Here is a 68,020-nt window from a genome sequence, read left to right as displayed (position 1 = left end):
GGGAAAGCAGTGGATGTATTGTATCTTGACTTTAGCAAAGCTTTTGACACGGTCTCCCACAGTATTCTTGTCAGCAAGTTAAAGAAGTACAGGCTGGATGAATGCACTATAAGGTGGGTAAAAAGTTGGCTAGATTGTCGGGCTCAACGGGTAGTGATCAATGGCTCCATGTCTATTTGGCAGCCGGTGTCAAGTGGAGTGCCCCTGGGGCCGGTTTTGTTCAATATCTTCATAAATGATCTGGAGGATGGTGTGGATTGCACCCTCAGCAAATTTGCGGATGATACTAAACTGGGAGGAGTGGTAGATATGCTGGAGGGCAGGGATAGGATACAGAGGGACCCGGACAAATTGGAGGATTGGGCCAAAAGAAATCTGATGCGGTTCAATAAGGATAAGTGCAGAGTCCTGCACTTAGGACGGAAGAACCCAATGCACAGCTACAGACTAGGGACCGAATGGCTAGGCAGCAGTTCTGCGGAAAAGGACCTAGGGGTGACAGTGGACGAGAAGCTGGATATGAGTCAGCAGTGTGCCCTTGTTGCCAAGAAGGCCAATGGCATTTTGGGATGTATAAGTAGGGGCATAGCGAGCAGATCGAGGGACGTGATCGTTCCCCTCTATTCAACATTGGTGAGGCCTCATCTGGAGTACTGTGTCCAGTTTTGGGCCCCACACTACAAGAAGGATGTGGATAAATTGGAGAGGGTCCAGCGAAGGGCAACAAAAATGATTAGGGGTCTAGAACACATGAGTTATGAGGAGAGGCTGAGGGAGCTGGGATTGTTTAGCCTGCAGAAGAGAAGAATGAGGGGGGATTTGATTGCAGCTTTCAACTACCTGAGAGGTAGTTCCAGAGAGGATGGTTCTAGACTATTCTCAGTGGTAGAAGAGGACAGGACAAGGAGTAATGGTCTCAAGTTGCAGTGGGGGAGGTTTAGGTTGGATATTAGGAAAAACTTTTTCACTAGGAGGGTGGTGAAACACTGGAATGCGTTACCTAGGGAGGTGGTGGAATCTCCTTCCTTAGAAGTTTTTAAGGTCAGGCTTGACAAAGCCCTGGCTGGGATGATTTAATTGGGGATGGGTCCTGCTTTTGAGCAGGGGGTTGGACTAGATGACCTCCTGAGGTCCCTTCCAACCCTGATATTCTATGATTCTATGATTTTTCCAGGGACTGAGGTGAGGCTGACTGGCCTGAAGTTCCCAGGATCCTTCCCTCCCCTCTTCACCTCTTTTCCAAACTAAAAATACCCCGTTCCTTCAGCCTTTGCGCGTATGGCTGGTGTTCCATCCCTCTGATCACCTTTGTCGTTCACCTCTGGGTCCTTTCCCGTTTCTCTACATCCTTTCTAGACACTGGTGACCAAAACTGGACACCGTCCCCCAGCTGAGGCCTCACCAGCGCCGAGCAGAACGGTACTATCGCCTCCCGTGACTTCCATGCTGTGCCTCGGTTAATGTAACCTGAAATTGCATCTGCTTTTTCGCCACAGCATCGCCCGACCCCCAGATCCTGCTCAGCCGTGCTGCTGCCAAGCCAGTTATCCCCCATTCTGTATCTGCGCATTTCCTTCCCTAAGGGTGGTATCTTACATTTGTCTTGGTTGAATTTCATTGTGTTGTCTCAAGCCCAGTTCTCCAGTTTATCAAGATCCCTCTGAATTTTAGCTCTACCCTCCAAAGTGTTTGCAACACCCCCAGCTTTGCCTCATCTGCAAATCTGATCGGTCTGCTCGCTAGTCCTACATCCAGGTAATTGATAAAGATGGTAACCAGCACCGGCCCCAGAACAGATCCCTGGGGAACCCCACCTGAGTCCTCCCTCCAATCCGTCATCAGTCCACTGATAGGTACTCTTTGTTTGCCGTTGTTTAACGGCACTTAATGTATCCACTTAACGGTAGTTCCGCCAAGCCCCCATTTCTCCAGCTTTCTTGCGAGAATGTCATTTTGTGGGAGCCCCTCCCCACCCCTTCCAACTGCAGTCCTCCCCCATGTGTCCCCCTGGCACTCCTGCCAGGCAGCAGGGTCAGAGGCTTACCCCCCACACCCTGACCCTGCTGCCTGGCAGGAGCACTGGGTGGGTGGAGCGGGTTGGGACATGGGGGGCCCATTTTTCTGGGCCCCCCAGGCACAGGCCCCATTGGCCCAAGGTCTAATCCACCACTGGTCATGCGGGACTGTGTCAAGAGCCTTGCTAAAGTCCAGGTATATCGTGTCTAATGCATTCCCCCATCCACCAAACCAGTTACCCTGTCAAAGAAGGAAATCAAGCTGGTTTGGGAGGGTTTGTTCTTGGTAAATCCATGCTGGCTGCTGGTGACCACTCCTTCATCCTCCAGATATTCGCAATGATTCACACTGTACACAGGTTCCCCTCCCCTTCCAGAATCGCCCCCCGACCTCTTTTAGGGCTGGCGGGCTCAGGTGTGCATGGGGAGGGTTGGGTCTGGGTACGTGCTGCGGCTTTGGTAGTTTCTGGGTTGTTCCTGAGCCTTAGCAAGGAACAACTCCAAACCCAACTACACTATCCCCTCTGCGCCAGGCCTGTGCCACGAGGGGCCTGCTCCGAAGCCCGCTGAAGTCAATACTCAGGAAAGCTCATGCTCAAATAAATTTGTTAGTCTCTAAGGTGCCACAAGGCCTCCTTTTCTTTTTTCAGTGGAGGTTGGCTCAGGTCTGAGACCTGAGCAGGGACTTGGGCAGTGACAAAGCAGCAGCAGGCGTGGGTTCAGATGCAGTTGCCGACATGGCCAGGGCCGTGCAGACAGCACTGTGTCCCGGCAGAGCGGTCCGGCCCAGCGCAGCGGGCACGGAGGCGGAAAGGACAGGGATGCTAGGGAGAGGTCGGGACTGCCGGGTGTGACGAAGCGGGACTATTCTTAATGTTTCCTCTGAATATTGTGGGGGTGCCTCAGTTTCCCCTCTGCAGTTCTTAAGTATCTAGGTGGTGGGGTAAGGGTGTATGATCATTGCAGAGCCCTAGAGAGCCGGTGTGTGCAGGGGTCTGGACACAAAGAATGGCCGACACCCTGTTTCCTGGCAACTGATGGCCTGGCCCTTCCCCCCTGCAAGGTGAGAGCTAAAGGGTTGGAGAACAAAGGAATCAGGTGACCTCCTGGCCTGGGACAGGGACAAAGCCCAGAGGAGGAGGGGCTGGAGGGAGTTTTCAGTTTGGGGCTGGCTGGGACATGGAGTGAAGTACAGACGTGGTTGTCTAGCTCACTGCCACCCCAAAATGGACCCAGCTGAGGGGTCCTGTTCTCTGCACTTACAAGCTCTGTGTTAGACCATGTTCCTCTCCTCTGATAAACCTCTGTTTTACTGGCTGGCTGAGAGTCCCATCTGACTGCAGAGTTGGGGGGCAGGACCCTCTGGCTTCCCCACTTGCTGGGGGAAGTACACAGAGGGGCAGAGGAGGCTGAATGCTCCGGGATCAGACCCAGGAAGGTGGAAGCCGGGTGAGCTGTGTGTCCTGCAGACAGGCTGCTCCCAGAAAGGAGACTTCCCCAGAGTCCTGCCTGGCTTCATAGGGCGCAGTTCCAGAGCATCGTCCAGGGACTCCGTGACAACTGGTGGCAGAGGTGGGATCTACTGAACCCCGTGGACGGCGCTTTCTGCAGTAAGTGACTGGGGAGCAGTAAAACGAAGGGGGATTGACAGGGACCGGGCGTGCTGAAGATTCAGAGAGAGACGGTTTCAGGGGGAGGTTAACCCCTGGGAGTGTGTGACCAGAGAGGACTTTTGCAGTAACAGGGTCCCCCGGGGGATTGCAGCGAGCGGTCCTGGGTTGGAGGAGTCTGCAGCTCGACCCTGGCAAAGAAGTGGTGACCTCGAGAAGGGCTGGCACACTAGGGGTTCTCCCTGGAAACCGTGGGGAGCTGAGAGCACACAGGCCTGTGAGTCCACAACAACTTGGGAAGAGCGGAGTGATGGCCTGTCACCGTCTCCTTAAGAAGGACATTGTAACCCTGTGCAGAAAGAGAGGGTTGAGCATTGGAAAGTTCACCAAAGCACAGTTCATCGTGCAGCTGGAGGAGGATGACCGCTCTAAGGAACAGATTCCTGACCCCAAATGGGGCTATAGCAGGATCTGGGAGCAGCTGGAGTGGGAGCCAGGCATCGCCAAGACTCCTGTCCCCGACCAGACAGGGGTCTTCACGATCGGGTTCCCCATCGGGGGATCGGAGATGGACGGGATTGGAGCTGAGTCCGAGGGAGCAAGAGGACTGTGAGAGACAGCGAGAGCCCGAGAAAGAGCTGCAGAAGCAGCAGAAGCATGAACTGGCGGTGGGGGAGCGGAGAGGCCTAGGGGACCTCCCCGGGGTGAGTGGGGATAGACCCCGTGGGGCCAGTTCCGCAGGGAACCTCGAGACTAAATTGCTGCCCCTGGTTAAGGAGGGGGGGGGATGTGGATGCCACCTCACTGCCTTTGAGCAGGCTGGCGATTTGAACCAGGGGGACCCTGCAGAAAAGCCCCGGTGTCTAGCTCCCTTGCTGGGTCCCAAGGACATAGACTCCGTCAGCCAGATGGGTGGGGAGGTGGACGGGCTCCCACTCCTGACCCCAACCTATATGTCTATGTGGAGTCTCCTGGGGTCGGGCCCCTCGGACCCCCAGTGGGAGCAGAAGGTGACGGTCAATGGGGAGACATTCCTGGGGTGGCGAGATTCTGGGACGGAAAGAACTGTTGTCAGGCCCTGCGTGGTGCAGCCTCAGATGCTGAGGGGCTGGGTGAGCTGGGTGAGGGTCCCAGGGACAAAGACCCTCGCCCTGCCTATGGCCCAGATCCCTGTGCAGACCCAGGAGGGGTGGGGCTGGCTGGTCGTTGGGGTTCTCCAGGACACCAGCTGCAAGACCCTGTTGTGGGGTGACTGTGTCTCTTTGGGACAGGATCCAGGCCCTGTTCCTGTAACTCCCAAGGGTTTGAATCTGAATCCAGGGAACCAATTGGTGGAGAGGGAAATGGTCAGCGAAAATGCAGATGACCTGGCTGGCAGCAGGGAGGAGCTGCGGGGCTCAGGCTACCTGCCTGCCTGTGACCAGACCCCTGGGGCTCCCCACCCCCATTGCCCACCGGAGAGGGGGCTCACGCTGTGTCTGATGCAGTGAGGAAAGCAGGGAGCTCGCTGCCTACCCCACTGGGACAGCAAGGGCAGTGCTGAGCACAGTGGGAGCTGAGACCCCAGCTGAGTGGGGGCAGACACAGGCAGGGCAGGGGATCTGTGGGGAGTGGCAAGGTGCTGGGTAAGGAAAGTCTGGATGAGCCTAGGCAGCCTTGTGAGCTGATGGCTGTGTCTAGTCAGCAGGGTGGGAAGGCCAGGAGAGTGGAAGATGAGAGTCCCTGGACCTTACCTGTTAGCTGGGTGGAGAATTGGGACAGGGAAGGAAACGTGACTGTGTCTGTCAGGGGTATTGACTTGCCTATGGAGGGAGCTACCCTGATCTCCAAGCAGTTGTCTGTGACCAGCCTTGTGTGCTGGGACAAGGGGAATGAGATCCCAAGCTGTGTGTCTGGGGAAGGAGAAAGTGTGTCCGGCTCTTCTTTGCCTGTGGAGCAGACAGAAGGGGCTTTTCAGCCTGTGACGGTTGAGGGTCGTGCAGTTGTCTCAGAGCTGGTTCTGGATCCAGCTAAAGCCCACGAAGGGAAGGGTCCTAAGTTTGTGTCTGCTCGGGAGAATGGCCCTGTAACTAGGTCGCATCCAGTTAGTGTCTATGTAAAATCCCAGAGATCAGACAATTCTGGTGCTTGTATTTTGCCTGTTGCTAGTGTGTGGCTGAGAAAGGGTGGAGGAACTCTGTCTAATCAGGGTGAGATCCTAGCCAGGGCACAAGGAGAGCATGAAGGTGATGTGATTGTGTTACCTACTGAGGGTGTGGAAACCTATAGCAAGAAGGAAAAAGTTCCTGAACTTGTGTGTGGCAAAGGAAAGGAGAATGCTTCTGACCTGTTATCTAGGAAGTCTATCAGTTTGCCTGAAAGGGGATTGTGTAGGAATCGGATGGACCAGAGGTAATTCTGGATGTAAGGGAGACCCAGAAAGAGTCTGTTGTTGCTCAGGAAAGTGTTCCTCTAGAGCAAGCCTTAGGTAAAGAGTAAGAGCAGAATTTCTGTGAGGGGTGAATTGTTGCATAGACAAGCCCTAGGGAAAGGAATCCTCATGGAGTCTTTTTAAGCAGTTTACTGCCACTGAAGGGTGTGAAAGTGATTTAATCAAGAAAGCTTCAGTTCCTAACAGCCAGAAATTTTCTGTTGTGAATGGATCCACTGACTGTCCTGTTGAAAGATCCAGTGTGGATAGCTTTGAGAAGGTGTCAGATGAAGTGAAAGCTGTTAAGAAAGTTAAACAGTCCTACAGGACAGGCCTAACAAAGAAAATAGGAGAACGCCACTAGCCGTCACCTTCAGCCCTCAACTAAAACCTCTCCAGCGCATTATCAAGGATCTACAACCTATCCTGAAGGACGACCCATCACTCTCACAGATCTTGGCAGACAGGCCAGTCCTTGCCTACAGACAGCCCCCCAACCTGAAGCGAATACTCACCAGCAACCACACACCACACAACAGAACCACTAACCCAGGAACCTATCCTTGCAACAAGCCCGTTGCCAACTGTGTCCACATATCTATTCAGGGGACACCATCATAGGGCCTAATAACATCAGCCACACTATCAGAGGCTCGTTCACCTGCACATCCACCAATGTGATCTATGCCATCATGTGCCAGCAATGCCCCTCTGCCATGTACATTGGTCAAACTGGACAGTCTCTACGTAAAAGAATAAATGGACACAAATCAGAGGTCAAGAATTATAACATTCATAAACCAGTCGGAGAACACTTCAATCTCTCTGGTCACGCGAATACAGACATGAAAGTTGCGATATTACAACAGAAAAACTTCAAAACCAGACTCCAGCGAGAGAATGCTGAATTGGAATTCATTTGCAAATTGGATACAATTAACTTAGGCTTGAATAGAGACTGGGAGTGGCTAAGTCATTATGCAAGGTAACCTATTTCCCCTTGTTTTTTCCTCCCCCCCCCCCCCCGGACATTCTTGTTAAACCCTGGATTTGTGCTGGAAATGGCCCACCTTGATTATCATACACATTGTAAGGAGAGTGATCACTTTAGATAAGCTATTACCAGCAGGAGAGTGGGGTGGGGGGAGAAAACCTTTTGAAGTGATAAACACCCATTTTTTCATGATCTGTGTGTATAAAAACATCCTCACTGCATTTTCCACTTTTATGCATCCGATGAAGTGAGCTGTAGCTCACGAAAGCTCATGCTCAAATAAATTGGTTAGTCTCTAAGGTGCCACAAGTACTCCTTTTCTTCCTATAACCAAGTGGCTGTGTTTGGCCAGCTTGTTGGGGAGAAGACCCAATCCCAGTTTGACCCCCTGGAGTTTTGGGGGTGGCCAAAGGGCACGGGCCGCATAAACCTTCCCACCTGCGGCCTGTGAGTGCTATCGACCACCCCTGACCTAAGGGAGGGTGTAAAACTGGAAGGGCCTGGTGTAACTCCTACCAAGGAATGGGAGAGATGCTGGGGCATCCATGGGAACGTTGGTGGCTTCGAACTTCCCCAGGTCACTGGCTAAAGTGAACCAGTTGTCATGGAGTCCCTGGGCGATGCTCTGGAACTGCGCCCTATGAAGCCAGTCAGGACTCTGGGGAAGTCTCCTTCCTGGGAGCACCCTGTCTGCAAGACACACAGCTCACACAGCTTCCACCTTCCTGGGTCTGACCTCGGAGCATTCAGCATCCTCTGCCCCTCCGTGCGCTTCCCACTGCGAGTCTGCTCAGGCGGGGCTCCTGGGGAAGCCAGATGGTCCTTCACCCCAACTCGGCAGTCAGACGGGACTCTCAGCCAGCCAGTAAAACAGAAGGTTTATTAGACAACAGGAACATGGTCTAACACAGAGCTTATAGGTGCAGAGAACAGGACCTCTCAGCTGGGTCCATTCTGGGGGGGCAGTGAGCCAGACAACCCCGTCTGCCCTTGATTCCATGTCCCAGCCAGCCCCAAACTGAAACTCCCTCCAGCCCCTCCTCCTCTGGGCTTTGTCCCTTTCCCTGGCCAGGAGGTCACTGGATTCCTTTGTTCTCCAACCCTTCAGGTCTCACCTTGCAGGGGGGAAAGGCCCAGGCCATCAGTGGCCAGGAAACACGGTGTTGGCCATTCTGTGTGTCCAGACCCCTGCAGATACCTACCCTCTAGGGCTCTGCAGTGATCATACACCCTTATCCCACCCCCAGATACTTAAGAACTGCCTAGGGGAAACTGAGGCACCCCCACGCTATTCAGAGGAAACATTAAGAACAGTCCCGCTTCGTCACACCGGGTAGGCGGCGGGCGCACTGCAGGACGTCCCAGCGCCTGGGCTTGTCGGCGCAGGTTAGGGAGGCGAGCCCAGGTGTGGCCCCTGCGCATTGCCCGGACGAGGCCTGGCCAAATGCAGCGTTTGGAGCCGCGGGGCCGCTCGGGGCTGGGTAAGGAGGGGGCTCGGGCCGGCTGCCGCTGGCCTCTCCATCCTGCGTGCCCACGGCGGCCTCAGCACACAGGGGCAGGCCTGGCTCCCCTCCTTGGCCGCCTGCCAGCGTGGGCCGGGCTGGTGCCTTCTCCCCCACCCCCGGCCCTGCCTCCAGCCGCGTCTCCCTCCCGGGCCAGCCGCGTGGAGGGCGCCCGAGCAGCCTGCAGGCAGCGGCGGCCGCGGAGGAGCCCCGGGCCGGGCCATGGGCGAGGGGGAGCCCGCGAGGTACCGGCTCGGGCGGCGCCAGGGAGCAGGACGGTCGGGGGGCGCTGGGCGGCGCGTCCGCAGCCCCCAGCACGCGGCCAAGCCCGGCCCGGCTCCCCGGGCGCTGCACGGGGCCGGGCCCCGCTGCCGGGTCTCTGCGGGCGCAGCGCGGGGCGCCGCGGGCCGGGCATGGTCCGGGATCCGGCAGCGCGGGCGGGGCGGGCTCCGTGCGCGGCGCCCTGCGCCTCCCCCACGGGGCGGGCCCGGCCCTGCGTGTGCGCCGGGAGCAGCCGCCGAGCCGCGGGCCCGCCCTGCGCTCCGGCCCGGCGGGTCCCGGGCCTGCCCGCTGCGGGCTCCGCGCTTCCCCGCCGCCAAGGTGCGCGGCGCCCCGGGCAGCAGCCCTGGCGCGGCGCGGGGCCGGGGCGGGGCGCTGGGGCGCGCGGGTCCCCCCCTTGGGGGTCGGGGCTGGGGCGCGCGCGGGTCCCCCCCTTGGGGGTCGGGGCTGGGGCGCGCGCGGGTCCCCCCCTTGGGGGTCGGGGCTGGGGCGCGCGCGGGTCCCCCCCTTGGGGGCTGGGGCGCAGGGTTCCCTGTAGGCCGCCTGGGGCTCCCTCCCTGCAGCCCGCCCGGCCGGGTGTGGCCCTACCCCCACCCCGGGGGCGCGGCTCCCCACCCTGGCAGTGCCCCCGGGCGGTACCCAGCCCATGCCCGTAGGAGCCAGCCTCCCTGGGCCCGGCCCCCTGCTCCCCCAGGCTTGTGGCACTTGTCCCCGGGGCTGCGGGCGGGTGCCGTGCCCATGCTAACGGTTCTGCCCCTCTCCCTGCAGCATGGCTGACTACCTGATCAGCGGGGGCACGGGCTACGTCCCTGAGGATGGCCTCACGGCCCAGCAGCTCTTTGCCATCGCCGACGGCCTCACCTACAAGTAAGTGGCTGCAGCCTCTCTTGGCGGGCGGGCGGGGGGCTGGGCACACGCTCCCCTGCGGGCAGGCCCTGGGCAGCTGGCGGCACTGGGGCTGCTGCTGTCCAGCTTGCTCCAGGGCAGCCAGGGTGGCTCGCACACGCGGTCAGCGTGTCGGACAGCTGCTGTGTGTCACAGCTGGGCGCCCGCTCCCCTGCTGAGCGTTGGCCCTGCTGCAGGCTGCTCCAGCCCCCTGGGAAGGGCTCCCTACGGCAGCGAAGGCCGGTATGTGCCTCTCCTTTCTCCCCGGCTGTCTGCCACCACCACCCCGCAGTGATTCCTAGGCTGGCTGCTGCCCTGCCAACAGGCCGGCTGCTCCAGCAGGCCCTTGGTCTCCGGGGTTCTGATCCCTTCTGACACGTTTCAGCACCAGACACAAGTGAATTTTTGTCACACCACAGTAGGAAAGACCTCTTGTGTACCGGAACATTTCTATGACTGTCGGATGTCATAACATCTTTGCTTTATTTGAAACATGCTGGGCCTGACCTGTCCCTGTGGGCTTGTATTCGTGATCTGAACAGTCAGATGCAGAGAGCGGTGCGTGCACCCTCTTTTGGGATGTATACATGTGCATACCCAGGCTCCAGATGTGTGTGTAAAAGCAAATATCAAATATATTGGTATAAATGATCTAATGGATACTTAGCATACAGTTGATGGTGCTCGGTCAATATTTATTTATGTATAAATATTTATACAAATCCTGATGTTCATAGAAATGTTTTTAAAATAAAAAAGGGTTTTGTCTAAAGCTTCCCCTGCAATATCTGCCTCTCCAACCTCATTAAGGCAACTGGAAAGTGAAACTGACTGTAAATAAACCTGAGACTGACCAGTCTAGTTCCTGTCATGGCAAAAAGGCCAGGTGGTGTTCACGGTGAAAATTCGATCGGGTCTTTAAAAAACATGCTGGAAACACCCCCAGAGGTGCTGGGAATTGAGCCTGCAACTACATGGTGGCTTTTAACCCAGGAGGTTCTGGAACCGGGACCCAGCTTCCGTAGAGCGGGGGGCGCGACTGCCGTTCTGCAGCACAAGGAGAGAGGGCCTCGGGCCGGGCTGGGCTGGATGATCAGACCGGTCCCTTCAGGCGTGAACGTCCATGAGCCCGCCCGTGGCCCTTCGCCAGGACGAGGTTCAGCCTATCGCTGGGTCCTAGCGGCTAGGTTAGAGCCGGCATGTGAGCGCTGATCCTGCGGGCGGGTCTGCGTGGAGGCGCTTGCAGGGCCACGCCCTCGGTGCCTTCCACCTTTGGCCAGGTGGGTCAGTGGCTTTGTCCTGTGGGGCGTGGGCCAGAACGACTGTGTCCCCGCCCCCCTTTGGGTGTGAGAGCTGCGGGGCAGGGGCTGTCTCCCAGCAGTGCCGCGCACAGCGTGGGGCGGATCTCGGGGCCTTGGCCTGAGGCAGGTCGCTGAGGCGCGACGGGGTTGCTGATTCTTCAAAGAAGCGAAGTGTTAACTTTAGAAACTGAGGGCGCTGTTGCCGTGGAAACTCCATAGCCCCAGCTAATCCAGTGGCAGGCGCTTGGTGGTGGGAAAGGGACGTCGGTCCCCGGCATTCCTCTACAGCCTGGCTGTCCCGGTGGGCCCCGATCCTGTAATGGGAGCCGTGGGAGCAGATCCATGGGCCAGTGTGGCTCCGATTGCAGGATCGGGCCTGGGGGGGTCGTTCAGGTTTTCAGCCCATGGATGGAGATGGTTTGGGGGTGTCGCTTTGGCTCCTTTCTGAGCAGGGGGCTCCTGGAGGGAAATGTTCCTTGGCAGGGCAGTGCCTGCCTGGAGGGACTTGGCCTTGGGGCAGGCATGTCCCCTTTCACTAGCACTAAGTCCCCCCCATCCCCCCCCAAGCAGAGTCTGTGCAGTGATGGGGGGGGCAGAATGGCACACAGGGCTCCCTGGGTGTGCCGCGAGGCCTGCCTCTCTCTGATCGATGGCGATTATTTTGCCAACTCATCCTTGTTGGCCAGGAGGCTCTGAACCCCGGGGAGGGATGGGAGGCCTGGGGTACCTTCCAGGGCAGGTAGCTGTCAGTCACATATCCTTGTCCGACACCCTCTCTGTGATAGTGGGGGTCTCTGGTGTCACAGGACCTCCTGCCCCTGATCCTTGGGGTAGATGTGACCTGGGGGGGGGGTGGCCTATACCTGCTAGCAGCCCCTGTGCTAAGGAGGGAGATAAATGGGGTGCAGGCAGCCAGCGTGTGAGAGGGGAGCATTCCTGTGGGACACCCTATGGCCTGTCCTCATGGCAGCACCGTGCTTACGGCCATCTCTGTCTGCTTGCACCATGCTTGCCCTGCTCCAGCCTTCCCCCCGCAAACCAGCCCCCTGACAGTGACAGGCTGGGTCTGGCGCTGAGCCAGCCTGCTCCGGGAAGGGTTCGGAGCCCTCTTCTCGCGGGCTGAACAACGCCATCAGCGAAAGCGGGCTGGATGCGGGCGTGGGCTCAGTCAGCCAATGGCGGGCCCCGGCTCCCCGTTCCAGGGGTCTCCCATGGGCCGAGCGGAGCCAGTCGCCCCCACGCTGTGAGGGTACCGGCTGGCAGCCTCTCTGTGACGGGCCTATGTGCCTGGGTACAGTAGTACCGATCACGTGCACAGCCCTGGAATCCGACTGGGCCCTGCAGCTGCCCCCTGTGGTGGGTTAGCCACTGGGCCGATGGGGCCCATGCCCAGGGACTCCAGCCAGTTGGGGGGCCCTGGAAAAATGGACATTCCCCAACCCTGCTCCCCGGCTGGAGTGCCAGGTGGGGCGGAAGCGGCTGCAGGCAGAAGGGGTGGAGAGGGGTCCCCACTTGCTCTGGCCCAGGGCCCCACAAACCCCTAATCTGCCCCTGTCTGCCCCCTGGGGTGGGTAGGGGCTGCAGATGTCTGGGTGAGGGGCAGGGCTCTGCGGGGGTTGGTGGGGGCAACGGGTTGCTCTGTGGCCTTGAGGCCATGAGCCCTGAACACCTAGCCAGGTTTGTGCAGTGGTGAGGGTCCCTAGTGCGAAGCAGTGGGGGTGTGAGCCCTCCAGGAGCACATGTCTGCCTTGACAGCGGCTGGCGGAAATAGCCAGTCCTCATCTCCCGGGGGCAGGCACTTTGCAGGCCACGCTGCAGGGACAGACCCCACAGGGACGTCACAGATCTCGGGAGAAGGGATCGTGTGCAGCGAGCTGGGGGCCCGCTGGCTGCTGTCCTCCCGCACCCCCGGGTGGCTGCACTTCAGTGTGGGAGGGGTGGGTGGCAAGCCCTGGAGAAAGGTGCTGTCTGGGGAAGTGGCCGTTCTGGAGGAGAGCCCAGGCCAGTGTCTCCCTCGGCGGCAGGCTGAGTAGCCGTGGTGCTCGCCCACCGGGTGACATCCTGCCCAGCAGGAGCTGAGTCGCTTCCCGCCGCCTTGCCAGCAGCATCAGCAAACAGGGGGGTTAGTCCCTGGCACCAGGCGCCCGGTCTCGATTCACCACTGCAGGGCCACGGCGCTGCCAAGTCAAGGCAAAGCTTGCAGAGGAAGGAACCCTTCGCTCCGCATGGAGACAGGGCTGGGGAGGGGGTTGGTCCCAGCCCTTCGCCTGCCCTTCCCCCTCTGCTGCAGCAAAGGGGCGCAGCCTGGGGAGGACCCTGGCCCGCCGGGGCTGTGACAGGCCGGGGTGATGCGCCACCGTGGCTCTAACAGGCATGGAAGCAGGATGCGAAATGCCGGGGGGAAGCGAGTCCTTCATCTGTATGGGGGGGTCGCTATGCGGGGCAGCCTCAGGATTTCATCTCTGCATGATTGTCTCCCGCCTCCTCCTCTTTAAGCACAGTCTCTGCCCCCACCCGCCCAGTGCCCCATGGACACAGCTGTAGCTCGAGGTGGGGCTGAGGGGAGCCTGCTGTGGAACGGGGCCGTTTAGGGGCTCGGACTCTCTCTGCGTCAGTCCGACAGCGCCCGCAGGAGGCGGTGGGGTGCGAGGGTTCCCAGCCCACTCCTGGCAGCTGCTCCCGGCGTATCCGGATCCGCGCTGGAGCTGCTGGCGTCCGTGCCGATACGAAGCCTGTTTGGCCCCACAGGAGGTGGCGGGCAGGATTCCCCCCTTGGCTGGGGACCCCCATGGTCCAGTCAGAGTGGAGCTGCTGATGTGAAAGCCAGCCTAGCCCCCAGCTGGCTGCTCATGTGTCTGCTGCCAGGACCAGCCCCGGGGCTCGACTGCCGCATGGAGCTGGCAGGGGAATGCTGGCTTCCCTGCCTGTGACTTGGCTTTAGCGCTGGGTCTCAAATAACCGAGCGCTGGTCCGGACAGCACTTTCCGGGGGCCATGCGTGAGGCTCCTGGCTCTGTTCCACCGACCAGCGTCCTGTCGGTAGCTCTGTGTTTGCAGCATCCCTGTCGGTACCCAGCATGGGGAGACGCGGCATTGCTGGGGGAGGACCCTAGAGATCTGTAAGAGGCAGGGTGCAGCCTGCTGCCCATGGCTGGGATCCTCCTGCTCTGGCCTGTGGGGGCAGGTGCCCCCAGAGAGGGAGACACTGGTAGCTTAGATTTGCCTGGTGCAGGCTCCGGCTGGCTGCCCAGGTGTGAGGAGGAACCCAGTGGGGGCTGGGAGGGGGGCGTGACAAGGTGCGGGGTTTATGGCATTGTCCGCTGAGGGGTTGCACCTTCCTCTGAGCAGCCCCACTGGCCCCTGTTGGCCAGGCAGATCCTGCTGTGTGTGTCGGAGAACAGCACATGGGCAGCCCCCCGGAAGTGTCACAGGGACCATGCTCAATCATGCATTGTTCTTGGGCAGGGAGGTTTGGAAACCCCCCCAGCCGGGGCTGTGTAGTGGGTTTGTCTCGGCCGTGGTCAGGGGCCTCCGCCGGGCCTGGCTCGGAGGAAGAAGTGGGCTGCCCTGCCGCATCCCTGTGGGGAAGCTGGGGAGGAGACCGGCTGCTTTGGAGGCGCTGAGCGTGGCAGCTCCCTGCAGCCCAGATGGCCTGTTCCTTCCTGCCAGGCTGCAGCTGTGAATGAAGCTGCTGTGACTGCACCATACTGGGCGAAGGTCAATGGGCAGCTGCTTCTCTGACCCAAACCACAGCCCCGCGCTGCTGGAACGGCTGCTGTCAGCCAGGCAGCCGGCTGGGGCTGTGGAGCGGCGCTGCCTGCTGCCAGGGGGCCTTGGGGGTGATGGGGAGTGTCATGGAGTCCCCGGGCGTTGCTCTGGAACTGCTCCCTATGAAGCCAGGACTCGGGTGAAGTCTCCTCTCTAGGAGCTGCCTGTCTGCAGGACACACAGCTCACACAGCTTCCACCGTCCTGGGTCTGACCTCGGAGCATTCAGCATCCTCTGCCCCTCCGTGCGCTTCCCACAGCGAGTCCGCCCAGGCGGGCTCCTGGGGGGGCCAGAGGGTCCTGCCCCCCAACTCGGCAGTCAGACGGGACTCTCAGCCAGCCAGTAAAACAGAGGTTTATTAGACGACAGGAACATGGTCTAAACCAGAGCTTGTAGGTGCAGAGAACAGGACCCCTCAGCTGGGTCCATTTTGGGGGCAGTGAGCCAGACAACCACGTCTGCACTTCACTCCATGTCTCCAGCCAGCCCCAAACTGAAAACTCCCTCCAGCCCCTCTTCCTCTGGGCTTTGTCCCTTTCCCGGGCCAGGAGGTCACCGGATTCCTTTGTTCTCCAACCCTTTAGCTCTCACCTTGCAGGGGGAAGGGCCCAGGCCATCAGTTGCCAGGAGACAGAGTGTTGGCCATTTATGTACCCTGGCCCTTTGCCCTGCAACAATTACACCCCCTTATGCCACCCCCTAGAGACTTAAGAAATGCCTAGGGGAAACCAAGGCACCCCTACAGTATTCAGAGGAAACATTAAGAACAGTCCCACTTTGTCACAGGGAGAAAGACCCGAGCAGGTCCAGCAGGATTCCTGTGCATGCATAAAGCCAGCCTGGCCTAGCCCCCTGCGTCCTCCCGGCCCTGCTGGGGCTGCCCAGCCTCCTGCCCCCCGAGGGTTTTCTGCTGGGAGAGGCTGAGCCCATCCTTCCCCAGGTGCTCTCTGGCAGGGGAGGCAGCATGGTGCAATAGGCAGAGTCCAGGGCTGGCATGCAGGAGACTGGGTTTAATTGCTGGTTCCGGGCAAGTCGCTGAATCGCTCTGGGCCTTGGGTCGCAGCTGTGAACTGGGGGCGAATCCTTCCATTTCCCTGCCCGTTGTCTGGCTCTCGGGGCCGGGAGGTGTCTAGAGGGCTTGTCCACACTACGGCTGCTGTGCCGGCAGAGCCCCCTAGTGGAGACACAGCGTGAGCTACCCACCTCCCCGACCAAGGGTTACGTCTACACTGGGGGTTTAGCCAGCGTAGCGAGGTCGGCCGGGGGGCCGGATTGACGCTCCTAGCTGGCAGCTGTGCCGGTGGAACGGTGTAGTGTAGACGCAGCGTCACTTCGGCCTCGTCTGCGTCTAAAGGGTGTGCGGCTGGAGCTGTCCTGCTGGAGTGACACCGGTGCAGTCGGCTGTACCAGTATCAAAGTGCCGGCACCAGGGCAGCTGGTCCAGTGTGGAAGGGGCGTAAGTGCTCCCGTTAGAGGGCTGTGGAGCTGCGTCCACGGCAGGGCTTTGGCCGATCAGAATCGCGCCCCTTCCCGAGCTGTTATCCCAGGGCCCTGACGCGTTGCTGGGCCCTCGCTCGCTGTGCGTGGCCCTTGGTGCAGCGGAGCCCTGTCCGGGAGCTGTTCGCTGGGGCGGGGGCGTCCGCTCCCTTCGCCGGGTTGCAGGCTGACTCCTTGTGGCAGGTGTTTCAGAGCTTTTCCCCTAAGCTCTAAATCCCTGGTAATGGGAGATTTGTGGTTGATCCACGGAAGCCCTTCAGCTGCGAGGGCTCTGCCTGGTTGCCCCTCTGAAGGCTGGGTTCCAAGTGGGGCATGGTGGGAATTAATTGCAGGAAACGACTGATTTCCTAGGCCCTGAGCCTGTGGGCACTAATGGGCCGGGGGGGGCTGGCTGCTGCCTGGTCTCTGTGCTTGTTCGGGGGGCATCCCATGGTATAAATACGTGTGGGAACTGAAAGCTCTGTGGTCCTGCACACGCCATGGGGTGGGCGAGTAGGGCACGCACTGGGGGCGGAGTTAGGGGCGTGCATGCCTGGTCGCTGGCGTGCAGGTTTCGGGGGCGGAGTTTCCTGCCCTCTGCGAAGGTCAGGAAGGAAGTACCATGGCACAACCATGCAAGGAGCGGGCAGGGGCACAGCGGCACCAGCAGTCAAACATCCAGTTCTGGGGCTGTGGGGACCGTACCTTGTGAGTTGCCGGGTGTTGGGCGTCCCCGTTCTTCGCCGGAAGCTTTGCCTTGCTGCTGGCTCCGCGGACCCTGTTACAGGCGGAGGAGACGGGTGGCTCTCCCTGGCATTTGGCATCTCAAGATCTTGCTGTCCAGGAGCAGATCCCCGAACCTGGGGCCGTGGGGCAGGCGGCGCTGCGGGCTGGGCAGCCAGGCAGCTGCGGTCCTAGGTGGAGGAAGACAGAATCTCGGCAGAGATGTCCAGCGTCTGGGATTCAGCAGTCTGTGGGCTGAGCTCCCCTGGTCTGTAGGGAGGTGCAGACTGGGAGATGGGGGTGGGGAGCGGAAGGCACAGCCCCTGTTGGAGCTCCCAGAGCAGATGGGCATGACCCACCTGCCGGGGTCGGAAGCGCCCGGGATAGCTACGTGGGGCCATGGCAATGTGTCACTAATTGGACCCGTATTTGCATTTTACACATAGCCCTGACCCAGGGAGCTGCCTTTCCCTTGGCCGGTTCCAGTCCCACCCAGAACTCTTCCTGCCCCAGCTGGCTGAGTGGCTATTCAACAGCTGCTGCGTTCCTCCCCAGAGGTGGCTGCATTTCAATGGTGGGTGAAGGACACCCCTGTGCGTGTGTGAATGAACAAGCTGCTCCATGTGTGGGACTCTGCTGAGCTCAGTGGGGCTCGTTGTGGGTGCAGCGGGCTACTGGATACCTGGGCACAGCAGCTTGCAGGGTGGGTTGGGGGTTCCTCAGACCCCAGAGAGTGAGTCTGAAGGGCAGAGATACAGGAGAAATCACCTGTTCCCTACCCTGCCCCAGGGCCATATTGCCTCCTCCGTGGCTTGGCTCTGCCCGCTCAGCCACTGGGCTCCAGCCTTGCTGCCCATTGACGTGAGTGGCCTATGGATGGACGGGCTGGCCCTCTGGATCCTAGTCGGGCTCTGGCTGGCTCTGCGCAGCGGGGGAAGGCCCCGCCCTGCTCTGGGCGGCTGGGGTGTGCACAGTGTAACTCCTCTGCACGTCCCTCGGGGTGTGGGGCATGGACAGTCGCTTTGCTGGTTTCAGGGTAGGACCAAGCCAGTCTCTTTCCTGGGCTGCACCCGCGTCCTGGCCCGGGGCTGCTCCAGGCACTAAGCAGTGACCCCGCCGTGGTGTCAGCGGGGTCCAGCTGGTGACTGCTGCAGTGCGCCCGGTGTGACGGGGCCGTGTGCCCGCGCGGGGGGGACGGGTCCTCGGGAGCCTGCGGAGCAGAGCGTATTCCCACGCGGCCGCTGGGGCTGGGCTGTGGGTTTGGGGGGAGTGCGGGCAGGGGGGGAGGGCTCATGGCACGGATGTCCCCGTTTACTGGAGTGGGGGCCAGTCACTCTGAGCAGGGGTGGGGGGCGAAGTCTCCCCACCCCGACCTGCGCCCTTGCTGGGGTCCCTGCTTGGGCGTCGTGTTCGTGGGCAGACCCAGGTGGGCTGCGGCATGGCGTGGGGCTGGGCAACCCTCTAGAACGACTCGGCGGGAGTGACGTGCAGCTCGGCCGGGGGGGCCCTTCTCTGTAGCCCCCTCGCTCAGGAGCAGGGGGTTATTGTACCTCTCGCGTGACTGCAGCTGGAGCCCTGGGGCCCACAAGTCCAGGAGGAGGCAGGTGGAGTGGAGAGAATGTAAGAACATAAGAACAGCCAGACTGGGTCAGACCAAAGGTCCATCCAGCCCGGTATCCTGTCTACTGACAGTGGCCAATCCCAGATGCCCCAGAGGGAGGGAACCTAATAGGTAATGATCTAGTGATCTCTCTCCTGCCATCCCTCTCCACCCTCTGACAAACAGAGGCTAGGGACACCATTCCTTACTCATCCTGGCCAATAGCCATTAATGGACTTAACCTCCATGAAATTATCCAGTTCTCTTTTAAACCCCGTTATAGTCCTAGCCTTCACAACCTCCTCAGGCAAGGAGTTCCACAGGTTGACTGTGCGCTGAGTGAAGAAGAACTTCCTTTTATTTGTTTTAAACCTGCTGCCCATTAATTTCATTTGGTGGCCCCTAGTTCTTATATTATGGGAACAAGTAAATAACTTTCCCTTACTCACTTTTCTCCACACCACTCATGATTTTATAGACCTCTATCCTATCCCCCCTTAGTCTCCTTTTTTCCAAGCTGAGAAGTCCTAGCCTCTTTAATCTCCCCTCAGAAGGGACCTGTTCCAAACCCCTAATCATTTTAGTTGCCCTTCTCTGAACCTTTTCTGATGCCAGTCTATCTTTTTGGGGATGAGGGGACCCCATCTGTATGCAGTATTCAAGATGTGAGCGTACCATAGATTTTATATAAGGGCAATAAGATATTCTCCGTCTTATTCTCTGTCCCTTTTTTAATGATTCCTAACATCCCGTTTGCTTTTTGGACTGCTGCTGCACACTGCGTGGACGTCTTCAGAGAACTATCCATGATAACTCCAAGATCTTTCTCCTGATTAGTTGTGGCTAAATTAGCTCCCCGTCATATTGTATGTACAGTTGGGGTTATTTTTCCCAATGTGCATGACTTTACATTTATCCCTATTAAATTTCATTTGCCATTTTGTTGCCCAATCACTTAGTTTTGTGAGATCTTTTTGAAGTTTTTCACAGTCTGCTTTGGTCTTAACTATCTTGAGTAGTTTAGTATCATCTGCAAACTTTGCCACCTCAGTGTTTACCCCTTTCTCCAGATCATTTATGAATAGGTTGAATAGGATTCGTCCTAGGACTGACCCTTGGGGAACACCACTAGTTACCCCTCTCCATTCTGAAAATTTACCATGTATTCCTACCCTTTGTTCCCTGTCTTTTAACCAGGTCTCAATCCATGAAAGGATCTTCCCCCTTATCCCATGACAGCTTAATTTACATAAGAGCCTTTGGTGAGGGACCTTGTCAAAGGCTTTCTGGAAATCTAAGTACACAATGTCCACTGGCTCCCCCTTGTCCACATGTTTGTTGACCCCCCCCCCCTCAAAGAACTCTGATAGATTAGTAAGACATGATCTCCCTTTACAGAAACCATGTTGACTTTTGTGCAACAATTTATGTTTTTCTAGATGTCTGACAATTTTATTCTTTACTATTGTTTCAACTAATTTGCCCGCTGTCACGGAGTGTGGGGGAGTCCAGGCCCTGCACCCCTCTTCCTGGGATCCACTGAGACTCTCCGCCAGCCAGTAAAACAGAAGGTTTATTGGACAACAGGAACACAGTCCAAAACAGAGCTTGTGGGTACAACCAGGACCCCTCAGTCACGTCCTTCTGGGGGAGCAGGGAGCTTAGACCCCAGCCCTGGGGTTCCCTGCGTTCCTCCATCCAGCCCCAACCTGAAACTAAACCAACCCCCCCCCCCTCAGCAGGCTCCCTCCTGCAGCCTCCGTCCACGTTCCCGGGCAGAGGTGTCACCTCCCCCTCCCCCTCCCGGCTCAGGGGACAGGCTCTCAGGTCTCCCATCCCCAGGGCACATTCCCAGGTCAACACTCCCCCCTCCCTGCTGCCTCACATCCTCACACCCGGTACTGACGTTAGACTTACCGGTCTGTAGTTGCCAGGATCACCTCTAGAGCCCTTCTTAAATACTGGCGTTACAGTAGCTATCTTCCAGTCATTGGATACAGAAGCTGATTTAAAGGACAGGTTACAAACCGTAGTTAAGAGTTCCACAATTTCACATTTGAGTTCTTTCAGAGCTCTTGGGCGAATGCCATCTGGGCCCGGGGACTCGATACTGTTCAGTTTCTCAATTAATTCCAGCACCTCCTCTAGTGACACTTCAATCTGTGACAATTCCTCAGATTTGTCACCTACAAAAGATGGCTCAGGTTTGGGAATCTCCCTCACATCCTCCGCCGTGAAGACTGAAGTAAAGAATTAATTTAGTTTCTCTGCAATTACTTTATCGTCTTTAAGTGCTCCTTTTGTACCTCAATCGTCCAGGGGCCCCACTGGTTGTTTAGCAGGTTTCCTGCTTCTGATGTACTTAAAAAACATTTTGTTATTACTGTCATGGAGTTCCAGGTGATGCTTTGGAACTGCTTCCTGCGAAGCCAGTCAGGACTTTGGGGAAGTTTCCTTTCTGTGAGCAGATTGTTTTTAGGACACACAGCTCACACAACTTTTACCTTTCTGGGTTTGACCTTGGAGCATTTAGCATTCTTTGCCCCTCCGTGCGCTTCCCACAGCAACTCCACCCAAGCGGGGTCCTGGGGAAGCCAGAGTGTCCTGCCCCCCAACTTCACAGTTAGACGTGACTTTCAGCCAGCCAGTAAAACAGAAGGTTTATTAGACGACAGGAACATGGTCTAACACAGAGCTTGCAGGTGCAGAGAACAGGACCCCTCAGCTGGGTCCATTTTGGGGAGCAGTGAGCCAGACAACCACGGCTGCACTTCACTCCATGTCTCCAGCCAGCCCCAAACTCAAACTGTCTCCCGCCCCTCCTCCTCTGGGCTTTGTTCCTTTCCCGGGCCAGGTGGTCACCTGATTCCTTTGTTCTCCAACCCTTCAGCTCTCACCTTGCAGGGGGGAAGGGCCAGGCCACCAGTTGCCCGGAAACAGGGTGTCGGCCATTCTCTGTGTCCAGACCTCTGCACACACCTGCCCTCTAGGGCTCTGCAACGATCATACACCCTTACCCCACCACCTAGATACTTAAGGACTGCATAGGGGAAACTGAGGCACTCCCACACTATTCAGAGGAAACATTAAGAACAGTCCCGCTTCGTCACAATTATCTTTTGAGTTTTTTGGCTAGCTGTTCTTCAAACTCCTTTTTGGCTTTCTCTTATGACATTTTTACATTTAATTTGGCAGTGTTTATGCTCCTTTCTATTTACCTTACTAGGATTTGACTTCCACTTTTTAAAAGATGCCTTTTTATCTCTCATTGCTTCTTCTACATGGTTGTTAAGCCGCGGTGGCTCTTCTTTAGTTCTTTTACTGTGTTTTTTAATCTGGGGGATACAATTAAGTTGGGCCTCTATGATGGTCTCTTTGAAAAGTGTCCATGCGGCGTGCAGGGAGTTCACTCTAGTCACGGTACCTTTTAATTTCTGTTTAACTAACACTCCTCATTTTTGCATAGTTCCCCTTTCTGAAATGAAATGCCACCGTGCTGGGCTGCTACGGTGTTCTGCCCACCACAGGGATGTTAAATGTTGTTATATTACGGTCACTATTTCCAAGCGGTCCTGTTCTAGTTACCTCTTGGACCAGATCCTGCGCTCCACTCAGGGCGAGATCGAGAGTTGCCCACCCTCCATCCCCCCAACATGCAAGAAAAGCTCCACGGCCCACATGTGCCAAAACAGCTGCATACAGAGGCCAGGGCCGGCGTTGCGGGGTAGGAAGCAGGGCAGTTGCCTGGGGTCCCCCCACCACAGAGGCCCCCACAAAGCTACATTGCTCAGGCTTCGGCCCCAGGCAATGCGGCTTCTGCTTTCTGCCCTGGACCCCTGCGAGTCTAATTCTGGCCCCGCTTGGTGGACCCCCTGAAACCTGCTCACGGCCCCCGAGGGGCCCCGGCCCCCTGGTTGAGAACCACTGGACTAGACAATCCCCGTCTGGTCTGGGCTCCGGGAATCTCCAGGGGGAGGGGGAGGGCTGCTGCGCCTCTGCCTTGTCAGGACCCAGTGGCACGGCCTGCCTGGCGGGATCCCCCACTGCACCCTCACCCATGTGGAGAGATCCCCGCGCCCCCAGGGACCCCTGTGCACTGGGGTGGGAGCAGGGCGCTGGCCCCTGGCCCTGGCCCCTGGGTGGGATCTGGGTGGCTAGAGCGGTGCCGGGTCCTAGTTTTCGGGGGGCTGGGGAGGTGTGGGTCCCCCCGCTCTGCCCAGGCCTTGCTGTTTGCAGGAGATGCTGCTGCCTGCCCTCCTGCCGCGTCTGAGCGGGAGCCAGGCAAGCGGGGAGGAGCAGGTGCCTTCCTGTAGCCAGGGAAGGAGGAATTCAAGGGGGCTGGATGGAGCCCTGCTCCCCCCCCAGGTCCCTGCCTCTAGGCGCCACACCCTGTTGACCTCCAAAGGGGCTGGGGGGGGCATGCCCCGGTCCTCTCCACCCTAGCCAATGTGGGGGCCTCTGCTCCCTCCAAGCCGTGGGGTGGCATGTCCCTGACAGAGCTTCATCCATTCTGGACAGGCTGCAGACAGGGGGCCTGCCCCCTCCCCGAGCTCGTATGCCCAGTGGGCCGGCTGGTGGCCCCGTGTGTGTCGTGGTGCCCTGCACAGGGTGCCCTCAGGGTGCCCGCCCCGTCGACCCCGCTCCCTCCCCACCCAGCACCTCAATGGGCCCCCCCGGTGCCCCCCCCCGATGGCCCTTGCATCCCTGCCCCATGACTGGCGCCCATGAATGCAGCTCGCCGTAGCGGTGAGGGCTCCAGGCCATGCCCCCCAGGCTTGCCCACGCAGCCCTGCGGGGATGCTTGACCCTGGCTCGGAGAGGCCCCCTGCAGGGAGCTAGCCCAGCAGGTGTTCGCACTGGCCCCTTGCCCGCTCCAAGCAGCTGTGGGAGCCGGACGCCGAGCCCCACCCGGTTCACAAATAGCTCAGGATTAGCAGCTCAGCTGGGCCTGTAATCCCGCCTGCTTGCAGCCGTCCTGCTGTGCCAGCCCAGGGCTTCCTAGCCCAGCTGGCTGGCTTCCCAGGGGCCCGGCCCCTCTTACGCCCTGCCTTTGTGCCGGCCTCGGGCTGGCCTGAAAGGGGGCAGGGTCCTGGTACCAGCCCGACCCACGCAGTCACCCCCTCGCTGACGCCGCTCTCTTCTCTGCCCTTTCCTAGGATTTGTCTTCCAGTAGCCCTAGGGGTTGGGGCAGGCGGGGGCCGACTCAGATGGGGGGGGCGGCAGGGGGGTTGGGCTGGGTGGGGTGCCGGCTCTGATGGGGGGTTGGGCCACGCATGGCGCCGGCTCTAACAGGAGCAGGCAGACATGGGATGGGAGCTTTTCCCTGCCCGCCAGTCCCCTGCCCTCCTGCAAAGCCACCTGGGGCCAGGCCGCGATGACTGCCACGGCCCCGTGCCACGGGGGGGGGGGGGCTTACGGGGAGCCCAGCCTGCCCTCTCTGCGCAGCTGTGGCCGTGCGTGTGCCAGGCTCCAGGGGCGGGGGGTCCCTGTGGGGCACAGGGCTGCCCTCATGTAATGCTCTCCCCCTCTCTTTCTGCAGTGACTTCCTGATCCTCCCAGGCTTCATCGATTTCACAGCGGACGAGGTGGTGAGTCCAGCCCCTGGGGCGTTCGCCGGGGTGTCCCCTGGGCCCGGCGCTGCCAGCCCCTTGCACCCTGGGGTGGGCAGTGCCGTGCTGCCAGGCATGGGGCCAGGGCAGCACCAGAGCTGGGGGGTTTTAACACTGAGCCACCATCCCCCATAGGCGGGCCCCTCCGCCATCCGCTCACGCTCCCTCTAGGTCTAGGGTGTCCCACTGGGGGTGGGACATTGGGCTGGAGTGCATCCCCCCCAACCCCTTGTCTGCCTGGGAGCAGCATCCCCGGGGCCCATCAGGGATGCTGTGGGGTTGAGCTGCAGGAGGGGAGACCGGGGAAGTGGTGTCCCCACCATGGGGCCTGCAGGACAGCCTGGGGGCCCGGGACGAGCCCGTTGGGGTTCCCTACACGGCCGTGGGTCTGGGCTCTATGCTGCATGGATGATGCATTTGCCCCGTCCTCCAGCTTGCAGGCCCCTTGCCTGCCTGGCCCAGTGCCTCGGGGAGAGGTGTCATCCAGCACCCCGGCCGGCGTCTCCCTGACCCCGGAAACGTGCACAACCTGCAGTGCCGGTGCCTGGGGCTTGCAGAGGCTGGGGGACGGGCAGATGCTGTGCCAGCTTGCGGCACTCCCTGGCAGGGAGCGGCGCTGAAATGGGGCCGGTGCCCAGTGTGGGGAGCTGGCCCGGGGCTGGGCGCTGAGCAGGGAGCGGCACGGAAATGGGGCCGGTGCCCAGTGTGGGGAGCTGGCCCGGGGCTGGGCTCTGAGCAGGGAGCGGTGCTGAAATGGGGCCAGTGCCCAGTGTGGGGAACTGGCCCGGGGCTGGGCGCTGAGCAGGGAGCGGCGCTGAAATGGGGCCGGTGCCCAGTGTGGGGAGCTGGCCCGGGGCTGGGCTCTGAGCAGGGAGCGGCGCTGAAATGGGGCTGGTGCCCAGTGTGGGGAGCTGGCCCGGGGCTGGGCTCTGAGCAGGGAGCGGCGCGGAAATGGGGCCGGTGCCCAGTGTGGGGAGCTGGCCCGGGGCTGGGCGCTGAGCAGGGAGCGGCGCGGAAATGGGGCCGGTGCCCAGTGTGGGGAGCTGGCCCGGGGCTGGGCTCTGAGCAGGGAGCGGTGCTGAAATGGGGCCGGTGCCCTGTGTGGGGAGCTGGCCCGGGGCTGGGCTCTGAGCAGGGAGCGGTGCTGAAATGGGGCCGGTGCCCTGTGTGGGGAGCTGGCCCGGGGCTGGGCTCTGAGCAGTGAGCAGCGCTGAAATGGGGCTGGTGCCCAGTGCGGGGAGCTGGCCCGGAGCTGGGCTCTGAGCAGGGAGCGGTGCTGAAATGGGGCCGGTGCCCAGTGCGGGGAGCTGGCCCGGAGCTGGGCTCTGAGCAGGGAGCGGTGCTGAAATGGGGCCGGTGCCCAGTGCGGGGAGCTGGCCCGGGGCTGGGCTCTGAGCAGTGAGCAGCGCTGAAATGGGGCCGGTGCCCAGTGTGGGGAGCTGGCCCGGGGCTGGGCTCTGAGCAGTGAGCAGCGCTGAAATGGGGCCGGTGCCCAGTGTGGGGAGCTGGCCCGGAGCTGGGCTCTGAGCAGGGAGCGGCGCGGAAATGGGGCTGGTGCCCTGTGTGGGGAGCTGGCCCGGAGCTGGGCTCTGAGCAGGGAGCGGTGCTGAAATGGGGCCGGTGCCCAGTGTGGGGAGCTGGCCCGGGGCTGGGCTCTGAGCAGGGAGCGGTGCTGAAATGGGGCCGGTGCCCAGTGCGGGGAGCTGGCCCGGGGCTGGGCTCTGAGCAGGGAGCGGTGCTGAAATGGGGCTGGTGCCCTGTGTGGGGAGCTGGCCCGGAGCTGGGCTCTGAGCAGGGAGCGGTGCTGAAATGGGGCCGGTGCCCAGTGTGGGGAACTGGCCCGGGGCTGGGCTCTGAGCAGGGAGCGGTGCTGAAATGGGGCCGGTGCCCAGTGTGGGGAGCTGGCCCGGGGCTGGGCTCTGAGCAGGGAGCGGTGCTGAAATGGGGCCGGTGCCCAGTGCGGGGAGCTGGCCCGGGGCTGGGCTCTGAGCAGGGAGCGGTGCTGAAATGGGGCCGGTGCCCAGTGCGGGGAGCTGGCCCGGAGCTGGGCTCTGAGCAGGGAGCGGTGCTGAAATGGGGCCGGTGCCCAGTGTGGGGAACTGGCCCGGGGCTGGGCTCTGAGCAGGGAGCGGTGCTGAAATGGGGCCGGTGCCCTGTGTGGGGAGCTGGCCCGGGGCTGGGCTCTGAGCAGGGAGCGGTGCTGAAATGGGGCCGGTGCCCAGTGTGGGGAGCTGGCCCGGGGCTGGGCTCTGAGCAGGCAGCGGTGCTGAAATGGGGCTGGTGCCCTGTGTGGGGAGCTGGCCCGGGGCTGGGCTCTGAGCAGGGAGCGGCGCTGAAGCCTGGCACAGGTGTGGGGGAAGCTCCCGGCCCCGCACGGTCTGGGCCTGGCCTGAGCGTTGTTAGGGCTCCCGTGGAGGGGAGCCCTGGGGCCTGTGGCTCCGCCGTGCTTGGGGTGGGGGCGCTGTGCTCCGGCGCAGCCAGTAACGGCTCTAACCACCTGCCTGCGCCGGCAGCCTCTCTGGCTTCCCGCGCTCGGGGCTGGCCATGCTAGGCTGTCCTCGTGTCCCCCGGGCAGGCCCCTCCCTCACCCAGCTGCAGTGGAATTAGCGAGCGGGTGGCTGGTGAAGCAGATGGGTCAGTTATGGGCCTGCCCTTCCCATTCTGTGCCCGCGAGCTCGGGGACTCAGCTGGAGATCCAGAGCCTTGGGGAGCCACGTCTGTTCTGAATCCGATTAGGAGGGAGCGGGGTGTAGTGGTTAGAGCAGGGGGCTGGGAGCCAGGACTCCTGGGTTCTACCCTGGCCCTGTCACAGACTCCCTGTGTGTCTCGGAGCGAGTCCCTTTCTCCATCTAGGCCCCCATGCCCCCGGACAGTGGTGACCTCCCCTGGGCTGACGTGACGCCTAGCTGGCAGTAGCCCCTTGGCTGGCAGCCGTGCAGAGTCGAACTGTGGAGCCCTGTGTGGGGAGCCCGAGAAGGGGCGAGTCCAGGACCCTTAACCCCAGAGCGCAGAGTCAGGTCTCTGCAGCCTACGGCTCGAGCCCTGTGACCAGTGACTGCTGCTAGCCAGCTCTCCGGGGCCACCAGGGTGTCACGGAGTGTGGGGGAGTCCAGGCCCTGCACCCCCCTTCCTGGGATTCACTGAGACTCTCAGCCAGCCAGTAAAACAGAAGGTTCATTGGACAACAGGAACACAGTCCAAAACAGAGCTTGTGGGTACAACCAGGACCCCTCAATCACGTCGCAGCTCCCAGCCGGGAATCTAGCTCTGCAGAGAGCAACATTTCAGGGCTAATCAGGTTCCCAGCTGGGCTGGGCTCTGGTGCAGGTTAGGCCTGGGAGCTGGGAGCGGAGCAAACATGCCCAGGTTGGGAGCAGGGATGGTGGGGAGGGAAGGCCAGCTGGGGCGGGGGAGAGCCAGCCTCCGTGAGCTCTCCTGGCACGGGACGTGGGGCGACTGGCAGATGCCCCGTCTGAGCTCCCCCAGGGCAGGGCTTGAGGCCCAGTGCGCTCTGAGCTCTCCTGGGGTGGGGGTCAGGGCCCAGCGCGCTCTGAGCTGTTCTGGCTTGGGGGGTAGAGTCAGGGCCCGGCGCGCTCTGAGCTCTAGGGCCAGGACCCAGTGCACATGGGACGTGCTTGTATCAGCCACCAGGCTGCATGGGCCCCTCCAGCAGCCTCCCTCATGGCTGGCAGACTGGAGCAGCCGAGTTCCCTTGTGGCTCGGGTGGTGGGGTGGGACCCAGGAGCTCTGGAGTCTAGTCCTGGCACTGCCCCCGTGTTGTCTGTGCCATGTCCCCTCAGCCTGCGCGCTGCGGTGTGCCCACAGGGAAGGGCCAGCTTGGCACAGTGCCCATGGTGGGCACTGCCCAGTTCTGCAGCTGGCACCTCCGCAGCTCCGTGGGCTGCATGACAGGGTTGGGCGCGGCCGCCAGTCCCATGTGCCCTCGGGTCCTGTGTCCATCACAGGCCCCTGCCGTGATGCCACTCCCCAGCCAGCTCCCTGCGGCGTCGCCTGGGGCCGTGGGCTGGCACAGGGCGGCCGACGCTGAGTAGTGCCCAGTGCCTGGCTGGGAGGAGGCATGGAAAGGCCCTTCACTGGGGAGCTCAGCACTGGGGGCTCCGGTTGTAGGGCAGGGCTTGAGCTGTCCCTGGGCCACTCAGCCTGAGAGGGATGGGCTGTGGGGGGCCGGGAGTCCCGCCGAGCCAGCCGGGTGAGCCTGGGGGTAGTGAAGAAATACAGCAGCTGGCCCCGTGGGGGGAACACGAGTGGCTGCATGCTGCGGCCTGCAGAGAAGGAGCCGTGGGGTGGGAGGGAGTGTGGCCTCCTGAGTATGTGGGGCAGGAGCTGGAGGAGGGCTGGGACCCCCTGTGGGGTTGAGCATGGAGCCGCTGGGCAGGGGCAGGCCTGCATCCTAAGGGAGCCCTGTGTGAGCGGTGTCTGGCCCCCCCAGCCCCAGCCCCGTGGCTCTGATGTTGGCCAGCGCTGGGCAATTCCTTGGCAGCCGGGACCCCCGTAATCCGCGGGCGGGGGGGTCCTGCCCTCTGACAGTATAGCTCCAGGCACCTGTCGGGCCCTATCTAGGTGATAACGCTTGGTGAGCCACGGGCACTAGGGTGGGGGCATCTCCCCTGTCCTACGCCCTGCTGCCCCAGCCGGGGAGGAAGCACCTGGCCTGGGGCATCTCCTGGCATCGGGCATGGCTGCTGGGCAGCCCTGGGCTAGGGTTGGTGCTGGGTTCACGGGTCTGTGCTCCCCCCCACCCCCGGAGGGTTAATGCGGGGGGGGGGGAGGGCTGAGGGGCTCACGGCTCTGTACCCCCAGGACCTGACCTCGGCGCTGACTCGCAAGATCACCCTGAAGACGCCGCTCATCTCGTCGCCCATGGACACCGTCACCGAGTCAGACATGGCGATCGCCATGGCGGTAAGAGTGGGGCGGGAGGGGTCCAGCCTGTCCGGGGCAGGGGCTCCGCAGCTCTGATGTTCCCGTCCCCAAGCCTCTCGCTGGAGACCGGCCCCAGCCCTGAGCGTCGGGCAGCTGGGCTGGGCGCCTCGTGAGCACCTTTCCCCTGCGCTGCCCCGGAGAGGCCGTGCCCTGCCCCCACCACGGGGCACCCCGTTGCTCCATGGGGCCGGCAGAGGCTGACCCGTTCTCTCCCCGCAGCTGATGGGCGGCATCGGGATCATCCACCACAACTGCACCCCGGAGTTCCAGGCCAACGAGGTGCGCAAGGTCAAGGCAAGTACCAGCCGTGCCCTGGGGCAACCGTGGCACCAGGAGACTAGCTCTGGTCAGACGTGGGGGGGCCGGTCTGCTCTGCCCCTCCTCACCCATCACCTCTCAGGACCCTGGTCCTTTGCAGCCCCACCCCACCCCAGTGTCCGCGCCATGGTGCCCCCATGGAGCCGTTTCCGGCAGACGCCTGTGCCGGGCCTTGGCATACGGCTCTGACGGGCTTCCCAGCCCCATGTAGGTTAACACCCTGAGAGGGGATCTGAGCCGCGTGGACACACCCGGAGCTGCCCCCTTGGGCCTGCCAGGCGGTTCCCAGAGCCCCAGGGCATCCGGGGTGGCTGTGGAGGGAGAGGTTTGCCCCGTCTGCTCGGTGTCCTGGTACCAGCAGGGCTGGGGATGGAGCCGCGAGCTCCTGGCACCCTGCTGCCGGTGTGCACGCCGTGGGGAGCGCCAGGCTGAGTCAGGGGTGAGGTGTCACCCCCCAGGGATCGTGGGGCAGTACCAAGGCCAGTGCGCACGTGCACACACACCCCCCTTGGGGAGCGTGGGGGCAGGGTGGGGCGCTGTGGGGTCGGGTCTCTGGAGAGCAGGGCTGTGGGGGTCAGTGGGGAGATTGGTGTCCCCGGGGAGGGTGGGGCACTGTGGGGAGAGTGGCGCCCCCCGGGGAGTGTGGGGCACAGTGGGGCGCTGTGGGGGTCAGTGGGGGGTGTGGGGCAGAGTGGGGCGCTGTGGGGGTCAGTGGGGAGTGTGGGGCACCCCCCGGGCGGTGTGGGGCAGAGTGGGGCGCTGTGGGGGTCAGTGGGGAGTGTGGGGCAGAGTGGGGAGTGTGGGGCAGGCTGGGGCAGTCGCGGGGTCGGCGGGCGCTTGCGGGAGGCTAACCCCACTCTGTGCTGCAGGCCCCCGGGCGGTGACTCCCCCTCTCCCTCCCCTGCAGAAATTTGAGCAGGGCTTCATCACGGACCCGGTGGTGATGAGCCCCACACACAGCGTGGGGGACGTCTTCGAGGCCAAGCTGCGCCACGGCTTCTCGGGCATCCCCGTCACCGAGACGGGCAAGATGGGCAGCAAGCTGGTGGGCATTGTCACCTCGCGGGACATCGACTTCCTCACCGAGAAGGACTACGCCACCTACCTCAGCGAGGTACCGCCCGCCCGCCCGCGGGACTCTGGGGACCTGCCCCTGACACAGCCGCCCCTGCGGTCGGGGCTGCGTCTCGCGCCAGCCTGCCCCCCATCCGGGGGGGCGGGGGTGGAATGCGCTGCCCTCTGGTAGCTCATCCCCCTGGACATGGCGGCTGCGATGCCAGGCACCCAGTTCTGGGGGTTGGGAGGCGCACAGGCCCGGGTGCGTGCAAGGGGGCAGGGGCAATGGGGCAGGGCTTTTGGGGAGAGGGGGCAGGGCACCAGGGTGGAGGGACGGGGCTGTTGGGGGAGGGGCGCAGCACTGGGACCCATGTGCTGTTTGGCCCCGCAGGTGATGACGAAGCGCAATGACCTGGTGGTGGCGCCCGCCGGGGTCACCCTGAAGGAGGCCAACGAGATCCTGCAGCGCAGCAAGAAAGGTACCAGGGAGCTCACGCTGCCCGCCCTGGGCCCCCCCCGCACACCCCGCTGCACCGGTGCCCCCCGCGCCCCACCCGCAGCCCCTGCTAGCCCCGCCCTGGGCCCCCCCCCGCACGCCCCGCTGCACCGGTGCCCCCCGCACCCCACCCGCAGCCCCCCGCTAGCCCCGCCCTGGGCTCCCCGCACGTCCCGCCCCGCCGGTACCCCTCGCTCCCCACCCGCAGCCCCCCACCAGCCCCGCCCTGGGGCCCCCCGCTCGCCCCGCCCCGCCGGTGCCCCCCGCGCCCCACCCGCAGCCCCCCGCTAGCCCCGCCCTGGGCCCCCCCCCCGCACGCCCCACTGCACCGGTGCCCCCCGCGCCCCACCCGCAGCCCCCCACCAGCCCCGCCCTGGGCTCCCCGCACGCCCCGCCCCACCGGTACCCCTCGCTCCCCACCCGCAGCCCCCCACCAGCCCCGCCCTGGGTCCCCCGCGCCCCACCCGCAGCCCCCCACCAGCCCCGCCCTGGGCCCCCTGCGCCCCACCCGCAGCCCCCCACCAGCCCCTCCCTGGGCTCCCCACACCCCCGCTGCACCGGTGCCCCCCGTGCCCCACCCGCAGCCCCCCGCCAGCCCGCCCTGGGCTCCCCGCTCGCCCCGCCCCGCTGGTGCCCCTTGCTCCCCACCCGCAGCCCCCCGCTAGCCCCGCCCTGGACCCCCCCCCCGCACGCCCCGCTGCACCGGTGCCCCCCGCGCCCCACCCGCAGCCCCCCACTAGCCCCGCCCTGGGCCCCCGCCCGCACGCCCCGCTGCAGCGGTGCCCCCCGCGCGCCCCACCCGCAGCCCCCCGCTAGCCTGGCCCTGGGCTCCTTGCACGCCCTGCTGCACCGGTGCCTCTCGCGCCCCACCCGCAGCCCCTGCTAGCCCCTCCCTGGGCTCCCCGCACGCCCCACCCCGCCGGTACCCCTCGCTCCCCACCCGCAGCCCCCCGCCAGCCCCGCCCTGGGCTCCCTGCTCGCCCCGCCCTGCCGGTGCCCCTCGCTCCCCACCCGCAGCCCCCCGCTAGCCCCGCCCTGGGCCCTCCGCTCGCCCCGCCCCGCCGGTGCCCCTCGCTCCCCACCCGCAGCCCCCCGCCAGCCCCGCCCTGGGCCCCCCGCTCGCCCCGCCCCGCTGGTGCCCCCCCGCGCCCCACCCGCAGCCCCCCGCTAGCCCCGCCCTGGGCCCCCCGCACACCCCGCTGCACCGGTGCCCCCCCGCGCCCCACCCTCAGACCCTGCTAGCCCCTCCCTGGGCCCCCTGCTCGCCCCGCCGGTGCCCCTCGCTCCCCACCCACAGCCCCCCGCTAGCCCCGCCCTGGGCCCCCCGCGCCCCACCCGCAGCCCCTGCCAGCCCCGCCCTGGGCCCCCCGCGCCCCACCCGCAGCCCCTGCTAGCCCGGCCCTGGGCTCCCCGCACACCCCGCTGCACCGGTGCCCCCCGCGCCCCACCCGCAGCCCCCCGCCAGCCCCGCCCTGGGCCCCCCGCTCGCCCCGCCCCGCCGGTGCCCCCCCACGCCCCACCCGCAGCCCCCCGCTAGCCCTGCCCTGGGCCCCCCGCGCCCCACCCGCAGCCCCCCACCAGCCCCACCCTGGGCCCCCTGCGCCCCACCCGCAGCCCCCCACCAGCCCCTCCCTGGGCTCCCCACACACCCCGCTGCACCGGTGCCCCCCGCGCCCCACCCGCAGCCCCCCACCAGCCCCACCCTGGGCCCCCCGCTCACCCCGCTGCACCGGTGCCCCTCGCGCCCCACCCACAGCCCCTGCTAGCCCCGCCCTGGGCTCCCCGCCCGCCCCGCCCGCAGCCCCCCGCTAGCCCCTCCCTGGGCCCCCCGCTCACCCCGCTGCACCGGTGCCCCCTGCGCCCCACCCGCAGCCCTGCTAGCCCCTCCCTGGGCCCCCCGCTCGCCCCGCCCCGCCGGTGCCCCTCGCTCCCCACCCACAGCCCCCCGCTAGCCCCGCCCTGGGCCCCCGCACGCCCCGCTGCACCGGTGCCCCCTGTGCCCCACCCGCAGCCCCTGCTAGCCCCGCGCCCACCCGCAGCCCCCCGCTAGCCTGGCCCTGGCTCCTTGCACGCCCCGCTGCACCGGTGCCCCTCGCGCCCCACCCGCAGCCCCCCGCCAGCCCCGCCCTGGGCCCCCCGCGCCCCACCCGCAGCCCCCTGCTAGCCTGGCCCTGGGCTCCCCGCACACCCCGCTGCACCGGTGCCCCTCGCTCCCCACCCACAGCCCCCCGCTAGCCCCGCCCTGGGCCCCCCGCACGCCCCGCTGCACCGGTGCCCCCCTGTGCCCCACCCGCAGCCCCTGCTAGCCCCGCGCCCCACCCGCAGCCCCCCGCTAGCCTGGCCCTGGGCTCCTTGCACGCCCCGCTGCAACCGGTGCCCCTCGCGCCCCACCCGCAGCCCCCCGCCAGCCCCGCCCTGGGCCCCCCGCGCCCCACCCGCAGCCCCCTGCTAGCCTGGCCCTGGGCTCCTTGCACGCCCCGCTGCACCGGTGGAAAAATTGGAGAGAGTCCAGCGAAGGGCAACAAAAATGATTAGGGGTCTGGAACACATGACTTATGAGGAGAGGCTGAGGGAGCTGGGATTGTTTAGCCTGCAGAAGAGAAGAATGAGGGGGATTTGATAGCTGCTTTCAAACTACCTGAAAGGGGTTCCAAAGAGGATGGATCTAGACTATTCTCAGTGGTAGAAGAGGACAGAACAAGGAGTAATGGTCTCAAGTTGCAAGTGGGGGAGGTTTAGGTTGGATATTAGGAAAAACTTTTTCACTAGGAGGGTGGTGAAACACTGGAATGCGTTACCTAGGGAGGTGGTGGAATCTCCTTCCTTAGAGGTTTTTAAGGTCAGGCTTGACAAAGCCCTGGCTGGGATGATTTAATTGGGCTCGGTCCTGCTTTGAGCAGGGGGTTGGACTAGATGGCCTCCTAAGGTCCCTTCCAACCCTGATATTCTATGATCCCCCCCATGCTCTTTAAGCGGGGCTCCCTCCCCTTGCTGACTCTGCGGATAGTTCTCCGGGGCTTGGAGTAGAGGGAGCCGCGATGGTGGTGCCCAGAGCCTGGGCGCTGGAGTGGACTGGGGCGTGTGGGCAGCCCGTACTCGTAGGGGGCCAGCCCCCCGTGCTCAGAGCAGCTTGGTGGGCTGGGCGGTGTGGCCGAGGTTACAGCGTCACTAGCAGCTGATGTTCGAGGAGGGGGCTGCCGGGGCGGGGTGCTGAGCCGGGCTGCGGGCACTGGCTTGTCTCTGGGCAGGTCTCAGGTGGGCTGAGCTGGGGAACGGGCTGGGGGCAGCGGGGCCATTGGCCACGACCTCATGGTGGAGCCGGCCCCACTACGCGTGCGGCTGGGGGGCTCTGCCGGGTGCCCCCCTCACCGCTGTGCCCTCCCCGCACCAGGGAAGCTACCCATCGTGAACGACAGCGACGAGCTGGTGGCTATCATCGCCCGCACGGACCTGAAGAAGAACCGCGACTACCCGCTCGCCTCCAAGGACTCGCGCAAGCAGCTGCTGTGCGGGGCGGCCATCGGCACCCGCGAGGACGACAAGTACCGGCTCGACCTCCTCACGCAGGCCGGCGTCGACGTGGTGGTGCTGGTGGGTACCGGGCTCGGGGGGCTCCCTGCTGCTCCCGGCCCAGCAGCCTCCCTGACCCCCGGCACAGCAAGGGTTAAGGGCCTGAGATCCTTGCACAGCCACACCAGATGCTTGGCACCTCCCCACTGGGGTCAGATGACCCCACCCCGCCCCAGATTGGATCATCTGGTGGGCCTGGTGTCTGCCACCCTGGGTCAGATGCTCCCTCCCGTCAGACCTCTTAAACTCCCTGTCTGCCGCCCCAGCCAGAGCAGGGCGGCTGGTCCTTGGAGCAGGGTGTGTGTGGGGACCTCGAACGTGGGGCCAGCCTCCAAGCCTGAGGAACTGGATTGGTCCCGCACCATTGCGGGCACATGCTCACCGGGATACCAGTGTCACGGAGTCCCCGGGCGATGCTCTGGAACTGCTCCCCGTGAAGCCAGTCGGGACTCTGGGGCAGTCGCCTTTCTGTGAGCAGCCTGTCTGCAGGACACACAGCTCACCCGGCTTCCCCCTTCCTGGGTCTGACCTCGGAGCCTTCAGCCTCCTCTGCCCCTCTGTGCACTTCCCACAGCGAGTCCGCCCATGCGGGGCTCCTGGGGAAGCCAGAGGGTCCTGCCCCCCAACTCCGCAGTCAGACGGGACTCTCAGCCAGCCAGTAAAACAGAAGGTTTATTAGACGACAGGGACATGGTCTAACACAGAGCTTGTAGATGTAGAGAACAGGACCCCTCAGCCGGGTCCATTTTGGGGGGCAGTGAGCCAGACAACCATGTCTGCACTTCACTCCATGTCCCAGCCAGCCCCAAACTGAAACTCCCTCCAGCCCCTCCTCCTCTGGGCTTTGTCCCTTTCTCGGGCCAGGAGGACACCTGATTCCTTTGTTCTCCAACCCTTTAGCGCTCTCCTTGCAGGGGGGAAGGGCCCAGGCCATCAGTTGCCAGGAAACAGGGTGTTGGCCATTTATGTGCCCTGGCCCTTTGCTCTGCAACAATTACACCCCCTTACCCGGTTTCAGAGTAGCAGCTATGTTAGTCTGTATCCGCAAAAAGAAAAGGAAAAGGAGGACTTGTGGCACCTTAGAGAGTAACCAAGCTCACTTCATCGGATGCATACTGTGGAAAGTACAGAAGATGTTTTTATACACACAAACCATGAAAAAATGGATGATTATCACTACAAAAAGTTCTCTCCCCCCACAAATACAGACTAACACGGCTGTTACTCTGAAACCTGTCAAAAAGAAAAGGAGTTCTTGTGGCACCTTAGAGACTAACCAATTTATTTGAGCATGAGCTTTCGTGATTCCTAGGGCCCTTCTAGCAGCCAGGGGCCCCTAGGCCCATCTGCAGTCAGCAGTGGGGGTCAGTGTGGGGGCAGTCAGCAGTGGGGGTCAGTGTGGGGGCGGGGCCGGAGCGGTCTCTCCTGCTCCCTTCCTGCTCTGACTGTGGTCTCGTCCCCCCACAGGACTCCTCCCAGGGCAATTCCGTGTATCAGATCAGCATGATCCATTACATCAAGCAGAAATACCCCGAGCTGCAGGTGATCGGTGGGAATGGTGAGTCTCTGGGGGCCCCAGCCCTGGCCGGCGGGTGCAGGGCGGGGCGCTCAGGGGCCGTGGCTCAGATGGGCACAGCGCTGAACACCTGGGTGGTACCTCTATGACCTTGCTCCAGCAAGGGCCGTATGGCGCTGCGTGTGGGGAACCACTGCCGGAACGCCCCACGCGGCACATCTGGGCCCGGCCCTCTGCTCGCTCCCCGGCACGGCTCCAACGGCTGGGACTGCGCATGGGGCAGGGGAATACGTCCAACCACCCTCTCTCGGGACAAGGCTAGTCTGGGAGCAATAGGCTGTGTGGGACCCATCCCCAGCGGGCTGCACATGTACAAGTCCCACAGGTCGTTGGGGCTGATGAAAGCAGGGATCTTCCGCCCGCCCCTGCACCGAGGGCCCCCCTCAAGCTGAGGGAGCCCCTGCCCCGTTTGTTCTGGGCAGCCGAGTACCACGCTGCTGGTGGCAATTGCTGAGCCTAGGCGGAGCTGGAGCAAGTGCTCGCCGTGCTGGGACCGGAGCTGGTTCACTGAGACCGGGAGTCGTAGCAGACCCTGCCTGCCCAGACTGTTGGAGCAGCCTTGCCCGAGCCAGCAGAGCGTGGCCCGGGGCACTGCCCGCCAGCGCCCTCCTGCACCTGCTCTGCCCTGTCCATCCTCCCCGGCCCGAGAGGCCATGGCAAGTCTCCCAGCCCAAGGCCCCAGTGGGTCCTGCTGCAGTGTGGGGAGAGGGGCTGGGATTCCCGGTCTGAGAGTGGGCCGGGCGGGGCCCTGGACTCTGCCCCGGGCCCGGTGACCAGGTATTTCATGGCTGCCTTTGCTTTCGTCTCCTGTTGGATCCACAGTGGTGACAGCGGCGCAGGCCAAGCACCTGACGGACGCAGGGGTGGATGGTCTGCGCGTGGGCATGGGCTGCGGCTCCATCTGCATCACGCAGGAAGGTAGGGGTGAGCTCCGGGCATCGCGGGCCCTCGCAGCCCCAGCGGGGTCAGCAGTGCCTGGCGGGGCAGGAAGGGCCCAGACCAGTGTCGCGCTGGGCAGAGGCGTAGCTGAGGCTGGGTGGGGGCTGCTCCGCCCCACCCTCCCCTTCCCCCCCCACACTGCTGGAGGCCTCCGGGCCCCTGCTCGGGCCAGGTTGGCGCTGCAGGGAACGGCTTCTCCTGTGCGCACGGCTCCTGGCCTTTGTCGGCGGGGCTGACGCCTGCGGCTGGCAGAGGAACCCAGCCCCGTGCGGTGCCCAGCGCGTCAGTGGCCCACCTGTCGCCCCCCACGCCTGCCCTGGTGCTGACGCTCCTGTCCCTGGCTGCAGTGATGGCGTGCGGCAGGCCCCAGGGCACGGCCGTGTACAAGGTGGCGGAGTACGCCCGCAGGTTCGGCGTGCCTGTGATCGCGGATGGCGGCATCCAGACGGTGGGGCATGTGGTAAAGGCGCTGTCTCTAGGAGCCTCTACGGGTGAGTGCGACTGTCGCCGTGGGGCCAGCCTGCCTGCCCCCTCCCTGTGCAGTCAGTGCACCGGGTGGCATTAGGGGATGCTGTCCTGAGGGAATGGGGCAGGGGCTCAGCAGGGGGCTCAGCAGGGTGCTGGCTGCGGCGTGCCACGGCTGGGTGCATGAAATACCACGTGCCTTGGGTTGTTGGATTCCACAGGCGAATTCCCTCCACGCTGGGGGTGCTGGCCCCCGAGTCTTCAGGCAGACGCCTAACACGTGGTGGCCCCTGCGCCCCCAGACAGCCCCGTTCGGCCCTGACGTGGCGATTGCTGCAAGCACGGAGACGGGGGGCTTGGGAGCTGAGCAGCCAGGCACCCGTTGTGCACCCTGTGGGCTCGGGGGCTGCGGTCGAGCCCAGGTGTGCTCGGGGGGGGGGGGGTGGCCCGGTCTCTGCTGTGGCACTAATGTCACCCGTTCCCTGCCCCTCTCCCCGGCGCCCGGGCAGTGATGATGGGCTCCCTGCTGGCGGCCACCACGGAGGCCCCGGGCGAGTATTTCTTCTCCGACGGCGTGAGGCTGAAGAAATACCGGGGAATGGGCTCGCTCGATGCCATGGAGAAGAACAGCAGCAGCCAGAAGCGATACTTCAGGTATGGGGCAGGGGCAGGGCCCCTCTGTCCAGCCTGGGGTGGGGGCTGGGAACGCAGCCTGCCCGGCAGGCGCTGATGCAGCTCGGTGTGGGGCCCAGGGGCAGTAGGGCAGCTGGGGGGTGGGGGCGGGCAGGCTGGAGGCAGGATCCCGTTGGGGAGCACAGGCTGGCGCGGGGCCCCCCATAACAGCCTCCGTGTTCTTCCCCCCAGCGAAGGGGATAAGGTGAAGGTGGCGCAGGGCGTCTCCGGCTCCATCCAGGACAAGGGCTCCATCCAGAAGTTCGTCCCATACCTGATTGCGGGCATTCAGCACGGCTGCCAGGACATCGGGGCCAGGAGCCTCTCCATCCTCCGGTGAGGGGCCAGGCTGCGGTTCTCACTCAGCCCTAGGCAGGCTGTCCTGGGAGGGGCCTGCCTGGGGCCGCCCTGGGGCTGGGGCCTCTGAGAAAATCAGCCCCGCCTGGCCCCAGCAAGATCCTGGGCTGTCCCCTCCCAGGGAGGGGGAGACAGGTGGCATCTGAGGGGTGGGGAGCCAAGCTGGGGGAAGCAGCTGAGCTTCCCGCCCCAGTGCTCATCCCCCCAGACCGCGCTGAGGGCGTCTCACACGGACGGTGGCCACAGCACCCGGGGGTGCCACGGGACGGGAGAGGCCAAGGGGCGGCTGACCAGGCCCTGGGACAGGTCCGGGGCCCCGTTAGCTGGGCAGTTACGTCACTGAGTCCCGGGGCTCTGGTAGCAGGGCCCCGGGTGGGGTTAGATCCCTGTGACGGGTCGCAGTTACTGCCTGGGGCCAGGACACCGTAGCAGGGCCAACGCGGCTGGGCAGCCTTGTCGTGGCACCTGTGTGGGCTGGCCTGGGCCAGGTTGTCGTGGGGGGGATGGCGCAGCCTGGGCCAAGCCAGGTTGCCATGGGCGCCGGCATGGGGCCTGGCGGGTTGCTCTGGCAGACTCGCTCGTGTGCGCGCTCTGCCCTGTCCCCCGCGTGCCCCCTGGGCCGGTCGCAGGTGCCTCTGCCTCACTCCTAGCCGCGCTGTCTCTGCTTGCCAGTTCCATGATGTACTCGGGCGAGCTGAAGTTTGAGAAGAGAACCATGTCGGCCCAGATCGAAGGCGGCGTCCACGGCCTCCACTCGTAAGTGCCCTGCTGCTTCCCTGCCCCTGCCCCGGCTCTGGCTGCTGCTTGGCAGCCTGTGGTTACCCAGGATGCGGTGCACGGCCTGGGGGGGCGTCCCTGCATGTCCTGACTGGCTGGGGGGCTGGGTGCAGGCAGGGGCCCTCCTGTGACCCCGCAGCCCCCCGGGCAGCCAGCTCAGTGCCCCCCGTCAGTGCCCAGCTCCCCACCGTGCACTGGCAGCCGCGACCATCCCAAAGGTTCCTCTGCCCCCTTCACCGTGTGCCGACCAGGATCCTTCTCCTCCCACCCTCTCTTGCCCCGACGCTCACTGCCGTGCCAATCTGGCATGGGGTGCGCTGTGGTAGCGCCGAGGTGCCCTACTCATGGATCAGCCCCCCGGACGCTAGGTGCTGTACAAACACACGTTGGGAGGGTGCTCCTAGTCCCCAGGAGCTCAGCATCTCTGGGTGAGACAAGAGACACCAGGTGGAAACAGGCAGAGTGGAAAGGGTGGGTCAGCCGGATGGCCGGTGGTTGAACAGCTGCCTGGAGCCGGGTTCCCTGCTAGAAATCCCAAATGTTCTCCTCCCTTTTGGAGGGCAGCCGAGGATTTCTCTGGGGGTGGGGAGGGCCAGGGTGGATCTGTGGAGCGCCCTATGCCCGCTCCCCGCTCTGGGTGGGCAGCAGGATTGTCACTGGGGCAAGCAGGGACCCTCCTCTGTGCTCACTCCACGTGGTGCGCTGGGAATGTGGCTAGCCTGGTGGAGAAGGGCTGCCTGCAGCCTCGCTCCACGAGGCCCGGGGAGCCGAGGACTCCCAGCCTGGCCACAGATCCCTACTCAGCGCTGCGGACAGCCTTGCCCGGCGTGGGGGGCAGCCAGCGGAAGATGGAGAGCGCTGCACATCCAATATTCCGGCGCCGAGCCCCTCCCGTGACACAGCTCGGGGATGGCAGCCAGTCGCTGTGTCACAGGAGGGCTGTGCCTGCCACCCCTTGCCAGCTGGGCGCGACCCTGGCATCATCAGTCTCCAGCCCCTGTCCCCACTGGGCACCCGCTCTGCTGGCAGCAGGTGACTCTCCGCGCTGGGGCCTGTTCTGCCAGGCGAGGGAGGTGAGGGCAAAGGCTGGCAGCAGTGTCCTGCTGGCAAGGAGTTGTTGTTACCGGAGCGAGAGAGCTTCTCCACACGTCACTGACCCCACAGATGCCCCCAGAGGCCAGGCCTGGCCCGTGCAGTGCTGGGCACTGTTGCGGGCGGTGTGTGTCTCTGGCAGCCCCCTGCGCTGTCCGCAAGGGAGCGGATCCCAAATGCTCACCTGTTCTCCCCTTCACAGCAGGGTGATGTTTGGCTCCCTGCTCCTGCATCTGCCCCGGGGTGTGGTCTCTCTCTGAGCACCAGTGGGACCCCAGGGGGTTGGGTTAGCAGCCCTCTGCCAAGGGACTGTGTATCGTAGGTAGGACGCTTGGAGCCGTCACGGTATCGCCTGTTATTACTCGTGTTTATTCCAGTAGTGCCTAAGGACCAGCTGAGCTCAGGCCCCCTGGTGCTGGGCGCTCCACGAACCCAGGGTAGCAGAGGGTCTCTGCTCGAAAGAGTTTAGTCTAAATTGACCAGATGGCTTTGGCGGGTGAGAGCCACTTGCCAGAGCCATCGTGAGCGGCCTGTGGCCATCCACCCTGAATACAGAGGGAGCAGCCTGCAGTTCCCGGCAGGCAGAGCTCTGCCTTGAGCCCGGCCCCTGAGGGCAGCGCCTGGGCACTCAGGCTCTGGAGGCCATTTCTGACCCAGAGGCTGCGTGTGGTCACGTGCCAGCCCACCCCGGTTAACGTGCTGCCGACGGATGGCTCCCAGGTCGGGCCGCATGGAGTGAGCACCACAGAGACCCTGACTGTGCTCGGCCTGCGAGGCCAGCCGTGTGATCTCAGCCCCGCACCGAGTGCTCCTGTGGCACGGGGGGCGAATCAGCAGCATATCCAGGAGATACGGGCCATGGCCTGGAAACGCCAACATCTTTCATCTGTTGGCCCGTGGGAAGGCTGCAGCCTTCGATTCGTTCTGGGCAGGAGGAGCGTTTAGTTTCACTTGGTAAAGTCTGCGTGGGCACATCTGGGACGTGGGGGGAGCAGCAGCGGGACCCACAGCTGGGAGTCTGGGTGTGAGTCCAGTCTAGCATCCAGGCGGGGTCTGTGGGAGGAGCAATGTCCCATTGCCAAAGTCGACACTGCTTGCTTTGTCGGAGGGATCTTCAGATGCAGGCTGAGCCCTAGGCAAAAGGCTGCACTGAAGAGTGTAAATGTCTGTTCAGGAGACCGGCCCTTCAGCGAACGCTGCGGCTTCCCAGACGCGCGCTCAGCCTGGCTGGCGCCTGGCCGGCTGATTAGGGGATTTTCCCTTTGCTTTCCAGGCTCTCTCTCAGCTGGGAGCTCCGTTTTCCTCTCCCACGTTCTCCCTTCGGTAACTCAGGCTTTTAACCACGCCAGCGGCATCTGGGCCTGAGAGCGTGGCTGTGACTGGAGTGTGAGAGGTGGGAGACGGGCTGGATTCGTGGCCCAGACTAGCCCGCGAGCCCAGCGTGCGGACAGGCTAGCGCTGTGATGGAGCAGGGTAGAGAATCCACTCAGGTCCTTCAGGGCCTGGTCTGTTGCACCTGGACGACTGTGGGAGCGTCCCCAGATAACCAGGGACATGCCCCTGGCCGGGCTGTCAGCAGCTTCCAGCCTTCGGGGGTGGGGGGGGGTTACACCTCAGGGCAGCTTAGCCCGTCTCCCCAGGCCCCTCCCAGCAGGGAGGTACCAGGATGCCCCTGCCCGGAGCATGGCACCCGCACGTTTGCCCATATTCCCTAGTGCCGCAGAGGATCATCTTCTGCTTGGGTGAGGCGGGGCTTGTGCTGTAGTGGAGCTGGCTGGCCTGTCTGTCTCCTCGCTCTTTGGCTGAGACTCGAATTCAGCCCCTGCCCTGCCTGGGGGGGGATTAGAGCGGATGGCACCGGCTCAACCCTCCCCTGCCTCTGCTGGCGTTAACTCCTCTGCACCGTCCCCCCTCTTCCCGGGCAGACTGCAGGCTTGCTGGGCGGGCTCCCTGCCTGGGGGCACGCTGCGGGGGGGGGGGGGGGGGGGTTAGCTGAGGAACACTTTGCTGCCAGCTCCTTTACTTGTTTCATTTCCTTCCCCTGATGATGTCTGGTGCCAAAGGCACTTTCCGACCTAGTGGCCAAGCCAATCTCTCCGGCTTCCTGCCGTGTGATGACCTCATTCCATTGCATGTTGGACCCAGCTGGGATCTCTTCCCCTGGGTGAGAGCCGTGTCCTAGGCTGTTGGTCCTTCTCCGCCAGAACCCGCCCGTCCGGGGATGCTTGTCTAATTCTCTCCCTGCTGGAGTGAGCTGTGAGGGGAGCGTCCAGTTAGAAAGAGATTCTCTGGCCCCCCAAAGGGGCCCTCCTCCTTGAGTTCCCACTCCTCCCGCGCCCTGTAAATAGGGACTCTTTGCTGGAGGCTCCTATTATTGGTACCCAGAAAGTGTCTGCAGCCCTTCAGCCAGCCGTCCATGGCCCTCCAAACAGTTTGGCACCAGCTGGGAGCTTGGCACTGGAGCCCAGGACCGCCTGCACCCCACTGTAAGGGCAACCCAGGGTGCAGCTCCTCTTTCCCAGAACGTAGAGACCAAAGAAACTGAGTCATGACTGATCATGGGACGGCAAGTTGCCCCGTTGGTCCTGCCCGGCCCACAGAACGCACAGAGGCTCGGGCCCAGATGAACATGTCCGTGATCGGACAGAAAAACGCTGTCTCAGAGTGTTGGGTCACGTGGCACCAAGCACCTGCTTGCCAGAGGTCACCCCGCTCTCTCTCCAGGGTGGCTGAGCATCTTGTGGACACTCCCCTCCTGGGCCTGACAGCTGGCCGAACCTCCAGGCAGTCTGCAGAGGGAAGCAGGCACTCCTCCGAAGAGGTGTGATTGCAGATGCCCAGAAAGAGTCCTGACCCCCAGGTCAACGGGCTGGAATTCGGCGCGATTGCCCTGGCTGCAGAGCATTCCTACAGTGCTGAAAGGAACCACGGTGCAGATGCAGATGGCCACGCTCGGTCAGCCGCTGCATGGAATAAATGGCACGGCTCTCCTCCTTCCAGGAGTATGTCACAATCTGGGTAGACAGCACTGAGCCAAACGTGTGCGATCACTGAAGGACTCCATTCTCAGACCTGCGTTCGACAGACAGGGCGATAGACCTGCTCACCCCCAACAGGAACAACAGATGCCCCAGAGCACCAGCCCAGGGTCCCTCCAGGAAGCCTGCCTACCCTCTGTGCCTCCCCACCCCAGTAAGGAAGGCGAGGCAGAATGCAGTCGCATCCATAGCCCCTTACTGGGCCAACCAGCGTCAGCTAACAGACCCCCTGCGGCTGCGCCCGTCTGTACAGACGCTGACCTGTCGCCAGTCCCTCAGAACTGGGGCAAATCCCTCATCCAGACCCAACGATGGTACAGCGGATGGCATGGAAGCTGGCTGAGCACTGCAGCCGGAGATGGCTCTAGAGAGCCTGTCACGGAGTCACCGGGCAATGCTCTGGAACTGCTCCATACGAAGCCAGCCAGGACTCTGGGGAAGCCTCCTCTCCCCAGGTCAAAAAGCTTACACAACTTCGGCCTTCCTGGGGTTGACCTCAGGGCATTCAGCATCACTGTCCACACTGTGCGCTTCCCACAGTGAGTCCGCCCAAACGGGGTCCTGGGGAAGCCAGAGGGTCCTGTCCCCCAACTTCGCAGTCAGACGTGACTCTCAGCCAGCCAGTAAAACAGAAGGTTTATTAGACGACAGGAACATGGTCTAAAACAGCTTGTAGGTACAGAGAACAGGACCCCTCAGTCAGGTCCATCTTGGGAGTCAGGGAGGCCAGACCCCCATCTGAGCCTCTCGTCATTTCCCCAGCCAGCTCCAAACTGAAACTCTCCAGCCCCTCCTCTGGCCTTTGTCTCTTTCCGGGGCCAGGAGGCCACCTGATCTCTTTGTTCTCCAACACCTTCAGTTGGCACCTTTGCAGAGGAGGGGCCCAGGCCATCAGTGGCCAGGGGACAGGGTGTCGGCTATTCTCTGTGCAGACACCATCACACTGGCCCCCTAGGGCTCTGCCACAATCACACACCCTTATCTCACCACCTGGATACTTAAGAACTGCATAGGGGAAACTGAGGCACCCGCACAGTATTCAGAGAAAACTGTAAGAACAGTCCCACTTTGTCACAGAGCCATACAAGACATCCACACACAGGACTGAAGGCCCCCTGCGAGATCAAAGTGGCAAAGATTTTGCATCTGGGCTTGACAGCCTGGTTTCAACCATCAGGACCCCTCCCATCCCCGCCTTCCCAAGATTTCACACACCATCCTTCAACTCCAGCTATCCAGCCTCACCGTGGGGTCTGCTTTGCTGCTGACAACCTCCCACCATCCAGTGCGGTCCCATACAGTGTTCCCCGAGCCCACTGGCTCAGACTCTCTGAAAGGACTGGCCCAGGCTTGGTCCTCAATTTGTGAGCCCTGTTGTCCTTGGGCCTTGTGGAACCTCCCCTCTGAGCCCTTAGCCAAGTGCTCTCTTCACCATCCCACCATCCCGGTGGCTATTGCCTGCACCGGCCGTTAGCTGGGTCCCAGCACATGCTGCCGTCTCGGGGGTAAGGTGGGGCCGAGACCTCACCCAGGAGGTCTTTTCATTGGAACTGAGTGATTGACCTTGTAACGGGGTCAAGACTCACCACCGCAGCGCCTCCTGCTGGTCGCTCCAGTAATTAGCTCATTCCAGCCTTGGCGTGCCTCCTGCTGGCTGGTGTCTCGCTCGTTGTCTGTTTATCTGTGTTGTCTCCACCACCGGGACACGCGTTGCTCACTGGACCGCGGTGTCCTCTTCAGGACACTGCCCTCCGGCAGTGCCCATTACTCCATTCTCCCCCGTTCCGGGAGTATATCAGCAGTCCTAGTCCACACCCGCCTTCATGGCCACCTGTCACCCTGAAGTCTAGTTCCTTGCCTCAGGGACAAGGTGCAGTCCATGGGCCATGCTCTCTTGTGGCAAGGTGCAGTGCAAGGGGGGGCCCCAGCCCAGGGACCCTTGAGCGGCAGCTGCTGGCTGATTTCCTCCACTCCCCATCGCTGCCTGCCTTCCCTGGGCCACTTCCCTGTAGCCCTAGCACCCACTCGGCCCTTGTTTCGAAGCCTGCAGTCTGGCAGAGTCAGCCAGAGCTCCCACTGCCCTCTACCCTGCCCAGCACTGCTCAGTCCAGGGTGCCGCTCCTTCTCCCAGGAGCCAGCCCTCCTCCCTTGCTGGTCAGGGGGAGGCTGCCCTCTCCACACTGCTGCAGCCTTTATATAGTGCTCAGCCTGGCCCTGATTGGCTGCCCATCTGCGCAGCCTCTCTGGCCTACTTTAACCCATTTTCTCCTGGAGTGGGGCAGAGGCAGCCAGGGAGGCTGTGGAAACCTGCAGCTAATTAGGGCGAGGCTTGTTAGGAGCCAGACAGGAGACAGCCCAGATCTAAGGAGTGGCCCAGCCGAGCAGAGGGGAGTCTCTCCCTAACAAGCAGGGAGGACAACGGGCTCCCAGGGGTAACACTGAGGACAGAGCAGTGCTGGGCAGGCTCAGGGGGGTGTAGGGAGAGCTGTCAGAGTCCCCAGGTGATGCTCTGGAACTGCTCCCCAAGAAGCCAGGCAGGACTCTGGGGAAGTCTCCTCTCTGGGAGCAGCCTGTCTTCAGGACACACAGCTCACCCGGCTTCCGCCTTCCTGGGTCTGACCTCGGAGCATTCAGCCTCCTCTGCCCCTCCGTGCACTTCCCCCAGTGAGTCCGCTCAGGCGGGGTCCTGGGAAGCCAGAGGTCCTGTCCCCCAACTCCACAGTCAGACGGGACTCTCAGCCAGCCAGTAAAACAGAAGGTTTATTAGACAACAGGAACATGGTCTAAAACAGAGCTTGCAGGTGCAGAGAACAGGACCCCTCAGCTGGGTCCATTTTGGGGGGGCAGTGAGCCAGACAACCATGTCTGCCCTTCACTCCATGTCTCCAGCCAGCCCCAAACTGACTCCCCCTCCAGCCCCTCCTCCTCTGGGCTTTGTCCCTTTCCCGGGCCAGGAAGTCACCTGATTCCTTTGTTCTCCAACCCTTTAGCTCTCACCTTGCAGGGGGGAAGGGCCCAGGCCATCAGTGGCCAGGAAACAGGGTGTCGGCCATTCCCGGTGTCCAGACCCCTGCACACACCTGCTCTCTAGGGCTCTGCAATGATCATACACCCTTACTTCACCCCCTAGATACTTAAGAACTGCCTAGGGGAAACTGAGGCACCCCCACACTATTCAGAGGAAACATTAAAAACAGTCCCACTTCGTCACAGGAGCTCTGGCCTGTTACCTGCTAGGCTGCAGACCCCTGCCAGAGAGGGCCAAGAAGATGCAAGGGCTAGACTTTGGGTTGTGGTGGACCCCTGCGGTGGGTGCAAGCCACAGGACTGCCATGACCCCCAGAAGGGGGGTGAGAAAGAAGTAGTGGGCACTGCCAGCGGGCAGAGTCCTGAAGAGGACACCGCCAAGCCAGGGGAGCAACGCGGGTCCGAAACAGCAGAGTAGAGCAGACAACGGGCAAGACGCCACCCGCAGGGGGCCACGCCGGAGCTGCACTGAGCTAATTCCCGGAGCAACCTGCAGGAGGCGCCCGCGGTGGTGAGTCCGCGCCGTTACACCTCCCCAAACCAAGCTCCACGCGCCGCGGGGTTTGCAGAGCCCTTGTTAGTCACTCAGGCCAAAGCCGTTCCGGAAATCGCCCCATTTCTTTGCGGCACGGGGGGCGGCTGTGAAAAGCGCCGTCGCCCCCTCCTGGAGGCAGCCAAGTGGGTCGCTCTGTGCCGCGCTGTTCGTTACCAGCACGCAGGGGTCGCCTTCCCCGCAGCCTCAGGGCTCGCGCCGCGAGGGGCCAGGCAGCCTCGAGATCCCTGCGCGGGGCAGGGCAGGCACGCGGCACGTGCCTTTCCCGGGCCCTGCGCGCCGGCTGCGGGGATCAGGTGCCACTTTCAGGAGAGCGGCTGGGGCCTGCCGGCTGGTCACCGTCATGGGGTCCAGGTGGGCCGGCGTGACGAGAACAGTGACTGCGGTTCTCCGAGAGGTGCTGTCCCTGCAGACCCCGGCTTCCAGTCCCTCTCTGCTGGGATCGGGGATCAGGAGGGGACTGCGGGGCACTCTAGGCTGCTCTGGCTGCATGGCGGTGGTGGGGGAGGGTATGCAGGGCGCTTACGTGGCCCCAGTGGACCTCGTGCATGAAGCAAGCGTCCCCCGTGAGCGGGATCCGCATGGACAAGGGCTCACGGGCCCCCAGTGACTGGAAGGCAGGGACCCGTTCAGGGCTGGGCTGGCTGGTTGAGGTGGTGGGTGCTTAGCGGCAGGGCCCGTTCGGCTTGCTAGGGCCCCGCTGGTGGGGCCGGGGGCCCGTTGGGCCGGGTATGGCCCCGCTGGTGGGGCCGGGGGGCCCGTTCGGCTTGGTAGGGCCCCGCTGGGCCGGGTAGGGCCCCGCTGGTGGGGCCGGGGGCCAGTTGGGCCGGGTAGGGCCGCACTACTGGGGCTGGGGGGCCCGTTGGGCCCGGTAGGGCCGCACTGCTGGGGCCGGGGGGCCCCGTTCGGCTTGGTAGGGCCCCGCTGGTGGGGCCGGGTAGGGTAGGGCCCCGCTGCTGGGGCCGGGGGGCCCCGTTCGGCTTGGTAGGGCCCCGCTGGTGGGGCCGGGGGCCCCGTTCGGCTTGGTAGGGCCCCGCTGCTGGGGCCGGGGGGCCCCATTCGGCTTGGTAGGGCCCCGCTGGTGGGGCCGGGTAGGGTAGGGCCCCGCTGCTGGGGCCGGGGGGCCCCGTTCGGCTTGGTAGGGCCCCGCTGGTGGGGCCGGGGGCCCCGTTCGGCTTGGTAGGGCCCCGCTGGTGGGGCCGGGGGCCCCGTTCGGCTTGGTAGGGCCCCGCTGGTGGGGCCGGGTAGGGCCGCGCTGGTGGGGCCGGGGGGCCCGTTGGGCCGGGTAGGGCCCCGCTGGTGGTGATGGTGGGAGGGCGGCCAGCCAGGCCGTCCTCTCGGCGGTGTTGGGATCTCGGCAGCTGCAGTGCCCAGCAGTGGGGGGAAGGGATGACTCCTTGCTGGCCGGGGGGCGGGCAGGGGGTCCCATCTCACTGGAACACGTTGTAACCTTCTCTCTCTTTCCTGCCCATGCCTCCGCCCGTAGCTTTACGTTTCTGCCATGTAAGTAACCAGCTCCTTTCCTTTCCGTAGTTATTGTAGAGCAATGATTGGGGTGGGGGGCTGAGTCCGGGGGGGCCCTCTCTGGGTCTGGTGCCCAAGCTCCCACAATCCAATTCCCCTGCTAGCGGAGGGCTGTTCCTCACCGGGGGGCTGCAGGGGAAAGGGGGACGCCGTGACCCCCAGCTACAAACACTCCCATCCAGAGAAGGGGCCGAAGCGTCTGCGGGCCCCCGGGGTTGGGCCAGAGCAGGCTCTTCCCCTCTGTCACTGCCGCGCCAGGAGCAGGACGAGCCAGGGGTTTAACGCCTCTGGATGGGCCCAGGACCCCGGGGGAAATGGGGTTTCTGCCTCTGCCTGTTGGGCCACAAGCTGTGCTGGCCCTGCCATGAAATCCCACCCGGCCTGCCCCAGGAATGGGGGAGAACCCCAGCCCCCCACCCATCAGGAGCCCAATGTCCTGGGCTCCCTGCAGAGGGGCCTGTATCCCAGCCGAGGAGAGTGCACAGACCCTATTTAGGGGAGAGAGGCTGGTGGGGGGGAGCTGAGCCCTGCCTGGGGGCGGGGGTCAGTGGTTGGAGGGGGCTGCCTGGGCATTGCTGGTCTGGGCAGGAGTCGATGGCCTGTGGGGATGGCGCTCGGCTCTGCCGGGGGTCTGGGGACAGGGTTTGGGGGAGGGGAGGCTAATGGACTGAAAGGCTACTGGGGTCTGTGCACCATAGGGCTCCGGGGCTGGGATCCACGGGGCGTGTGGTGCCCGCTCTGTGGGGCAGGCATATGCCAGTGGGGGAAGGTGCAGACCCGAGGGCTCGGTGGCGGCTGGGGGTGCTGGACAGGACGGCCCTGCCCTGGGGGTGTGCTGTGAGGGACTGGGGCCACGTGGGTAGTGGGGAGGCAGATTCCTCGGGCCAGGCCTGCCCTGGAGGGGTTGGGGTTCTGAGCCGTTAGCCCCTGTGCAATGGCAGGGCCTGGACAGGGGGGCCAGGTGCGGGGCCCTGACCGGTGGCGGAGAGGCCTGGGCCGAGGGATGTCAGGGCCCTGCAGCTGCGGGTGCGGCTGTACTTGGGGGGCGCCCTGCGTGGTGGGGGGCGCCCTGCGTGGTGGGGGCAGCCTGTGCCCGCGGTCTGGGAGTGGGAGTTGGGCGCTGCTGGCGTTCGCAGTAGTTTGTATCAGGTGCGAGCTGAGGCTCCCGCGGCCCGATCTCCTTCGCACGTCCCTGGACCCAGGGGGGCCGTGCACCGGGCACGCTGACTGGCTTTCTCCTCGGCTCACTGCTGCCGGGGCTGGACGGCCCTGCCGCTGGGCGGGCGGATGCCTCGGCAGAAGCGTGGTCCAGCATGCGCATCTGTTAGAAACAAAACCACCAGCATTGCCAGCCCCACAGCGGGCAGGCGGGGCACAGAGAGCTTGCGAGGGCAAACCCCAAGAGGGCAATGGGGCCAGCGCCCCATGTTCGAGCCGACAAAGGGAAGGCCAGCTGTCCAATAGCTGAGGAGCGTGATGCTCTGAAGCCAAGCAGGCAGAGGGGAATGACGAGCCAGGACCCCTGGGTTCTTTTCCCAGCTGAGTCCCTGGGTGAGCCCCGTAACATCAGCAGTGGTTCTGTGAGGGGTGGGATCCTTTCATTCGCGCTGGGGCGGGGGGGGCCGTTCGGGGAGCTGGCTGGGCTCTGAACTCCTCTGCTGGGTGTCAGGCCGGGCCTTGCTGGCTTTTTGCACCTGGCCTCCCTGCGGGCTGGAGGGGCTGGTAATGTGGCTTAGGACGGCGCTGTTATCCCTCAAGGGAGTGGGGGGGTGGGGAGGGTCTGTCTCAGTGCTCTCTTCTCCCAGCTGCTGGTCAGAGGTTGGAATGAGGCCTGGGTCTGAGCTGTACCTAAATATCACTCCCGCCCCCCAGGCGTGTGGGGGGCCGTTCTCTGACTGCTTCCCCATCTTCTAGGACAGACTAGGCAGGACCCGAACGTGGGACGGGACGGGCGAGCAGGGCTGTGTGAGACAGGGGAGCACTCACCTGGGGGAAGGTTACTGCAGGGCTTGGGGGAAACTGGTTGGTTTTACACCATTAGGTGGTCAAAATCTTGCCCCCTCATGATGGTTAGCCAGCTGCCCACCTCTCTGTAGAGCGTGACCCTTGCGGTTCTGGTCCTGGGCCCCCCCAGTTTCAACTGGGGATGGGCGTCTCCTTCACTTTCTCCTAAGTGGCTGTGCAGGGTTGCTGTGAGCTGTCAGCCAGCTGCCCTGGCCCACCCCAGAGGTGGCTGCCTATCCATGGTGGATGAAGCGAGTCCTAGGCCAAATTATCTGCTGCTAACTCCACAGAGCCCAGCAGAGCTGCAGCAGCAGAGGGTTTGACCCGCTGCGTTGAGCTCGTGTGCGCCCGTGTCTGGAAAGCGCTTTTGGATCCTTCGTGACATGAGGCCGTTTCGCGTGAGCCTGGCGTGGGGCTGCTCGGCTCTGGGCATTGCCCATGCGAGGCGGCCAGCCCGTCACCACCACGTGCCCTGCGGGTGCCAGCCCCAGGCCAGGCCAGGCTGTGAGCGCTCCCTGCTGGGAAGCCAGGGCTCTGCAGGCTTTTGCCATCCCTCAGCGTGGGGCTCAGCCCGCCAGCATCAGCCACTTCCTCCTGGGCCAGAGAGGGGGCAGGGGGCAACCAACCAGCGAGGTCTGGTTCAGGGTCCTGGCTGTTCGTCCCAGGCGGGCGCCATGCGGGAGTGCGACAGACAGCTGGGAGGCGGAGGTGCCGCAGCAGGCCCAGCTTCGGGTCAGGGCACCAGCTGGTGTCGGCGTGGCCTGTGGAGGGGCTGGCCTGGCCCCAAAGTCCTGCCAGCAGCTGTTCCCCTCGCCCTCTCAGCCAGGCAGCTCAGCCCCTGCTCCTCCCAGCTCCGGCTCGGGCGTGATGCCAGGCCGGGGCTCCTGAACGTGGGCGAGTTCACTGAGCCCTGCCCGGGGGGCGGGCGCTGTCGGCCCCGCACTAACCCTGCCTCCCCCTCTCCCCGCCAGTTACGAGAAGCGGCTATACTGAAGACGGGCTCCGAAGCAGCAGCCAGCGCGTAGCTCCCAACGTCCCAGCCCCGGTCGCCGCCCGCCGCGTGTAGCCCAGCCCTCCGCTCCGACCGCTCCTCACAGGGATGGATTTGCACTACGGACGAGAGAGAGCATCTCGCCTGCCCGGAGCCGCCTTTGGCCAGGCCCTGGCCCTGACTGGACGGCAGCCAGATCTCCCCCGCGCCTGGTGCAAGGCCCCGGGAACCAGCCCCCCTGGGCCGGGCAGGGGAACAGAGAGCAGGTGCTGGAAAGAGCTGCGGGGGGGGGGGGGGGGGGGAGCGCTGAGCAGGGCCCCCAGCTCCCCCCCACCCCCGCTGCATCGTCCCGGGCAGCCGCGGCCTGGCTGGAGCCCGCATTCCCCCCACGCCACCTCCCATCCACGCCTCCGGCTCCGCCAGCCCCCGCGGCATGCCCCCCCACCAGTGCTAGTGCTGCCGGGGGCCGCTGGGGGGCTCCAGCACTTCCCTTTCCCCGCAGTGGGGCAGTGACGTGAGACCCAGGGATCTTGCTGGCAGCCCGGGCCTGGCTCTGGCTCTGGCCCAGTCGCCCCTGGGCTTCAAGGGATTTTATAAACTTGTACAGGAGGCTGAGCCTTGCCTATTAACCCTCCGCTGCCCCGGGGCTGTCTTACCCTGCCCCCCAAGGCTGTTTGTTAGCAGGGTCTCTCCAACCTGGACCAAACACCATGGACCAGCCACCTCCCCTCCGGTCCTGGCCAGAAGCTGCCCGGACTTCTCCGTCGTTGTCGCTCTCTATAGAGCCCATGGGACATCATCCCGCTGCACGCCTGGCAGCTGCTGCTGGGGTCCCTGCAGCCTGCCCAGCCCCAGGGTGACCTCCCTCTGGGGCAGCAGCTGCTCTGGGGTTAGGCAGGGTGACCCCCAAAGCTGGAATGGGGCCTGGCCACCCCTCTGCAAGCTGTGCTGTTGGCCTGGCTGCAGCGCCCTCGGCCGTGCAGCCCGGTACTGTGACACGCTGCAGGCTCTGGGCATCCGTTTCCTCCACTCTGTTTCTGCCAGATGAGTTTAAATCTCCTTTTTCTGTCACTGCAGCTACTGGCAAGTCCCGGCCTCTCCCCCTGCAGCACCGACCCCCCCCCCCACTCGTTAGAAGGCTTTAACTTTGCACATTTGGGGTCCAGTGTTTGTAATTGTGTATTGAAGAACAATAATAAAGTAATGCAGCATCAGAGCCTGGCAGGGGCTGGTGTGGTGGAGCACGCTGAGGTAGGCTCCAGCTCAACTCGCTATGGCAAACCACCAGCTCACTGGAGCAGGGGGTGCAATCCCCCTCCTCCCCCTGGCCCAGCCCTGAGGACTGGGCCTAGGGCATGTGGCTGCAGGACCAGTGGCAGCTGCACTGTAGAACCGCGGCAGGGCAGGGTCCTGTGGCCGGGGGGATTTCAAACTAATTTACAGAGGGAGTTAAAAAAATTATGTTGAAACTAGCCTGAAATGGGGCACAGAGCCCCCATCCAGCCTGCTCCCCCCATCCCTGCTCAGCCTGGCCATTCCCCCAGGCCCTGCAAGGGGCTTTTGCTCTGTGCAGGGACAGGGCAGGTGCAGAGAGGCAGCTGGGCTCCTGGCGGGAGGTGGAGCTGCTGAATTGTGAGCCAGCCAGCCAGCCACCAGCAGCCTGTCCCCCTACAGCCCAGGGCAGAGGTGAAACGAGGGGAGGAGAGGGCTGCACCAGCTGCCCTCCCCCCTCATCAACCCACCTGGGGGAAATGTGCCTCCCGCCTTGCCACAGCCCCATGGAGCTAGAGCAGGCAGGTGTCCATCATGCCTCCCTGGGGCAGAGAACTCAGTGGCTCCCCCTCCCCCGGCCGGGGTATCCATGGTGCAGCAGTTGTTCCCGTGCTCTGTGCCCGAGGCCTGTGGTCTGGCCTGCCTGGCAGGGCCGGCTGCAGAAGGTGCATGTCCCTGCTTGCGGCTGGATGTTGTGTGACGGCAGGAGCACCCTGCCTGCCAGGGAGGAGCAGGGCTCTGGCTGCAGGAGCAGCTGCATGTCCCCCTGCCCATGTCAGAGGAGCTCTTGGGCCAACCAGCCCCAGCTGCTAGAGTCTGGCTTGGAGCAGGGCCGTGTCCAGCTGCTTCAGGAATCCCAGCAGTACCTCCTGGTACTCCTGGGGATGCTGGTGCAGATGGGCTGCATGGCGCGAGTCCTGCCAGGCCTGGGCCTGCACCAGGATCCCTGCCTGCCTCCAGCTCTCCAGCAGCTCCTGCACCAGGGCAGGGTCGCTCAGGGGGTCGTTGCGGCAGTAGAAGACCAGGACAGGGCAGCGAAGCGGCGGCCGGAAGAACACGCCCTGTGCCGCTTTGTAGTACCGCACGGTGCAGCAGCACAAGAGGCTGAAGTAAAGCCTGGTGCCTCCTCTGATGAGGGGCCGAAAGGCTGCGGAGCCGCTCATCTGAGCCACGCCTGCACAGGGCGAGAAGGGGGTTAGCGGGCAGGGGAGCCACCAGGCCAGACGCAGACCCTCCCTGGGGGCTCCACCCTGCTGCGGCTTCCGCCCGTTCCCTCAGCCCTCGCAGTCCTGAGACTGCTGGGCCGTGACTCCCTGCCTGCTGCTCCCCATGGCCCCGGCTGTTCCTCTGTTAGCCCCGGGGCTAGTGCTGGCTGGCCACATGGGGAAAGGCCCAGCCCCAGCCAAGACCCGGCCCCACCCACACCTCTGCTCTAACCGTGGGGGCTGGGCAATGGCAGCGTCTGCCAGGACTCCCGGCTCTCACAGATGCCGCCCTCCCAGGGCTGTGTGAGCAGCTCCTCTCCTTGCCCACCCTCCTTGCCAAACCCAGCCAGTGCTTCGCCCCCCGTCTCAACGGACAGATGCTGAGAACAAACAGGCCTGCTCGCCTGTGGCACGCACGGCCAGGGCATGCTGGGAAGGCCAAAGTACAACCGGGTTCAAAAAGGAACAGGTCCAGCAATGGCTATTAGTCAAGATGGATAGGGACACATTCCTGTGCTCTGGATGTCCCTAAACCTCCGACTGCCAGCAGCTGGGCCTGGGTGACGGGATGGATCACTGATAATTGCCCTGTTCCGCTCATTCCCTCCGAGGTACCTGGCACCAGCCCCTGTCAGAGATGGACCATTGGTCTGACCCAGGGTGGCCGTTCTTATGACCCGCATCCTGCTGCAGATCCTAGTGGTCTCCCGGCTGGACAGGGCTGCAGAACAGCTGAGGCTGGAGGGGACAGTGCAAGATCTGTCCTCTGCCTTGCTCCTCTCCCCAGGGGCTAGTGCCTGGAGAGGGGGTTTGCCCCACAGGACCTGCCCAGACCCCACTCACCCAGCGCCATGTCCCCCAGGCTGCCTGTCACCAGGCTGTCGTAGACCAGGCCCCGGATCCTCTCTGCCAGCTGCTGGTGCCGCTGTGGCTCCCGGCTCATGTGCACCATCATCTGGGCGAAGGTGTAGCCGCCGATGGAGAAGGCGTGGACGAGCAGCGGGCGGGAGCGGAAGGGCTGGCTGTCCCGGAGCAGGCCTAGCACGCAGGCCGCGTAGGCCAGCCCGTGCCGGGGCCATAGGAAGTGGCTCAGATCACTCTCCACCACCAGCACGTCCAGGCCGCGTGGCAGGTAAAGCTCCAGGTACCTCGCCATGGAGCGGGGCCGGGCACCAAACCAGGGCAGCAGCACCACCAGGGGCCTGGAGGGGGCGCTGCCCCCAGGCGCAGGGCTGCTGTACAGGCGGATAGTCCTGGAAAAGGCTGTCACCGTTGCTGCCCCGCCAGGGGCAATGGAGAGCTCTGCAGGCTGCCCCGCCCGCGGTGGGGGCGGCTCTGGGCCCCCAGGCTGCACTGGGGGGCAGCCCTGGTGTCTCCAGCCGGCTCCATCTGCATCCAGGCTGCTGTGGCCACGCTGCCTCTGGCGTCCAGGCATGGGAGCCCTGCAAGACACACACGGGCAGGCTGGTGCCGCTGGAACCAGCCTGGGGCATCGCATTGGCAGCAGAGCCATGGCTCCCACACAATGCCCAGCAGCCGGGAGTACTGTCTCCCCACGGGTGTGGGGAGTTGGGGGAGGTAAACTGAGGCACGGGGAGGGGAATGTCCTACCCCAGGTCACACAGTGAGCCAGTAGCAGAGCAGGGAGTAGAACCTAGGAGTCTTGGGTCTCAGTCCCCACTGCTCTAACTACTACACTCCTCTGCTCCCAGAGCAAGAACCCAGGAGTCCTGCCTCCCAGCCCTGCCCTGGCACGACAAACCCATCCCCATTCGCCAGCTGCAGAAAGTCTTCTTTCCAGGGGGTGGATTTGCAAAAGGGCCTCAGCCCCACTGGACTAGAGCATTCGTCCCTAGCAAAGGGACAAGAGACCCTCATGTGTCTGCCCAACTGGGGCCCCGCTTCTCTGATCAGGCCTGTGGGCTCTGGCCCTGCCCTGCAAACAGCCCTCCAACAAGTCCTTGCAACTGCCAGGCAGGGCCGGATGGTCACACTGCTTTGGCCAGCAGGGCCCCCCACCAGCATGGGCATACACCTGCCTCATTTCGCTTGGGGTGTCAGACCCGGGGGTTAGGACCCAGACCCAGGATCGAAGGGGACTCGGCCCCAGCACTGCCCAGTCCTCAGTGTTAAGCATGAAGCCTGGATTTTTGCATAGCCCCTGACCGGTAGCTGGGTATAGTGCCAGGGCCCGGCTTCTGGCAGGAGGGCTGGGCTCCAAGTTCACCCATTCCCCACGCCATGGGACCACCCAGAATTCATCCCTCAAGCCGAGCTTCAGGCAAACATCCAGCCTGGACTGAAAAATGGCCAGTGATGGACAGTCCCCCATGGCCAGTGGCTCCAATGGTTCCTTCCTCTCACGGCCAAGCATTTGCACCTTGGCTCCAGGCTGAGTCTGGCTAGCGGCCGCTTCCAGCCATCAGATCCGACAGACAGGAGGCCTGGCCGGCAGCCACGGACATGGAAGACGGACAGTGACCGGCCATCACAGGGACAAAGTGGCCAACCGGGGCATTAGAGCCAAAGACCCTGCAGCGCCATGCTTTCCCTGCCACCGGGGGGCGCTAGGACCGTGGGCAGAGCCACTCACCCAATTCAAACACCTCACGGGAGGCCACGGGTGGAAGCAGGAGACCAGGCTAAAGGGACCTCAGGGCTGCCCAGCCTCAGGGAAAGGTGCCCAGTGGGTGTGCGAGTGCATGCACTACCCTGGCAACAAGCTGTGCCACAAACGGCAGCCTGCCAGGGCAGCTTGTCCAGCGTGCACGGCTCCTGCCTTTGTGTGCTCAGCCACCAGGGCCCTGCCAGCCGTTTGCTGTGATGCCCGCAGGGGGGACAATTCCCTGGGGTTCGGGCCCCAAACTCCTGCGTGCTGATCTGGGGAGGGGACCATATTTCACACCCCTCTGCTCTCTGGGTCTTTGTGCGCAGGGCAAACTGGGCTGTCCCTGCTTCTCTGGCATTTTAACCCTCAGTACTTAGCTTGAGCCTCTAGATAGGCCCCACCGCTGCCCCTGCCCTCAGCCCACGCTGGGCACCCACCTGCTGCAACCCGCGCAGGGTTCCCCCCAAGCCTGTGAGCGATGAGGTGGATGACAGCCTGCCAGCCCAGCATGCTTTTCATAGGAAATGGAGTAGTCTGGGATGGCCCAGCCCTGGCTATGTAACAGATTACACAAGGCAGGCCTGGCGCCACGCCCACTCTCAGCCCAGGGCAGGAGGGAGATGCCATGCCACGTGCGACTAGGGAAGGGGCCTCCTGCCTCCCACCTGCTGGCCACCAGTCAAACGAACAGCCTGTTCCCTTGCTCCCTGGGGAGGGCTTGATCTCCCTCATGCTGAGTCCCTCCTGATGCCTGCCCCTCTCTCCCTGGCCTCCCACACACACACCCGCAGCGCCTGGGCGCCTCAGACCCACCCGCACCAGCCCCACACATGGCCCCTTCCCTCCTGGCACTGATGCAGTGCCGTTAAATCTGAAAGAGCTCTGAAAAAGGTAAAATTATTCATTGAAATCAGTGAAGTGTTAACTCTGGAAGCTAACGATGACAATTTGTTAATATAAAAACAACAAGCTCCCCACGGACACCACCGGCTCCGAACAGCCCCCTGGACACTGGGCTTCTACTGGGGAGCCCCTTGTACTTTTGACCCAGCTTCCAGACGGAGGCCAGGCACTGCCCTGCCAGCCGCCTCCCGCCCAATCGAATCCTGCTCCGTGGGTCTTCCCACTGCACTCCCCACCAGCGTACCTGGGAGCCTCCCCTCCTGCACTATGCACCTGTCAGCTGGGCTCAGCCTTCGCCCAGAGGGAGAAGCAGGCAGGTGGAGGGTCTCACCTGGGCTGGGGAGGGGGGATATAGCCCAGGGGCTCTGTGTTCACATGGGATTGACCTGCCCTGCACTTGGAGAATGGTGCTGTCTGGGCCAGCCCTTAGCTCCTGTTCACCTCCAGCTGGGCCAGATACCCAGGCCCACCCCCCTGGAGACCGGGGTCCCTGGGCACCGCACAGACACTCCTTGCCCCAGCCCCCGCTGACTCCCACCTGGCAGCCGGAGCAGTGAGGACTCCCCGCTTATCTCTCCACCAGGGCCCGAGGGATAATCCCCCCCCATCTTGTCTGGGGGGGCTGCTGCCCCCAGTGAGGGACCCTGCTGCACCCCAGTACCAGGACAGGAGAGGGACAAGGTCTCTTCTGGGGGTACCCCATGTGCCCAGAGCTGCAGGAGCACGTGGCATTGGTAACTGGGGGGCTGGGCTGCAATCTTGTATAATCCTATGAATTAGCCAGTCACGGGCCCTGCCAGTGACCCCCTGCAGCTCCCTGGTCCCCACTAGCCGTGGAGCTGGGACCCCCTCGCCTGGAATTGCCCTGCTCAGCCCCTCCCCTTGCCTGCTCCCTCCCCCACACGCGCCCCCCACTGCTCCCCACCGGCGCCCCCCCACTTCCCCGCTGCTCCCCACCCAGTCCCTTAGCCCCTGGTGCCGGCCCGGTGCCCGCGGGCGCCGCTCACCCTGGCGGTGCCGCGTCCCAGCAAGCTCTGCCCAGCCCGGCCCTGCTCGGCTCCGCACGGGATGCAGCCCCCCGGTCGCCCCGCCTCCCTCCAGCTGGCCCAGCCAGCGCTCCCGGCCCCGCCCCCGCGGCACAGGCCCCGCCCCCTCTGGGACCGGCTACAAATCACCAGCTAGCTGGAGGGGGCGATAAGGGGGGGCATGAAGTGCCAGGGAACTGCCCCCCCACGAGGCAGTTCCGTGCCGCGGGGCAGCTCCCGTCCCCCCCGCACGGGGGCAGATCCACCCCAGCCGAGCAGAAGGGAGCGGGCAGGGGAGTCAGTGCGCCCTGGGGGGGATCGGGATCGGGATCGGGACCGGCTGCTGTCCCGAGGGGTGGGGGCAGGTCAGTGCAGCCTGCGCCTATGGCGGCGGCTCCTTGCAGCGCTGGTTACGGGGGGGGGCAGCCCCAGCCCAAGAAAGGCCCTGGCCAGGCGGAGGAGAAAGTCTGGGAGCAGGGGCCCGGGGCACCCGGCAGACTCTGGGCTGCGGCTGGTGGTGAGGAAGCCCCGCGGCTCCGTCCCTAGCGGGGCTCTTGGGGGACCCCAGAGCCTTGGCCCAGCCGCTGCCCAGCGCAGACAGCTACAGAAACCCGCACTGAGCACCAGGCCGGGGCTTGGCCCTGCAGTGCCAGGCAGGGCTGGCAGCAGGAATGGGCAGCCCGGGTGGGGGGAGCCGCTGCATACGGCTTTGCAGAAGCGGCTCAAGACAATCTGCCTCTGTAGGCAGCGGATCAGTGCACAGCCCCCCTCTGCCCCCATTACAAGCTGCAGAGACACCACTGACTTCCTGAGGAAACTGCAATCCATCGGTGACCTTCCTGATAACACCATCCTGGCCACTATGGACGTAGAAGCCCCCTACACCAACATTCCACACAAAGATGGACTACAAGCCGTCAGGAACACTATCCCCGATAATGTCACGGCTAACCTGGTGGCTGAACTTTGTGACTTTGTGCTTACCTATAACTACTTCACATTTGGGGACAATGTATACCTTCAGATCAGCGGCACTGCTATGGGTACCCGCATGGCCCCACAGGATGCCAACATTTTTATGGCTGACTTAGAACAACGCTTCCTCAGCTCTCGTCCCCTAAAGCCCCTACTCTACTTGCGCTATATTGATGACATCTTCATCATCTGGACCCATGGAAAAGAAGCCCTTGAGGAATTCCACCATGATTTCAACAATTTCCATCCCACCAACAACCTCAGCCTGGTCCAGTCCACACAAGAGATCCACTTCCTGGACACTACAGTGCTAATAAACAATGGTCACATAAACATCACCCTATACCGGAAACCTACTGACCACTATTCCTACCTACATGCCTCCAGCTTTCACCCTGACCACACCACACGATCCATCGTCTACAGCCAAGCTCTGCGATACAACCGCATTTGCTCCAACCCCTCAGACAGAGACAAACACCTACAAGATCTCTGTCAAGCTTTCTTACAACTACAATACCCACCTGCGGAAGTGAAGAAACAGATTGATAGAGCCAGAAGAGTTCCCAGAAGTCACCTACTACAGGACAGGCCTAACAAAGAAAATAACAGAACGCCACTAGCCGTCACCTTCAGCCCCCAACTAAAACCCCTCCAACGCATTATTAAGGATCTACAACCTATCCTAAAGGACAACCCAACACTCTCACAAATCTTGGGAGACAGGCCAGTCCTTGCCTACAGACAGCCCCGCAACCTGAAGCAAATACTCACCAACAACCACATACCACACAACAGAACCGCTAACCCAGGAACTTATCCTTGCAACAAAGCCCGTTGCCAATTGTGCCCACATATCTATTCAGGGGACACCATCACAGGGCCTAATAACATCAGCCACACTATCAGAGGCTCGTTCACCTGCACATCCACCAATGTGATATATGCCATCATGTGCCAGCAATGCCCCTCTGCCATGTACATTGGTCAAACTGGACAGTCTCTACGTAAAAGAATAAATGGACACAAATCAGAGGTCAAGAATTATAACATTCATAAACCAGTCGGAGAACACTTCAATCTCTCTGGTCACGCAATCACAGACATGAAGGTCGCTATCTTAAAACAAAAAAACTTCAAATCCAGACTCCAGCGAGAAACTGCTGAATTGGAATTCATTTGCAAATTGGATACTATTAATTTAGGCTTAAATAGAGACTGGGAGTGGCTAAGTCATTATGCAAGGTAGCCTGTTTCCTCTTGTTTTTTCCTACCCCCCCCCCCAGATGTTCTGGTTTAACTTGGATTTTAACTTGAAGAGTGGTCAGTTTGGATGAGCTATTACCAGCAGGAGAGTGAGTTTGTGTGTGTATGGGGGTGGGGGGGATGTGAGAAAACCTGGATTTGTGCAGGAAATAGCCCAACTTGATTGTCATGCACATTGTGTAAAGAGTTGTCACTTTGGATGGGCTATCACCAGCAGGAGAGTGAATTTGTGTGGGGGGGTGGAGGGTGAGAAAACCTGGATTTGTGCTGGAAATGGCCCACCTGATGATCACTTTAGATAAGCTATTACCAGCAGGACAGTGGGGTGGGAGGAGGTATTGGTTCATATTCTCTGTGTATATATAAAGCCTGCTGCAGTTTCCACGATATGCATCTGAGGAAGTGAGCTGTAGCTCACGAAAGCTTATGCTCTATTAAATTGGTTAGTCTCTAAGGTGCCACAAGTCCTCCTTTTCTTTTTGCAAGCTGCAGAGTGTAGCTTTAATTGAAGAGAGAGGAAATGACCATAAAACGCCTACCAGGGGCCTGACACAATAGTGTCTAGGGATGCAAAGATTTCTACAGGTTGCATCAAGTTAAAATCAAAATGCTCTAAAGCACCTCAGGGCTTTCAAGAACATCAGCTGGCTCATAGCAGCCTAGACTCATAGCCCTGGTCTACACTAGGACCTTAGGTCGAATTTAGCAGCGTTAAATCGATGTAAACCTGCACCCGTCCACACAATGAAGCCGTTTATTTAGACTTAAAGGGCTCTTAAAATCGATTTCCTTACTCCACCCCTGACAAGTGGATTAGCGCTTAAATCGACATTGCTGGCTCGAATTTGGGGTACTGTGGACACAATTCGATGGTATTGGCCTCCGGGAGCTATCCCAGAGTGCTCCATTGTGACCTCTCCGGACAGCACTCTCAACTCAGATGCACTGGCCAGGTAGACAGGAAAAGAACCGCGAACTTTTGAATCTCATTTACTGTTTGGCCAGCGTGGCAAGCTGCAGGTGACCATGCAGAGCTCATCAGCACAGGTGACCATGATGGAGTCCCAGAATCGCAAAAGAGCTCCAGCATGGACCGAACGACGATGCGAGAGAGCACATCAACGCCCTATTCTGCATCTAGGCATGCATGCAGCCCTAACCCTCCTCGCCCCAAGAGCCCGCACCGAATAATTTCCTTCCCAAAATAAAAGCCGCTCACCGGGAACCTCCTCTGGTGTTTGTCCTTCCCCAAGCACCGGCCGCTGCGACTGGCTATCTTCCTCCGGGCTTAGAACAGCTCCTGGCTGCATGCACCTTGGGATCCTGGGGTGTCTTCTTCTGCCTCAGCACCCTTGCTCCTGCTTTCCTCCCCCTCCTGCCTTGTTGGACTGGGCTCTGAAGTGTCCAAGGTGGTCCCCGGAGTGGAGATGGGGTCACCCCCAAGTATCGCGTCCAGCCCTTTGTAGAAAGGGCAGGTCGTGGGGGCAGCACCGGAGCGGCTGTTTGCCTGGTGGGCTTTGCAGTAGCCATCCCGCAGCTCCTTCACTTTAACCCTGCACTGCAGTGCGTCCCAGTCATGGCCCTTTTCCAGCATGGCCCTTGATATCTGCCCGAAGACATCGTAAATCCTACAGCTGGAGCGCAGCTGGGACTGGACACTCCATGTCCCAGCCAGCCCCAAACTGAAACTGCCTCCAGCCCCTCCTCCCGTGGGTTTTGTCCCTTTCGCGGGCCAGGAGGTCACCGGATCCCTTTGTTCTCCAACCCTTTAGCTCTCACCTTGCAGGGGGGAAGGGCCCAGGCCATCAGTTGCCAGGAAACAGGGTGTCGGCCATTCTCTGTGTCCAGATCTCTGCACACACCTGCCCCCTAAGGCTCTGCAAGGATCATACACCCTTACCCCACCACCTAGAGACTTAAGAACTGCCTAGGGGAAACTGAGGCACCCCCACACTATTGAGAGGAAACATTAAGGACAGTCCCACTTTGTCACAGGGCAGCTCTCAATCTTGCGTCTTTGCGTGAGCTCCTCACACAGTCCCATGAAAGTAGCTTTTCTCATCCAAAAGTTCTGCAACCACTGCTCGTCATCCCAGATGTGCCTGACGATGTGATCCCACCACTCAGGGCTTGTTTCCCCAGCCCACAAGCGGTGTTCCACGGTGGTGAGCATGTCCGTGAATGCCACAAGCATTCTCATGTAAGTTGCGTTACTCGAGTCGATATCATTGAAGCCCTCACTGTCACTTTGGCTCTTAAGGAGTGTGACCACAGCAGGGAGCGGGGAGTGTTGACCTGAGAATGTGGCAGGGGAGTTTCACTGGGGATGGGAGACCTGAGAGCCTGTCACCTGAGCCGGGAGGGGGAGGTAACACCTCTGCTGGAGAAACTGGACAAAGGCTGCAGGAGGGGGCGGGGGGGATGCTCCCCATCCCTGGAGCAGAGGCGGCTGGAATGGGAGAGGGAGATGAAAATGAGGGAGCTGGAGGATCATCAAAAACAACGTCAACATGAGCAGGAGGAGAAGGAGAGGGAGCGTCAGGAGAAGAAGAAACAAAGACAGCATGAACTGGAGCTGGCCAGGCTGAGGAGCAGTGGGGTCCTGGCTGCGGTGAGTGTGGGGGGACCCAAGACTGCAAGGAGCTTTGATAAGTGCTTCCTGGCCCAGCGGAAGGAGGGGGAGGACATGGATAGCTTCCTGACGGCCTTTGAGAATGCCTGTGAGCTGCACAGGGTTGACCCTGCAGACAGGCTCCAGTTTCTCACCCCCTTACTGGACCCCAAAGCCGTGGAGGTGTACAGCCGGATGACAGGGGTGGAGGCAGGGGACTATGAACTGTTCAAACAGGCCCTGCTCCGTGAGTTTGGGCTGACCCCCGAGATGTACCGGAGAAGGTTCCGGAGTCAGCGTAAAACGCCTGAGGTCACCTACCTACAACTGGTCAACCGGATGCAGGGATATGCCCGCAAGTGGACAGCTGGGGCCTGAGCTAAAGAGGACCTGCTTGACCTAATCGTACTGGAGCAACTGTATGATCAGTGCCCTTCCGACCTGAGGCTGTGGCTGGTGGACAAAAAGCTCGAGAACCCCCAGCACGCAGGGCAGCTGGCCGACGAGTTTGTGAACAGTCGGTCAGGGGGTAGCCGGGAGGAGTCCCAAAAGAACAGGGCCCCCCCCCATGCAGAGAGAGAGTCACCATGGGGCCTCCCAGCGGGGAAATAGGGAGAACCCCCTCCAAAGGGGAACGCCTGACGTCGGGCCCCTCCGACCCGCTCGAGGGGACCAACGTGACCTGAGATGCTATCACTCGGAGGCCCCAGAGAGGCCACGTATGGACCCAGTGCCCTGGACTCAGGGACAGACTGAGCAGACCCAACCTACCCAGGGTTAACTGGGTAGGGACTCAGCTGGACGAGGGGCAGACGACCCAGGCAAGGGAGGCTGCCAGTTTACCACCTGCTCAGGAGGGAAGAGTACCCCAGGCCAGCTCCGCCAGAGGGCTGGAGGCTCTGGACTCAGGGTGCTTGGTTTACAGGGTGGGCGCGGGGCTGTCCCTCCGGAGAGAGTGCCTTGTTCCCCTGGGAGGAAGGTCAATGGATATTGGGATATGGGCGCGGAGGTGACGCTGGCCCAGCCCGAGGTGGTGGCCCCAGATCGGGTGGTGCCCAAGACCTACCTGACCCTGACAGGGGTGGGCGGGACCCTATTTAAGGTGCTTGTGGCAAGGGTACACCTGAAATGGGGGGCCAAGGAGGGCCCCAAGGATGTGGGGGTGCGCCACCATTTGCCCACTGAAGTTTTGATGGGGGGAGACCTAGAGGACTGGCCAAGCAAGCCCCAGACCGCCCTGGTTGTGACCCGTAGCCAGAGCCGGCGAGGGGCACTGCGCCCTGACCTCGGGGAGGGTATCACACCGGAGGCACAGGACCCTACCCTGGTGGGGAGGGAGGGCCGAGGGGCACGGCTCAGAGAGGCGGAGGCCTCAGACCTGGCCAGCGAGAGGGAACCGGGCCGCATCCCTTCCCCAGCCGCTGAGTTCCAGGCCGAGTTGAGGAAAGATCCCTCCTTGCGGAAGCTCAGGGACCTGGCCAACCTCAGTGTGGTACGGACCATGAGGAGAGGCTGCCAGGAGAGGTTCCTGTGGGAGAAGGGGTTCCTGTACCGAGAATGGGCTCCCACAAGGGAAGTGGAGTCCTGTGGGATCAGGAGGCAGCTGGTGGTCCCCCAGAAGTATCGCCGCAGGCTCCTGTCCCTGGCCCATGACATCCCCCTCGCAGGGCACCAGGGGATCCGGCGCACCCGGCAGAGGTTGCTACAGAACTTTTACTGGCCCGGGGTCTTTACCACGGTCCGGCAGTATTGCCGATCCTGCGACCCCTGTCAGAGGGTGGGGAAGGCCCGGGACAAGGGGAAAGCGGCTTTGAGACCTTTGCCCATCATAGAGGAGCCTTTCCAGAAGGTGGCCATGGACATCGTGGGGCCTCTCAGCAAGACGACCCGGTCGGGGAAGAAATACATTCTGGTCGTGGTAGATTTTGCCACCCGCTACCCCGAGGCAGTGCCCTTAGCTTCCATTGAAGCAGACACCGTGGCCGATGCGCTCCTGACCATTTTCAGCGAGTGGGGTTCCCCAAGGAAGTCTTGACAGACCAAGGCTCCAACTTCATGTCGGCCCTGCTCCGGTGCTTGTGGGAGAAATGTGGGGACGGCACGACTGGGCCTCAGCTTATCACCCCCAGTCCAATGGGCTGGTGGAGAGGTTTAACGGGACACTAAAGATGATGCTGAAAACCTTTATGAACCAGCACCCGCAGGATTGGGACAAGTACTTACCGCACCTGCTGTTCGCATACAGGGAGGTGCCCCAGGAGTCTACCGGATTTTCGCCTTTCGAACTGTTATATGGGTGAGGGTGAGGGGCCCCCTGGACCTGATGAGAGACGAGTGGAAGGGGAAGGCCACTCCCGATGGAGAGTCGGGGTGGGGTATGTCCTGATCTTCCGAGAGAGACGGGCTGAACTCATGGGCCTGGCCAGGGAGAATCTGGCCAGAGCCCAGAGGAAGCAGAAGGTCTGGTATGACCGCACGGCGCGGGCCCGCGCCTACGCCACCGGGGATCAGGTGATGGTTCTCATCCCCGTGAGAAAGAACAAACTACAGGCCGCCTGGGAGGGCCCTTTCAAGGTCATCAAGCAGCTCAATGAGGTAAACTATGTGGTGGAGCTGTCGAACCGGGCGCACCACCGCCAGGTGTACCATGTGAATATGATGAAGCCATATTATGCCAGGGGGAATGTGGTGTTGGCTGTGTGTGGACATTGGGAGGAGCAGGGAGATGACCCTTTAGTAGATCTATTCCCTGGGACCAGAGCTGGTTCCCCCCTGGAAACAATTCCCCTCTCGGATCAGCTAACCCCTGCCCAGCAAGCTGAGGTCAGGGGGGTGCCGCATCCGTACCGACAGCTGTTTTCCAGCCAGCCTGGACGGACTGTCCACCGGGTGCAGACAGCCTGTCACCTGAGCCAGGAGGGGGAGGGGGAGGTGACACCTCTGCCCAGGAATGTGGATGGAGGCTGCAGGAGGGAGCCTGCTGGGGGGGTTTAGTTTCAGTTTGGGGCTGGGTGGAGGAACACAGGGAACCCCAGGGCTGGGGTCTAAGCTCCCTGCTCCCCCAGAAGGACTTGACTGAGGGGTCCTGGGGGTACCCACAAGCTCTGTTGTGGACTGTGTTCCTGTTGTCCAATAAACCTTCCGTTTTACTGGCTGGCGGAGAGTCTCAGTGGATCCCAGGAAGGGGGGTGCAGGGCCTGGACTCCCCCACACTCCATGACACAGGCTCCAGTTTCTCACCCCCCCTACTGGACCCCAAAGCCGTGGAGGTGTACAGCCGAATGACAGGGGCAGAGGCAGGGGACTACGAACTGTTCAAACAGGCCCTGCTCAGTGAGTTTGGGCTGACCCCCGAGATGTACCGGAAAAGGTAACTGAGTCAGCGTAAAACACCTGAGGTTACCTACCTACAACTGGTCAACCGGATGCAGGGATATGCCCGCAAGTGGACAGCTGGGGCCCAAGCTAAAGAGGACCTGCTTGAACTAACTGCACAGGGGAAACTGAGGCACCCCCACACTATTCAGAGGAAACATTAAGAACAGTCCCACTTCATCACACTGACAGTGGCCAATGCCAGGTACCCCAGAGGGAATGAACAGAACAGGGAATCATCAAGTGATCTATCCCCTGTTGCCCATTCCCAGCTGCTGTCAAACAGAGGCTAGGGACACCATCCCTGCCCATCCTGGCTAACAGGCATTGATGGACCTGTCCTCCATGAACTTATCTAGTTCTTTTTTGAACCCTGTTATGGTCTTGGCCTTCACAACATCCTCTGGCAAGGAGTTCCACAGATTGACTGTGCGTTGTGTGAAAAAATGCTTCCTTTGTTGGTGTTAAACCTGCTGCCTGTTAATTTCATCAGGTGACCCCTAGTTCTTGTGTTATGAGGAGTAAATAACGCTTCCTTATTTACTCTTATTTATTCTCCACAACAGTCATGATTTTATAGACCTCTATCGTATCCCCCCTTAGTCTCTTTTCCAAGCTGAAAAGTCCCAGTTTTATTACTCTCTCCTCAGATGGAAGCCGTTCCAGACCCCTCATCATTTTTGTTGCCCTTTTATGTACTTTTTCCATCCACCTAACCCTGCAAGTGCCGGCTCGAGAGCAGCGCTCCGGCCGCTGGAACTCGGCCCCGGCCATGCTGCGGTGGCCGCGCAGCAATCGAGGCTGGTGGAGCGAGCAGCGGTGCAGGGGACAGCGAGGCAGAGAGGACGGCCAGCAGCACCGAGGGAGGTGAACTCATGTGAACTGGCTGGGATGATTTAGTTGGGGTTGGTCCTGCTTTGAGCAGGGGGTTGGACTAGATGACCTCCTGAGGTCCCTTCCAACCCGGATAGTCTATGATTCTATGATTCTGTGAACTCACCTCTGAACTCTGGGTCTCGGCTGGCCAGGGGCAGCAGCTGGGAGTGGGGTGCCGTGGCAGGAGGGGCAGTCATGTGTTACAGGGACATTTGGTTGTTGGATGGCAGCACCGCAAGGGGAGAAACTGAGGCCAAGGACGCTGCCTGACGGGCTCTGGGGCGGGTGTTTTGCTCATGGGCACAATGCTTCCGAATCACAGCTGTGATGTTTT

At 62.5% G+C, this 68,020-nt stretch overlaps 2 protein-coding genes across 9 annotated transcripts; one reads left to right on the top strand and one right to left on the bottom strand.

Moving 5' to 3' along the window:
- The first annotated feature begins 8,414 nt into the window (after window positions 1–8,414).
- On the top strand, window positions 8,415–52,784 carry IMPDH1 (inosine monophosphate dehydrogenase 1). 8 transcript variants are annotated; one of them, XM_073329029.1, is made up of 16 exons: window positions 8,415–8,510; window positions 9,579–9,677; window positions 24,102–24,150; window positions 28,993–29,094; window positions 29,335–29,409; window positions 30,341–30,547; window positions 30,881–30,968; window positions 34,377–34,576; window positions 36,023–36,113; window positions 36,942–37,049; window positions 37,418–37,561; window positions 38,045–38,189; window positions 38,400–38,543; window positions 39,237–39,320; window positions 48,538–48,554; window positions 51,551–52,784. In XM_073329029.1, the coding sequence occupies exons 2-16, from the start codon at window positions 9,580–9,582 to the stop codon at window positions 51,643–51,645; spliced, it is 1,647 nt and encodes a 548-aa protein (XP_073185130.1). In that variant the 5' UTR covers window positions 8,415–8,510; window position 9,579; the 3' UTR covers window positions 51,646–52,784. The 8 variants fall into 8 exon arrangements, with proteins under 8 accessions (XP_073185130.1, XP_073185125.1, XP_073185133.1 ...); XM_073329024.1 differs by lacking the exon at window positions 8,415–8,510 and adding an exon at window positions 8,661–8,776; XM_073329027.1 differs by lacking the exon at window positions 8,415–8,510 and adding an exon at window positions 8,662–8,776 and having other exon boundaries at window positions 36,954–37,049.
- On the bottom strand, window positions 52,732–58,647 carry LOC140905539 (transmembrane protein 53-like). Its single transcript, XM_073329033.1, has 3 exons — window positions 58,566–58,647; window positions 54,891–55,489; window positions 52,732–54,016 (listed from the first exon to the last, which is right to left on the bottom strand). Exons 2-3 carry the CDS (start codon window positions 55,480–55,482, stop codon window positions 53,652–53,654), a joined length of 957 nt encoding a protein of 318 aa, XP_073185134.1. The 5' UTR covers window positions 55,483–55,489; window positions 58,566–58,647; the 3' UTR covers window positions 52,732–53,651.
- Window positions 58,648–68,020: the final 9,373 nt, after the last annotated feature.

This window comes from Lepidochelys kempii, chromosome 1 (assembly GCF_965140265.1).
Source record: "Lepidochelys kempii isolate rLepKem1 chromosome 1, rLepKem1.hap2, whole genome shotgun sequence".
NCBI classification, from domain to species: Eukaryota; Metazoa; Chordata; order Testudines; family Cheloniidae; genus Lepidochelys; species Lepidochelys kempii.
Note: the sequence above shows the minus strand (reverse complement) of the source record. Positions and strands in the feature narration are given on the sequence as shown.

Coding starts and splice junctions, on each gene's coding strand:
- IMPDH1 (XM_073329024.1), top strand. CDS start 8,754: ATGGGCGAGGGGGAGCCCGCGAG. Junction 30,969..34,376: donor CCTGCAGCGCAGCAAGAAAG/GTACCAGGGAGC, acceptor TCCCCGCACCAG/GGAAGCTACCCATCGTGAAC. Junction 37,562..38,044: donor GTCTCTAGGAGCCTCTACGG/GTGAGTGCGACT, acceptor GCGCCCGGGCAG/TGATGATGGGCTCCCTGCTG.
- LOC140905539 (XM_073329033.1), bottom strand. CDS start 55,482: ATGCCTGGACGCCAGAGGCAGCGTGGCCACAGCAGCCTGGATGCAGAT. Junction 54,017..54,890: donor CCTGGGGGACATGGCGCTGG/GTGAGTGGGGTC, acceptor CGCCCTGTGCAG/GCGTGGCTCAGATGAGCGGC.